The sequence below is a fragment of the Perca fluviatilis genome, chromosome 2, assembly GCF_010015445.1.
Source record: "Perca fluviatilis chromosome 2, GENO_Pfluv_1.0, whole genome shotgun sequence".
NCBI classification, from domain to species: domain Eukaryota; kingdom Metazoa; phylum Chordata; class Actinopteri; order Perciformes; family Percidae; genus Perca; species Perca fluviatilis.
Genome location: NC_053113.1, coordinates 32044027 through 32107749, shown reverse-complemented (window position 1 = coordinate 32107749; position 63723 = coordinate 32044027). Strand labels below are relative to the sequence as shown.

At 40.3% G+C, this 63723-nt stretch overlaps 3 protein-coding genes across 3 annotated transcripts in view; all 3 read left to right on the top strand.

Moving 5' to 3' along the window:
• Positions 1-7326: 7326 nt before the first annotated feature.
• Positions 7327-12576, top strand: si:ch211-261a10.5 (potassium channel subfamily K member 13). The gene is made up of 3 exons (XM_039789039.1): positions 7327-7663; positions 11565-12278; positions 12572-12576. Exons 1-3 carry the CDS (start codon positions 7327-7329, stop codon positions 12574-12576), a joined length of 1056 nt encoding a protein of 351 aa, XP_039644973.1.
• Positions 12577-26704: 14128 nt separating this feature from the next.
• calm3a (calmodulin 3a (phosphorylase kinase, delta)) lies at positions 26705-34260 on the top strand. Its single transcript, XM_039782713.1, has 6 exons — positions 26705-26915; positions 30159-30189; positions 30780-30923; positions 31410-31516; positions 32157-32292; positions 32600-34260. Exons 1-6 carry the CDS (start codon positions 26913-26915, stop codon positions 32626-32628), a joined length of 450 nt encoding a protein of 149 aa, XP_039638647.1. The 5' UTR covers positions 26705-26912; the 3' UTR covers positions 32629-34260.
• A 12685-nt stretch (positions 34261-46945) lies between these two features.
• ptgir (prostaglandin I2 receptor) overlaps positions 46946-63723 on the top strand; it is a 29904-nt gene continuing 13126 nt past the window's right edge. Inside the window, exons 1-3 of the mRNA XM_039791466.1 lie at positions 46946-47288; positions 47496-47656; positions 47748-48603. Coding sequence (XP_039647400.1) covers positions 47758-48603 — 846 coding nt within the window. The 5' untranslated portion in view covers positions 46946-47288; positions 47496-47656; positions 47748-47757. The remainder of the gene's footprint in view (positions 47289-47495; positions 47657-47747; positions 48604-63723) is intronic.

Here is a 63723-nt window from a genome sequence, read left to right as displayed (position 1 = left end):
TTTTTGTAAAATACGAGATCGTATTCTCAACGAGCCACCATGACACCCTGTTGAAATTCTCGAGTAGCCAAACCCACGTCACGCGTTCCTCCAATCAGCTGCTGGTCAGGGGCGTGGAGCATCAACCATGGCTGTATGACGTCGCGACACCACGCTTCAGTCGTGTCGGACATATCGATCTGTACCGTTATGTGCGGGTGGCGATATTATGAATCCCACTATGGCCACGCCAAGACCCGCCCTTCAATAGCATTTATTGGCCAGGCGTCCATGTTTACGTGAGGTAATATAACCCCATTTGTACAGGTCCTATCCCCTGACCAATCGGCTATCCTAACCTTAACCACTCAAGGTCAAATGCCTAACCCCAACCAATCAAGCTGCTTCGTAGGGCGGGTCTTGGCGTGGCCATAGTGTGACTCGTAATTTTGCGTGCGGGTGTGGCAACTTTTTTTTATGAGATAGAGAGACCCCCTTAAAGACAAAAAGATAACTGCTCAGGATGGTGCGACTCCCCACAGCAAAAACAAAATAATGCATCAGCCTTTATCTTGTATCAAAGCCAGTCTCAGTTGTGATAAGAAGCAGTGACTTCCTACTTGTAAAACTTTTAATTTGCTCTATATTAAATTTGGCGCAAAAGGCTTGGCCTGTGGGTTGGTGTGTGGGCGGGAACAACTCATTTGTTCAGGGTTGCATGGCCTATGAATGCCCCTGTCGGCCTGTTACATACCTGTTGCACCTTCTGCTAGTTGGACTCTTGATGCATGCAAGCTATTTACAATAAATTATTACAATAATAATAATTTTTTTTCGGCCCATGAACTGGCCCATAAAAATCGTAGGCCTAGATCGGCGGCCCATTGTTTTTTCAATTGACACTGGGATGGCCCAAAACACTGTAGTCAAAAGACACGGCCCATGAAACACGTAGCTCAGCTCATTGGTTGTTTTCTTAATTGACACTAGACTGGCCCAGTCATATCTTTAAACAGCACCCTATTCAGGATTTCTGCCTGCATGCAGTTTCAGTGTACATCTGCCAGGCTAGAATAGTGATAGAGATCTTGGAGAAGAAACGCAAAGGGACTACACAGAGAAAGTGAGAAAAAGAAACACGCCCTTCAGGCAGACTCTGCCAAATGTGTCAAATTGACAGACATGTTTTCAGCAGTAGCAGGACATTCCTCAGCTCCCGTGGCGGATGATAGTGGTGGTGGTGTTGGTGTCGGCGGCAGTGGCATGCACAGTGAGGAACCGTGGTAAAGTTGGTTTTATATTGGGCATTGGATATTCGACACATTCGAAAAATCTATTATGCGGCTTGCCATTTTGACCTATTTATGTCAAAATACTTATGATGAACTCAGCTAACTCCCCTACAAATAACACAAAGCTTCTTTTTAAAAAAAAAACATCCTTTCATTTTTCAAATACTTTTTAATGTAAAAAACATGCTATAAATCTATTATGCGGCTTGACCGTTTGACCTATTCATGTCAAACCACTTTTAGTGAACTCAGCTAACTCCCCTACACATTGCACAAAGCTTCTTTTTAAAAAAAAACATCCTTTGATTTTAAAATATTTTTTTATATTAAAAAATGATATAAATCTATTATGCAGCTTGACACACGCACGTCAGTCGCGGGGGTAGCTGAGCAGCCGCCCAGCCCGCTGCAGAGAGCCGACAGGATTGAAACAGCAGAAGCTTTCAGCGACTTTACATTGAAAAAACGATGCAGCTTACATTGATGTTAAAATGAATACAGGTTGGCGGGACGGTCTGAAATGGTCTTTCGCTGTACGTTTTGTTAGTACATGTGAGATGTTCGAGTCACACACGTGTCGTCTTCAAAAACAAGGAAATGAAACGTGTTACATCAACCCGTTCTCACTTCCGCTTGGTCATTGGCTGTGATTGATGGAATTCGCGGGAAACTCCGGTTATTGGTGAAGAGTAAAATATGCACAGGAAGATATCACAGTAAGAATCCCATATTTATGTGTAGCAGATCTGATCTTGACTGATGATGTTCTCACCGTTTTATTATTATTAGGCTATATTAGCCTACCTTTTATTCAACAAAGTAGCCTACATCTTAATAATAAAACACCACCTTAAGGTTCATTGAACCTTAAGCTTGTGCTTTTGCATTTTTGTCCTTAAAGTAGCCTAGATAAACGTTGCACATCATGCAAACTTTCTTAACGAGAATTGTAGCTTTTCTATCTGCATTGGCAGACAAAAACTCATGATAGACCTCTTCAAATTAAAGCACAGGGCGTCTTCAGTCGTGAAATGATAAAAAAAGAAAAAAGTGGAATCTGAAACAAGAATAGGCTATAGTTGCTTAACATAAAGACCTTTTTAGGGGTTATTTAGAATCATCATTCATCAACATACAGTGAATCAGCTTGCAGTAGTCTATTCTTGTTCTGTTCCTTATTTATTAGGTAGGTGCTCATGGACAGTATACATTATTCAGAAGAATCTGTTTGAATCTGAATGTGCTTCTCTAAATCAAGGAACACTGACAATGCTTGTCAGATTGTTACTCTAGATGAGAGAGTAATTGAACGAGTATCAGTCTACAAATATCTTGGCATCTTCTTAGAAGAAATGTAATGTGTCAACTCTCACTGATTCTTGCTTACTCATTACATGGCGTTAGTAGTTTTAAGGAGTAGGAGTTGGTATATTTAGGGGAGCACAAGGACTAGTGGTACTTGTGATCTTATTTGGTGGGCCGGTCTGGGCCAAAATGCCAGGGCCGATTTTTGGTCCCAGTCCGTCCCAGATTGCACATTAAGGGCCAGATGTGTTTTTTGCCCACTTCAGGCGTATTTGTTTTGCAACATGTGCATAAAAGCATGGCGAGGTATATACAAACAGGCCATATTGAGGTTGTGGGAGCGGAAAATTGCTCTTTTCCGTGTCATGCATATGCGTTCATGGCAAAGTGGTAATTTCCCATAAAGAAATGGGAGGGGAAGCGTAAAGTGTGCCTAATTATGTATTCCGCGGTATGTACAAAAAACATCCTCCTGGTGAAATGGCAGCAGTAATCGGGCAAGACAAAGACATAGGTCAAGGAGACAAGCCAAAAGGATTTTTGCCACAAGGGTCACACTTTTTCAGTTGAGTAAACACGAAATCATTATAAGCGTTACAGATTAAGCAGCCATGCAATGTTACCGTTACTGGAAGAAATCAAAGATGACATAGAACACGTGTCAAACTCAAGGCCCCTTGCAGATTTAGATCCGGCCCGTATATCAATTTGGGTTCACAATAAATTTTGGTCTGCCTAGTTGTGCGCCAAACTAAAAACACATGGAAATTGTTTTTTAAACAGCAATTACCTGACATCCAAAGCAGAATATGGCAGATTTGCCGACTCTGACACTCAGAAATTCCCCCAGAAGCAAAGAGAGAGTTTTCATATTCAGGCTGTGAAACAGGTTGTTGTTAAAAAATGTTTTGCTTTGATTTGATAAATTCTATGATGGCTAAGGAACTCTTTTGATGACTTTTGAAGGGCTTCATGTCAACAAAAAGCATACAAAAATGTCGGAAAAAGCCACAAATTTACAACAAGGTGACAAATGTCTGAGAAAACCACAAAAAAAGTCGTAACAAAAGCAAAACAAAGCGGAAAAAAATTAGCAAAATGTAAAAAAAAAAAAAAGGGACACGCAGTAACAAAAGCACGTCAATAAAGGCTACATGTCTGGCCCTTGGTGTGATTCTCTTTTTCCAGTGTGGCCCTTAGTGAAAATGAGTTTGACACCCCTGACATAGAATCTCCGACTCAGCGTTCACATCCCATTCCAGCAGTTGTTAAACTCCTCGCTACATTACAAATATTGGCATCAGGATAATTTCAAACAGTCATAGCATCAGCAGTATCGCAGTCTGCACTCATCATAGCACCAGTACTTAACGCTTTGCTACAGCGCACTAGTCAATACCCACAGTTTCTGCGGGTTGGCCATGGCACTTATAACGCTACTTTCGCAAATGTACGTGCATCTGGCCACAGTGTACCATTGAACACACCCCTTGGCTCCAATCTGAATTAACAACTTTGGCACAACACACATCTATCTTCCAGTAACTCCAACTTGGTGCGGAACTATGATGATTGTTTTAATGTTTTCATGGGAAGGAAGGATCATGATAGGGAGGGGTGCAATATAGACTCTCATTCATTGTTTGCTGTTTGTTGGTGGACTTTGATAAAAAGCCAACGTACAGGATATTGAACAAGCATATGCAGTACATTCTACTTAGTGTTTAATTATGGCTTGTTTTAACACTGAGATGGCCATACTTTGTTTTCCTTAATAGTGTTTATTGTAATGATATACTATACTGTACAATTATACCAGAGTAAGTAATAGATGCTGGAGCTTTCACCCACATTGTCAATGCTCATACCTTATGCTGGTGTGCTGTCTCTCTGTCAATGTAAGGTAATGCAGATTATTACCTAAGCTGGAATCACTTATGCATGCTTTTTATAAATAAATAAAAAAGATGTTTATAATAATACAGTTTTTCTCAATCGATTTGGCACATTTACTGAAACAAACTTAGAGTTGTCAAAACTCTAGGTACAATCCTCACACCACGTGGTACATTCAGCACTCATGTGACCTGCAGAAGGTGATTAGAAATGTCAAATGTCAATAAATCTAGCAATGAATAAATCATTGCCGTCAAAAACAAAAGGTTCCTTTATCATTGCTTAGACCAACAGTGTCACACTGGGGTCATTAATCCTTAACCCCCAGGAAATTGTGTTTAAAATATTCAGCAGCCAAGTTCTTAATTTTTAAGGATTTATAGATGAAAAGCCAAGTCACTATATCAGTTTTTTTAATGTTTTAATTTTTACACAAGGTCAAAAGACACACACACACACACACTTTTTCTTTCCTAATGTTATATAGTTATATGTATTCATCACTCATGCACCCTTACGTTATACCACTGACTACACTGTCATCCACAACCCACATCTTAATATTTCTTTAATTTGGTGTGATTTGGTTTACTGCTTTTGTAAAATTTTATCATGGTGTGTCTCCTAGTTGTTGTGGCCTAAAATCCATTTCATGACAAATCAAAGAAGAATCAGAATCAGCTTTATTGGCCAGGTTTGCGTAAACAAACAAGGAATTTGACTTTGGTTAATATTTGCTCTCAAAGTACAACACTCACTTAAAGGGATATTTCACTGCTGGAGAGATGAACATGTTTTTAAATTGAGTCATTTATGTAGTAGAAATGTGAAATAATTTTAGAAGTAGGTGCCTTCTAGACCGAGAAAAGCCAGAAAATGTATTTTTGGCTCGTGGATGAAAGACAACAACTCCCAGAATGCACTTGTTTCACTTTCCTACAAGGCCACTCCCAAGCCACGCCTAATGGTTACAGAGGCAGTCAAGGTTTTATTGTCATTTCAACCATATACACTGTAAACAAAACGTTTCACCGTGGCTCAAGTGGTGTTACACGTTTAAAATATATAAAAACAACATATAAAAATGACATACGAGACAGGCTACATTTAGTGCCCAAACATTGTAGACTATACATAAAGTGCAATTACTACTTAAAGTAGAGCATTTAAGACAGACAAGGGACAGGATAGACAACAGACAACAAAAGACAGGGCATAAGTAGATTTGTTACATAATGTTGCTTTAACATATAAAGAATAAAAACAGAAAGGACAGTAAGAAATATGAAAAAAAAATACTGTGAAGTATACAGTATAACAATACAATAGAATTTACAAAAAATATACAATAACAATTGAAGAGAGGGAAGGAATACTGCAATAACAGTATAGTGCAAGGCAGTTCAGTGCAATGGTAATATATTAATAACAATATTGTAATTGTAAGATTGAACTATACATGAGGTAGATGAGCAGAACAGTGTTGATTGACTTTGTTCAGTGTAAGGGTGGGGGCTATTTCTGAGTGTTCAACAGAGTGACTGCTTGGGGAAAGAAGCTGTCTTTGTGTCGGCTGGTTTTGGCAAACAATGCCCTGTATCGCCAACCGGAGGGAAGGAGGTTGAACAGTTTGTGACCAGGATGTGAGGGGTCTCTTTCCTGACCCTGGACCGCTGCAGGTCCTGGATGAAGGGAAGGTCAGCTCCAAGCCTTTCTCCCACGTGTTTTGTGGTTTTTTGTACTTTGTAGAAATAACAGAGGATAGCCTTCAAGGGTGGAACTGTGTGGGAGTGATAGATTACTCTGAGAATGTTTGGCGGTGTAAGGAAGGAGGCAAATATCTGAACTATTTGTCAGTTGTTAATAGCAGACCTTTAAGTTGGCAACTGTTTTATTTTGTTCCATTTCAGTTAGTCACACATTCCTAATAAATGAGAAACATTTTCATGTTGCCGACTGGGTTTTCCAAATACACAATGTGTTCATTTACAGGAGAAATACCAGACATACTTAATGGCAGCTGTTAGCTAGACACCCAAAATACTTAACATGCCATTATGGACTAGGTAATTTAAACAAAACAATTTTGTTGATGCCAACGGTGTTCTTTACTAGGAATAAATTAAATCCTCATCAACTCTAATCAGACAAACATGTCCAAAACAAGGCATAAGACTGCTCAGTGGAGCAATGTTTCAATAGGAACACAGTTTTAACAAACTGTTCAGTTTTGTGTTACTAGGTTTGAGGTTCACGTTTCCAAACACAGATACGGGATGCTAGAAAAAATCTGATCAACTGAAAACCTTGACATTTTGCACATAAACACATTCTAAATTATATTCTTTGATAAGAAATAAAAGTGATAACTTAACATCACAATGATATTGAGTGTGGACCTGAAAGGATAAGGATCAGTATCTCTGGAACAAACTCAGGCAGGATACTTTCTGTTTTATTGTTAAGACTAAAGGAGAGCAGGAGTGCATATGATCGTGTATGTTTGTAGCTCATAAAAGGAGAGTAAAGATTGATTATTGAGCTGGTGATAAGCAGTAGCCATACACAGATCATTAAAGCCACCTGCTGAACCAGAAGCAACAGATAACAACACCCTTCGCATCAGGAAACTGTTGTGTAAGTGTTCATTGCATTGATTAGAATGCAGGGATTAAGTGGATAAAGTGAGATGGAGGGAAGAGCAAACTGGACTATCAATGTTCTCTTCTGTTTCACCTGTATACTGATGGTGTCAAACAGCTGAGCAAATCTCATCCATCTTAATGCTGTTGCTTAGCACATGACTTGAAAGCACACAAAGAAGAGAAAGCGTCTGCAGTCTTTACAAGTGACAATGAAGAAAGATTTCATCTGCTGCTGCCCATCTCTGATCCCTAGCAGGGAAACTGCTTGTTTCTACCTTCTCTGTGTGCTCATTGCTCTTTACATGCTGGCTGGCGCTGCCATATTTTCTTCCTTGGAGAGACCAGCGGAGCTAAAGACCCACCAGCTCTGGGAAAAGAGGCTAAGAGACTTCAGTCATGACCATAACATAAGTTATGAAGACCTGAAATCTCTGTTGCGTCACTATGAGGAGGCTAGGACCGCAGGCATCCCGACAGAACGAGGCAGAGCCCTATGGGATATTCCAGGTGCCTTCTACTTTGTGGGAACTGTAGTTTCCACCATTGGTGAGTCAGTGATGTTATTGGAATTCTATATTAAAAATTCTAACATCTGCTAATGCATTCGGTTCCCAGGTTGTTCCGCACAACATGTATAATTATGTTAGGGTTGTTTTTCTTTAAATCACCCCACAGTCATATGTAGATTAGAAGATTTCTTTTCTTTTAAATATTTTTTGGGGCTTTTTTGGCCTTTATTCTGTAGGACAGCTGAAGACAGGAAAGGGGGGAGAGAGAGTGGGATGACATACAGCAAAGGTCTGTGGGTCGGATTCGAACTCCGGCCACTGCGTTAAGGATGGAGCCCCTGTACATGGGGCTCAGGTTCTACCAGGTGAGCTACCAGGGCGCCCCTTCTTTTCTTAATGATCAATCAGTCAAAACTTACGGTGGCCGGGAAGTGCAATGCAACATTACAAAGAATGAAACACTTTTACATTTTGGAAAACAAATTTACATTTTGGAAAACAAATTTACATTTTGGAAAACAAATTTACATTTTGGAAAACAAAATAACATTTTGGAAAACAAATTAACATTTTGGAAAACAAATTAACATTTTGGAAAACAAAATAACATTTTAGAAAACAAATTTACATTTTTGAAAACAAATTTAACATTTTACGAAAAAAATTTACAAAACAAATTTAGATAAACAAAAATAACATTTTGAAAATTATAACATTTGACAAAATTACATTTTAGAAAACAAATTTACATTTTGGAAAACAAAATAACATTTTAGAAAACAAATTTACATTTTCGAAAACAAATTTACATTTTAGAAAACAAATTAACAAGATGCAAAACACTTTTACCAGTCCCGAAACAAATTTACAAATGACAGATTCTTCACGGAAAGGGAATGTACCACATACCGGAAGTGATGAGGTGTTGTTGGTGAGCGCAGTCAATTTGTGTTGTTGTGAGTGAGTATATGGCGTGAATGAAGTTTATGGTGACTTTACGTGTGGTCGGTGTTTGGAGTTTTTATATGACGCGGACCTGACGGAAACACAGGGAACGTATCGACAGCCGCGGCCGGATCGAAGCTACAGCAGGGGGGCAGCTGAGTCCGTCTGCAGCTGCAGGACCTGGAGCTCACTGCCCATTCCTGGGAGCCAAAACCGACACCACGCAGCTGGAGACCCAGGCCGTATTGCTGGGCCCGCTGGAGGGAAGGGAAGCCCGGGAGAATCAGATCCAGGACTGAACGGAGCGGACTGTCACAGCCTGCTGAAGTTTAAATCACAGGTTTCCTAAAGGGAGTCTGGCGGGACTCGGACTGTGGACGACGAAACACGACTTAAAGTCTCGTTAAATAAATAAATACATGCAGAAATAAATGAATCATTAGTGGGGGAGTGAGCCTGGACATTTCAGTCTGTTTAAACTTCACTTTGAAGCAGAACCTCTTAGTTCAGAAGGGTGAAGTTTCCGCGTTTGTACTCATATCTGTGAACTGATTATAATAAATATTCTTTGTATTAACACATTAATTAGTCTCTTTGTCTTTTGTTTAAAAAACTAGAACATCGTATGAGATTTTGACGATTTATAGTGATTTTATTTCCGTTAGACCTTTGCCTACATTGACGCTGATGCATTAAGGACGGCCCATAGACAGTATATAAGGCAGTGCCCCCCTGTTCCAAGATGGCGGCTCTATTGACGCATTCGATCCATAACTGCCGTAGTCAAGGCGACATGTATACAAAACCTCATCACTTCCGGGTATGTGGTACATTCCCTTTCCGTGAAGAATCTGTCATTTGTAAATTTGTTTCGGGACTGGAAAGTGTGTTTTGCATCTTGTTAATTTGTTTGGAAAATGTAAATTTGTTTTCGAAAATGTTATTTTGTTTTCCAAAATGTAAATTTGTTTTCTAAAATGTAAATTTGTTTTCGAAAATGTTATTTTGTTTTCGAAAATGTAAATTTGTTTTCTAAAATGTTATTTTGTTTTCCAAAATGTAAATTTGTTTTCTAAAATGTTATTTTGTTTTCCAAAATGTAAATTTGTTTTCCAAAATGTAAATTTGTTTTCTAAAATGTAAATTTGTTTTCTAAAATGTTATTTTGTTTTCCAAAATGTAAATTTGTTTTCTAAAATGTTATTTTGTTTTCCAAAATGTAAATTTGTTTTCCAAAATGTTATTTTGTTTTCCAAAATGTAAAAGTGTTTCATTCTTTGTAATGTTGCATTGCACTTCCCGGCCACCGTAAAAACTGCAACTTGAATTATCACTTTGTCAGTTTTACACTTATATGTAAAACCGAAAGTTACATTTTAAAAGACACACTATGTAAGGCATGCCCCACTGGTGAAGGATGTATCATTCTGACAGATAAAAATATCAAAGAGGCCAATTGTTCATCATGTCCTGATACAGAGGGGATCCCTTGATAACCAATCAATACCATGTCCAAGTAACACAAATCTATCACAATTACACACAATTTAACTATGAACCTAATTAGACAGGACATATAAAGGCATATTGATTTGGATAGGCCCACAGGGGAGAGGTGTTTGAAACTTCACTAAAATACATTGAAATCCATATATAACCTACACCTATAGAGGACAAACATGTCTCCAAGATAGAACTTTAACCAGCCTTGTCTCTGAGAATCAATTTACAACCTTCCATTTGTTTCCACTATCTTTAGGCACTCTCTATCACTGTGGAAACTGAGTGACAGAGGCCACTGAGCCCTGATCAATTTCCGTTTACAACAACCTCCGTATTTACTGACTACAGTAATTTCAGGATGTAACTACAGTATACATCTGAGATTTGTGACACTGAAAGACACTTTCCAACAGATGTTTTTGTTTCCCAAGACCACACACATCATTTTCAATGACTCACGACTATGGCTCCCACATTTATATCCCCTTGCTAATTAGCTGCCTTTCCTTCCTTCCTTTTAGACCACTGTCCAAAACCATACTTGGACTTATTTATAGGCATAAAACAAAGCATACAGTATGTGGCTGTCCTGGTCAATGTGAGCAGGCAGGATTTATTTCATCAGTATTTATCAGTTATTTGCTTCTGTAACATATAATTTTTCTGATTATGAAATAGGCTGTGGTAATAAAAACAAGACTAAGAGTCTACAGCTGAGACAGCTTGGTATCTGAGTGATTACAGCATACAACCGCAACGTTGCCAGTTTGATTCTTGTCGTCATTCCCTGTCTCGCCCTTTACTGCAAAACTGGAAGAGGATAGAGTGGGTGTCTGTCAGCCTGGAGGGAAGCCACAACCTCTGCTACTTGGAGGAAGACATTACCTCCCACAGTTGACAGCTGACGCAAGAGTCAAGTTATAATTCAGGGAAACTTGGAAGCTTTAAACCTAGACCTAGAGTCTTTATGTGTTTTCACGCAGTTATACATTACTTTTACAGGAAATCAGTGAAGTTGTAATTTGACTGGCACACTACTTGTGTTGTTAAGCACGCTAACTAAATCATATATAGGCCAGAATAAACAAAAATAAATTAGCAGGGAATGGATGGCCATTTGTCTTGATAATACAAGCACACTAACTAAATCATATATAGGCCAGAATATATAAAAAATAAATTAGCAGGGAAAGGATGAACATTTGTCTTGATAATACATTGGTTTACTATAGATTTCTGATAACTTTTTCATTAATGTTGGATAGCTTTTCTTAATATTTCATAAATATTTTTCCAAATTATATTTGCATCTGTTTTCCATATCTTCTTGCTTTTCAACTCAAAATGCAGATCATTTTTAAACTTAAAAAGTACACAGTTAAACTTTGTGTATGTTCACTTGTCATACACTAAGCTAGTGTAAGACAACACATTTCACAGTGGTAGCAATACAATCCTCCACTAATGATAACCTTTAGTGTTTCTCTTAGGTTTTGGAGTGACGGCCCCATCCACTGTGAAGGGGAAGGTCTTCCTTGTTTTCTATGGGTTGCTGGGCTGCTCGGCTACCATACTCTTCTTCAATCTCTTCCTGGAGAGAGTCATAACATTACTGAGCTTGCTGATCTTCTGGTGCCACAGAAAAAGAATGGGACACAGCGGACAGGAGGGCCGAGACAGTGAAGATAACAGAAATGGAGAATGGAAACCATCCGTTTACCAAGTCACACTCATTCTTTTTGTTGCTGTCCTGCTGGTTGCATGTGTTGCTGCCTCTCTCTATTCAGCCATGGAGGGCTGGACTTACATGGAGTCCCTCTACTTCTGCTTTGTGGCGTTCAGCACAGTGGGCTTTGGGGACTTTGTTAGTTGCCAGAGAGAGCACCATGAAGGCACCTGGGCGTACCAGGTTGCAAACTGTCTCCTGATGCTCTTGGGAGTATGCTGCACTTATTCCCTCTTTAACACCATCTCTGTGATCATCAAACAGGGATTGAACTTGATGCTGGAGACACTGGCCTGGATGTATAGTGGTATCAACCACTATAGGCTGCAACACCGACCACTGTTTAAACTCTGTTTCACTGCTTCTGAGCCACCTATATTTTATTGTGAAGATGACACTTTGCATGGACAGCAGGTGCAAGCAGTTTCCAGTTCAGGACACGGTATGATGTGGCACTCCTGTGTTCCCAATGCTATTGGTAAATGCCTTTGTGATGAGGCTCAAGTGGAAACAGTTTGCCAAAGAGAGATAGACAGTAGGATCTCTGCAAAACAGGAGCAGGATAATTGTTCACATGAAAGAAATAAAATCTATACTAGACCACTGCCAACTTGGCTAAATTAAAGATATTTCTGAAAATATTGTCAACAGCAATAGTAATCTGTTGTTTTCTTTAGTGGTCAAAAGGTTAACATGCTGTCATTATGTTGTCTATCTCAAATGACTCAGCTGCAGGGTGTGACATATTTTGCTTTGTGTTTTCTTCAACAGTCTAGATTTAGATTAAAATGTATAGAATATATTCCATTGCCAGCCCTTTTGGCTAGAATAGATTTATCATGATTATACCAATAGGACAACTTCAACTATTATCATGCAGGTCACAGGAATACACAGATGACAATGAATACAAGAGAGTCAGCCTTTGCAATGTCTTCATTTTAAGCCCCTTATAGTACGGACAGATTCAATAAAACACTGATAAAAAGTAATTACACCAAAACATTCAATCATTAACAAATGGTCAACATGAGTCATCAGGAAGTTTCTAAACATGCCTTGTCAACATGTCATATAATTGTGTCTGCAATTATTTGTGTACAAGATAAAATTGGACATTACAGCCATGGGGAGAGTGTGTGAAGTAGTGCAATTTGGAGGACAACACACAAATGACCCTGACACACTGGGATGCTGTTTGTCAAGAAATCCACTATCCAAGGTCTGAGATTTGAATGATCAGCAGGAGGACCCAAATGTAAGACTCTTCCAGGCAGAAGTTCAGACAAACACATTTATTCTGACTCTTCAACTTACAAACTACAAACGAACAGGACTCTCACAGGACAAACAGAGAGACGAACCGACCAAGGACAGAGGAACAGCAGGTGTAGAAATACACAAACCAATTAACAGGAAGACAGGGGACTGGACAAGACCAACAAGACCATAATTGGGAACAGGTGAGAGCAGAAACAGAGGGAAACTAACAAGACAGGAAGTGCAGACCATATAAGGGGATGACCAACAGGTAACACAGAGGACATGGGAAACGGCAACAAGCACAAATAACCTAGTCTCACGGCAGGTCGTTAAATGGGATGCATATTTCGTGATCACAGCACGACTACGGTAGGGAGTAGTATGAAAAGTCGAAACTCCGCCTAGGGAGGTTGGTCAGGGTAGTGGATGGGTCAAACAAGGAGACCGGGGATCAAAAGTGTCCCACGTGTGGCTTTTTATTTCCCCGTTGTTGACTGTTCCTTTCCCCGTTCTTTTTTTTTCCTAAAAACAACCGTCCCGTTGTTGTTGCGTGTCCCCAAGAGACCACGGGTCGTGTCCCGACGTGTGACATGTCCTTTCCCCGTTCTTCTAAACCCAACCTCCATATAGAGGCTTCCCATTATGCTTGCCATTCCCATTTCGTGCTGAGCACCATGAAAACAATTACATAATCGGGTCCGGTACATGAATCAATATATTAAAAAAAAAAAACTTGACCATTTCATGAACTGCCATGAGACCATGTTGCACCGTGTTGGCACAAAACACAACACAATATACAAAATGGCCCCCCGTGTGGTACAAAGGCAGTCGGTCACGGCAGGATCCTGACAATTAAAACATTTACAGCAAATACATGCGTTTGGGTAGTGTTGAGTGCTGAGGGAACATCAGTGACTTATGTTTTTTTTGTCTTTGGTCAACCCATTACTGACAGCCTTGGATTCACCTGCATCACCAGTGGTTATACACTCACCTTAAAGATTATTAGGAACACCGCTAAGATTTCTCCTTAATGCGATTATCTAAATCAACCAATCACATTGCAGCTGCTTCAATGCATTTAGGGGTGTGATCCATGTCTAGATAATCTCCTGAACTCCAAACTGAATGTCAGAATGGGAACGAAAGGTGATCTAAGCAACTTTGAGCGTGGCATGGTTGTTGGTGCCAGAGGGGCTGGTTTGAGTATTTCCTAATCTGCTCAGTTACTGGGATTTTCATGAACAACCATTTCTAGGGTTTACAAAGAATGGTCTGAAAAAGTAAAAACATCCAGGATGCTGCAGTCCTGGGGCCTGTTTCACAAAACCAAGATAAGGGATTAAGCCGGGATTTCCCAGTTATCCTGGATGAATTAAGCCTTGATTCGGTTTCACGAAAGCGGAGGCACATAAATCACCATGGAGATTTATTCTGTACAGCTAGCCTGCTCCTGACCAGGCTAACAGTCAGGATTTATTTAATCCTGGAGCCTTTTCTGATCACCCAGCAGTGGTTTTACCCTATTGTTATTATTAGCCTGGATTAAAATACAACAGGTGCATTTAGCGGTTTATTTAAGTACTGTTATTATTTAAAGTTGTGACCATTATTTTTTTATTTATAATTATTCATGTGACAGTCATTGTTACTGTTATATTGCTGTATGAAGACTGCTGTTCATATTGTTGTTAGAAGTTTGATGAATATATTATGGCAGTTGAGATAATTAGAAAAGGCTGATAAAATGTTATATGTGTTTTAAATGAAGTCTGTTACTAAGGGCATGCAATGCTGTACATTTCTATAGTTGACCAATGCACCTTGAATTATTTCAGTTGATTCATTTTTTTTAATTCTTTAACAATAAGGATCATGTTTGTTCCACTTCCATGTGCATTGTATTTGGCATTCTTAGCACACAATTTATGTTGTCCAGTAAACTGGGACTATAATTTGGGAGGATTGTACAATTTTAAGAACATATCCTAATTGTACAATCCTCCCAAATGATAGTCTTAGTTCACTGGACCAGTAACTATCTAGTGATGTAGGCTACTGTACATTCATGGAACAACAGGGAGAGAACACCTCAATGGTTTTTGACCTTATATTTGGGTGGAAATAGCTGATGAATATACTCTGTTCCATTCATGTTTACAGTGTGCATGGAATTTATCACTTAATTATCTTCATAGTTTCTAGATTTTAGAGTCCAATTTCTTCAGAGTCTTTATTTTCTATGTCCATATATACAGGGAGCAAGGCATATAATATGTAGAGAAGGAAACTCGGCCTCTATAAAAAATAAAAAAAATGAAACAGAGTGAAAGAGATATTTACGCATCATATTATAGCGTTGTAGAAAATTGATCTTCATTGTAACTTTCCTGAGTAACATTATATTCTGCTTACTTTTAAGGCAAAGAGTACAACTGTTAATTTGTGAAAATGATTAGTAGCCTAATCCTTGAATGGAATGATTATGACGGTTTCAATTCAGAGCCGTGGTCAGTTAATATATATATTTAGGCTACAATTACGCATTCAGTCGGTCCGTGATCGTCTGCTACGCTTTTGAATGCTGTTTCATTACAGCGGCCGTGTTTCTTTTCTTTTTAAACAAATAATGTGTTTCATGTCGTCATACTTCCACAAGAAGCTGCTGCTCACTCTGTATAAAGTATGTACAATGCGTATTCTCCATTTTGGCATCAGTAAATCTGTGATCGACCTCGTGGTCTTTTGAGGAAAGCCGTGGACGTGCATTTATCTGAATTACTTCAGCCTGGCTCGACCTAGTCGCTCCTCCTCAGCCTGGCTTGGCCTTTGTGAAACGCACCAAGCCAGGATGCACAGATTAGACTAGGTCAAGCCTCGCTTTATCAGTTATCCTGGATTTATATATTCTGCTTTTGTGAAACAGGCCCCTGGGGGGCCAAAATGCCTTGTTGATGCTCGAGGTCAGAGGAGAATGGGCCGACTGATTCCAGCTGATAGAAGATCAACTTTGACTCAAATAACCACTCGTTACAACCGAGGTATGAAGCAAAGCATTTGTGAAGCCACAACACACACAACCTTGAGGCGGATGTGCTACACCAGCAGAAGACCCCACCGGGTACCACTCATCTCCACTAAAAATAGGAAAATGAGGCTACAATTTGCACAAGCTCACCAAAATTGGACAGTTGAAGACTGGAAAAATGTTGCCTGGTCTGATGAGTCTCGATTTCTATTGAGACATTCAGACGGTAGAGTCAGAATTTGGCGTTAACAGAATGAGAACATGTGTTTGGAAGATTCCAGCTCTCTGTAGTTCACCACACCTGCAATCAATCGGCCTCAATCAGCCACAGACTCAATAGGCAGCGCCTGTGCACACAGCCCTTCCTTTGTGTTTGTTTCTTTCTTTGATGCTGGACATGCTGTGTTTCCTGCTTTGTGTGCGTTATTGCTCTATGTAAGTTCCATAGTTTTACTTGGCATACTCTGAAAGAAAGTGCTAATTCAAGTATAAGGTGAGTGCCTCTCCTGTATTCCTGTTTGTGCTGTTTAAAGGTTCAACTCCTGTCTGTCAGCTATTAAAACCTGGATGCAACACAACTTCCTCAAACTCAACAGTGACAAAACAGAATTCCTTCTGATCGGCTCCAAATCCACACTCAGCAAAACCAATAACCCCACTATCACCATCGACTGCACCATTGTCTCCCCATCTCCCCAGGCCCGCAACCTTGGCGTTATCTTTGATTCCACCCTCTCCCTTGAGCCTCACATCCGTCAAGTCATTAAAACCTCCTTCTTTCACCTCCGCAACATCGCCAAAATCAGACCCTCTCTCACACCCCCCGCTGCTGAAAGACTCATTCACGCCTTCATCTCCTCCCGACTGGACTACTGCAACTCACTTCTCCTCGGCATCAGCTCTACCAACATCAACCGACTCCAACTGGTCCAGAACTCAGCCGCCCGCCTCATTACCTGCTCCAAATCCTGGCACCACATCACTCCAGTCCTAAAACAACTCCACTGGCTTCCTATTTCCCACCGGATCACCTACAAAATCCTGGTCCTCACCTACAAAGACCCTCCACCATCTGGGGGCCCCTCATACCTCACTGACCTCCTCTCCCCCTACCAACCCTCACGGTCCCTCAGATCCACCTCAGCCGGTCTCCTCTCCATCCAAAAGTCCAACCTGCGCTGTTTTGGGGACAGAGCCTTCTCCAGAGCAGCTCCCAGGCTCTGGAACTCCCTCCCCCAAGAGATCCGCACCTCTGAGTCCCTCACCATCTTCCAGTCCCGCCTCAAGACCCATCTCTTCACCTCAGCCTACCCATAGTCCACCTGCCCCCCTCCCTTTTTCATCTGTATCTTGTTTTGTTCTACTGGTTTTGTTTGCTCGTTTTGTTTTATGTTTTTATAATCTACCCTGCCCTGTAAAGCGACTTTGAGTCCATGAAAAGCGCTATATAAATTAAATTTATTATTATTAAAGGTGCTGTATATTGAACAGTTGAAAGTGAGATAGGTTTACATTGCTTGTTTGAGTTACCTGAGATATGTGCATTTGAGTAGTTCTATTCATTGTTAGGTTACGAACAGAGCAGATAATGAATGTATGTTTGTTTATTGTGGCCTTGTTTGTGGCTTTGTGATACTAACTATATCCCATATCCTTTCCCCTCAGAAACCACACACACGTAACCATACAAACCTGTAACCTGTCTTCTTGATAATGCTTGGAATAAAAGAATTTGTGGAATTGAAATTGATTGGACAGAACTGTTCTTACCGACACCTCCACTGGTCTCAAGCCAGCCACCCACACAGCCCTCAAACCTCCTTTTCAACATGGATCCGTCATGCCTTGTTACCACTGGGCAGGCTGGTGGTGGTGGGGTTGTAATGGTGTGGGGGATCCCTTTCGCATTCAGAACTGCCTGAATTATTTCTGTCATTGATTCAACAAGGTGCTGGAAGCAGTCTTTAGAAATGTTGGCCCATATTGATAGGACGGGGTCAAACACAGTATTAGTATGGTGTTTCTAATAATCCTTTAGGTGAGTGTATAGCTTTGGCAATATACAGTCATGTGAAAAAATTAAGACACCCCATTAAATATTCAGTTATTCATTAAGAAATGTTCACATATCGATGTCTAATCTTGTTTGTTTCTCTGGAAAAGAAAGTGATCTAATTGCAGGTTAACAACAAAATAACTGTTTTACTCATTAAACAAAAGACAACACAAATGCATATTCTAACTGAGGAAAAAGTTAGGACACCCTAATACCTAGTGTTACCCCCTTTTGGCTGAAATAACTTCAGTGAGACGCTTCTTGTAACCCTCTACCAGTCTCTTGTCTCGTCTTGCATGTAAAGCCCGTTTCAAGTCACCCCACAGCTTCTCAATGGGATTAAGATCTGGGCTTTGACTGGGCCATTCCAGGACTCTCCATTTCTTAGTTTTCAGCCAGTCCTTGGTGGATTTACTGGTATGTTTAGGGTCATTGTCATGTTGCAGGGTCCAGTTCCGCTTCAGCTTTAATTTTCTTACAGATGGTCTCACATGTTGCTCAAGCACCCTCTGATACACTGTAGAATTCATGATGGATTCTATGATGGTGAGCTGGCCAGGTCCTGCTGCAGCAAAGAATCCCCAAACGATGACACTTCCACCTCCATGCTTCACTGATGGTATGAGGTTCTTTTCCTAGAACGCTGTATTTGGTGTGTGCCAAACATGTCTGTTCTGATGTCCAAATAATTAAATTTTAGACTCATCTGTCCAAAGAACATTATTCCAGAAGTCATGTTCTTTGTCTACGTTCTCTCTGGCAAACTTCAGTCTGGTCTTAGTGTTTCTCTTGGAGAGTAAAGGTTTTCCTTTAACACCTCTTGTGAAGAATAAACTTGTGCAGTCTCTTAATCATTGTAGAGGCATGCACTTTCACATCAACAGTCTGCTCTTGGGGTGAACTTGCTTGGATGGCCAGACCTGGGCATGTTGGCAGTTGTTCTGAATGTCCTCCACTTGTACACTATTTTCCAGACAGTGGAGTGGCTGATTTCAAACTCTTTTGAGATCTTTTTAAATCCCTTACCAGACTCATAAGCTGCAACAATCTTCTTTTGACTTTACCCATTTTAAGTGGGACAAAATGTGGGAGTGTCCTAATTTATTCCTCACCAGAAATTGCATGTTTATTTTATTACATTTTACAGAAAGTTTTAGTTCAGAAAGTATTTTCTTCAGTTTTACTTGTTTAGTTATATTACTTGAATCTCTCAGTATTGTTAACATTGATATTAAATAGCCATATGTCTAAATATGTTAAACACACATTTTCATAGGGTGTCCTAATTTTGTCACATGACTATTTCTTTCCTAACATGAAATGAGCTGAATTGAGATGGAGGAAAGGACGGATTATAAAACAGCATGCTCATGGGCACAGACCTGTAAAAGACCCCCCCCCAACCCTTCCTATAGGAGCAAGACACCTGGACTTAGAGAGACACAAAACTACTACAAACGATGTATGTTTGTAGCAATTTGATTGAACTTCCAACAAGAACTGTTAACTATCACTTAAAACACAGGTTCTGGCTTAAGGCCCCGGGCCTATATACCCGATCAGTAATCTGTCCATGGAGAGAGGCTGAAAGAAAGTGTGTGTGAGAATTTTTAAACATTCATCTTATAGTAAAATAGACCTGATACTCAAGCGACAAGCAACAATGTCCACTTCAACCTCATGGGCATGCAGGTTTCTTTTGTGGCTGTTTTTATTGTTTTTATTTTATTTATTTATTTAACCTTTATTTAACCAGGTAGGCCATTGAGAACAGATTCTCATTTGCAAAGGCGACCTGGCCAAGAATAAACCATAAACGTGCAAGACAACATACAGTTACATTCAGTACAGTACAAAAATACAAAATACAATAGGCTACATAAAATACAGATTAGGTAGGTATTACAAAGCCGGCGCAAAGTGCGGTATAAGTGAGTCAATGGATATGCGAAAGTGATATGATAATAACACAGTATAAATAGACAGTCTATATAAATGTTGAAATGTAGTAAAGAGTCACTATACAGTTGGTGCAAGTTGTGGTCTAGTTAGTGAGGTAGATCAATAGATGTGCAAAAATTGTACGACAACAATGGTGGGAAGAATAACAGTTGGGCATGTCAGGGCAGATGGAAAAGTGCAAAAGAGTGATAGCAGTGGAGGTGAAGATGAGCAACTATGCAACTATGCAATGGGACATGACAGATAATAATGGAATAAGGTTGTGCAAAACAGTGCCTGGATGATTGAGAACAGTCAGTACAATGATTGGACAGGAGCCCAGACAGAAGTACTTTAAAGGCGGTTAGTGGGATAAGGGTTTCAGGGTTTCAGGGTTTTTTGTAGTTTATTCCAGTCATTTGCAGCTGAGAACTGGAAGGAGTGACGGGGTGACCAAAGAGATGTATCTGTTTGAGCTAGAGTGGGTAAAGCTATTGTGACCAGTGAGCTTAAGTACAGCGTATGAGTACATACCAGTGAGTTAAGCATCGAGTGTGTAACGAGGGTCAGCCAACTAATGCATAGATGTTGCAGTGGTGGGTGTTATAAAAGGGCTCTGGTCACAAAATGTATGGCACTATGGTAGACCTTGACAGCATACAGTTTTGCATCTTTGTAAGAAAAAAAATCCTCCAAACTTTGCACAGATGACAGTAGAGTTGCCAATAAAATGTTTATATGCTTAATTGTTTCTGTGAAATCCTGTGTCGATCTATCTATAGTTTACCCCTGGAGATGTACACAAAAAGCTGAATGTTTGTTATCTGAGCAGGAATCACCTATCCTATCACCTATGTTTCAAATTCCTAAATTTGTTTCCCGCATTCATTCATTTGTTCTTGTTCCTCGACTAAACATTCTCTACCTCATTTCAGATGCACACTTTGTGCCACTTTAGCACCTTTGGCTGCTTGGTAGGCAATACTAGAGCAATGTCTCCCTCTGCTGGGCGGCCTTAACTCACATGAAAACACAAGTATACTGTACTGAAGTGCAGTAACAGTACACTGAAAATCTAACCTGCACAAATAAAGATCTTGTCCCAAGTATGTAGAGGGCTTTACTCATTGCAATGTTTGTGTGTTTTAATAGAAAATTGCTTCTGGTTCAAGAGATTATCGGATCTTCATATAACCTTGTTTAAAAGCAGAAGGTAGTATTACAATACACTGTATTGCTGGTTTCCAATGCAGATTGATTAATAACAATAACCACAGCCATCCAATTATCATTATCATCATTATTGTAATATTCAAAAACTGTACAGAAATGTATATGATTTAAAATTGGCAGTGGAGTAGTCATAGCAAATTATGGGGTGATTATAATGGACAAAAGGTGAGTTTTTAGTAGGTGCTTTTAAGCCTTGATATTGGTGCCCTTAGCCTTAGCCTGGCTCACACTACAGGAGTGACAGTGTGGCACAGGATTTTAAAATCCTGTGTCACGGCAACTTGCTGTAGTAATACTAGATCTAATGTTTATATTTGCTAGCTGGTGGACTAGCAACTTTGTACACTCACCCAGGTGGTCCAAATCTGAAGCGATCTCTCCCCAGCTCTTCTCTTTATCATTCCGATTATGATACTCTTTTGATGATACATTAAACAGGCACTCGTGCTGTTGCCACATCTCCACCATCCTTTCTTCCAACTCAGTTGTCCACCGGACCCGTACTACAGCTGCTTTCGCGGACATTTTCAAAAGTTTCCGTCACTTCGGTCTCCTTGCAGACCTGTCTCTCATTGGCTATTGTGGAAGTACTGACGTAATCATAGTCGTTTCACGCCCGATTATAATCCTAGATATCAAACACGTTTGATATTATCAGTGGCCCCGATGTGTCTGCGAGCAGATCGGGAGGATCTGTGAACGCCTCACATTACCAGATAATCTGCGCCTAACATCGGAACCAGTCGAGGTCCTCGACAAGATTTTTTCTCAGATTCTCGGGAGGGGTAAATCGGGCATAAATTGGCCTAAAACTCCTGTAGTGTGAGCCAGGCATTAGATCTAGAGGCATACATTCCATTCCACAGTTTGGGTTAAGCCTGGTACAGACGGCAGGATAATTAGGCCGATTTTAGCCCCGATTCACCCCTCCTGACAATCTTAAGGATGCTCCGATTGTCGTAAAATAATCTGATCAGATATTCCTGCCGTGTGTGTTGTGTTAAGACTGCCGGGACCGCTCCGATCTCAAATCGGGGATATCCACCATGTTGGATTTTTTTGGCCCGATTTCTCCTCGTGTGTGGTGTCCCCCGGGGACAAACGAGCACGCAGCCTGTGGACTGTGGCATACAATAAAGTCGATGGGCATAACTACATCCACAACTGCAGTCCACCAGAGTACATGGAAACAAATATATGAACGTGTATTTCAACGGTAATTAATCTGTGTAGTATGTAACGACATTTCGATGAGAAAAAACAACTATAGTCCATGCTCGCGTTGTCTCCACTTATTTGACCATCGCCTTTTCTTTTGATAATGTTTTTTTTCGGTTAAAAACAAACTACAAACTATCGCCACTGCATCCGCCATGATTGTTTACTCTGAAGTCACGTCTGACCTGGGAATGCTCGGCAGTCAAATCGGTTCGTGTGTGATGTGTTGATTTTGCCGTGTGCTGCGCACCACACACTGTACGACCAAAACTGTTAGACCCGTGATTTTTTAACGCCGTGTGTGGGGTCTCTCAGGATTGGAAAATCGTCAGACAATTTTAAAATCGTCCCGTGTGAACCAGGCTTTAGGGACTTCTAACTAACTAAAGCCTGGTTCACACGGGACGATTTTAAAAATATTTTATCAGTTTTTTTTATTTTATTTGATGAATGTGGGTGCTAATACGCTAAACTAAATTAGTTTTATTTTTGTAAAAACTAAATGACGATACAGGCGGTGGGCAAGCAATGCATTCGGTGTATGCCTTACCACCGTGTAGTCTCGCATTGCCAGACCTACCTCCTCAGCGGTGCGGAGAAGGGTCTTGCGAGTTCACACAGCATTCCGGGATGGGAGAAAAACGTTCTCTGGTTTATTGGCATTTTTTTTAGCCAATCACAATCGTCTTGGGCGGCGCCAAGCGCCGTATAGATCAACAGCACCTCTGCAAAATAGCCTCGGAAAGGAACTTGTGGAACATGTGTACGTTCAAAGGTTGGTTTAGTCGTGCAACAGAAAACTCAGATTGGACAGATAGTCTAGCTAGCTGTCTGGATTTATCCTGCAGATCTGAGAAAAGGTTGTAGTCCTCGTAAATCGACCAGAGTTTAAAATGCCAACGCAAAGGAAGTCCAAGGCAACGGATATCCAGTGATATCCGTTGTGAATCTAAATGAGTGAATCTGGCGGAATTTCCATCAGCAACGGAGCAATCCCGGAAGTGTAAGACTTGTGTAATGTGGATATAGACGTGCAACACTGGCAACAAAGACTACCGCGGCAAGCCTAATGGCCGTTTGGCCAGTTTGTGACAGAGACCTGTGAACAATGCACTGCAGTAGTTGAACGTACTCTCAAATAAAATGATGCACATGCTCCTCTTTATCACTGGGAGAAAGAAAAGGCCTGGCCATGGAAATATTCTTTAAAGGGGTGATAGAATGATTATATAGGGTATTTTACACTGTTCCTTAAGGTCTCCTAATGGGGTATGTAACATTGGTTGGGCTGAAAACTGCCCGATTGCTATTTTATTAGGCCCTTAACTACCCTGTGAATATGGCTCTATTTGGAACAAGAGCTTTTCTTCCAAATATGGTATGCTCATGAATATTCAGAATGAGCTACGTGCTGATCGGTTTGAGCAAACTACATAGAAACACATGGGAGACTCGACAGCAGGTCTCACTGCAAAGTTATATATTGTTTGTCGGACTATTATGTTATTAAAATTCACTTTTGAGACTTTTTTAGGCGAGAAATCAACTATATAAAGCTCAAATATGGGACGTTTTACGAAAATTGATGGCTTATTGCAAATTTGGAGTTCATCTGCCGGTGCTGCCTGTGTTGCTGCCTCACTGCCCGGCCTGCCTTCCTCCACAGACCCCGGCCTGCAGCTCCCTTCTTCCTGCTAGCTAAATGGCCCGTGTGTGAGAGTGATAGCGCGGTCAGCGAGCTTGTTACACCAGCAATCTTTTACAACAGTTCCAGTTAATCTAGGCTGGCTGTCAACTGCCGGCATAACTAGAGTAGCTAGCTATATTTACAGTTTGAATTTTTTCACGCCACTTATACAACATATCTCTAAAGATCTTAAAGCTAACAACGGTGTCCGATTTCAAGTTAATGAATTTTTGTGAACAGTGGGAGTTTATCTATCTACTGTCCCTTGCGGCTAGCTATGTGTAGCTACAAATAACGAATAGTTAGCTTCATTTTCGGCATAAATAAAGTATATTTACAGTTTGAATTTCATCATGCCACTTATACAACATCTCCCTAAATGTCTTATAAAGCTAACAACGGTGTCCGATTTCAAGTTAATGAATTTTTGTGAACAGTGGGGGTTTCGTTAGCTATGACTGTCCCTTCAATCCTAGCTATGTGTAGCTAGCTACAAATCACGGATAGCTTCATTTTCAGCATAATTTGTTTATATTTACAGTTTGAATTTCGTCACGCCACTTATACAACATCTCCCTAAATGTCTTATAAAGCTAACAACTGTGTCCGATTTCAAGTTAATGAATTTTTGTGAACAGTGGGGGTTTCGTTAGCTATGACTGTCCCTTCAATCCTAGCTATGTGTAGCTAGCTACAAATCACAGATAGTTAGCTTCATTTTCAGCGTAATTTGTTTATATTTACAGTTTGAATGTCGTCACGCCACTTATACAACATCTCCCTAAAGGTCTTATAAAGCTAACAACGGTGTCCGATTTCAAGTTAATGAATATTTGTGAATTCCAGAGGAATTCTAAGAGGAGCTAGCTCTCATTGATAGAGCTACATCCAGCCACAGGCTCTATCAATGAGACTCAGGGACAAGCGCCGTTTATTTCCCCAATCGTTTGTTTAAATAACTCAACACATTATAATTACACACATTAAAAGATTAACTGGAACCTGTGGTAACAGATTGCTGGCGTAACAAGCTCGCTGACCGCGCTCTCACTCACATACACCGGGCATTTAGCTAGCAGGAAGAGGGGAGCTGCAGGTCCTGGAGCTCTGTCAGAGCAGCGGCGTTTAGTAGTCCATTATCCAAAAAACAGTGACTTTGCGCGGGTATGGAGTGCTGTTGGCTGCCAGTCGTGACGGAGCTCCAAGTACCTCATAGCAGGCCGGGGTGTGTGAAGGAAGGCAGGTCGGGCGGCGAGGCAACAACACAGGCAGCACCGGCGCTGAATTCCGACACACAGTCGGACAAAATTTGCAATTAGCCATCCATTTTCGTAAAGTGGCCCATATTTGAGCCTTACATAGTTGATTTCTCGCATAAAAAAGTTTCAGAAGTGAATTTTGTAATGGAATAGCAGAGATCTGCGCGACCTAGATTCGGAAGACTAACTGATCTCAGGTCAGTTGTGTAGCCTATGTAAATGTTGGGGCGTGACCGTTCTCTTAATACACCCATGGGCGTGACAAAGGTTCCGGTTTTTGGGAGGTTGACGTCAACTTCCAGCTTTGTTGGGATTCGCCCGTTTTCAGCGGCAGTTTCAAAATATGAGATTTTCATAGTAAAGGGGTGTCAATGGGATTTTGAGCTTCTATGTATGTCCTATTTACCCACCGAACTGTCGTTATTCAACTATGACTATAATCGGTTTTGCATTCTATCACCCCTTTAAATGATAGAACTCTGTTTTAGTTCTGTTGCTTGTATGCAGCTGGAAAGTTAGGCTGCAAAATTGAGTGAGATTAACAGGGTCGACAGCTACAGTTTATGCATAACGAAAGTTTTTTATGGGCCAAGGTTTCAGTCTGTGATGGAAGATGTGTAAAGCAGTGATTTTCAATGTGGGGTCTGGCCATCTGGGGACTCCCAGGGGTCAGTGGCCCTCAGCCAGGTGGTCTTTAAGTTTCCGGTTCATTTATTTAAATTATCATGATATAATTATTATTATTTTTTTTTTCATGGTTCAATGACTATTTAATTTTTAAAGTTATAATAGTTCATAGAATACTTTTTTAATCTAACAATTCTATAACTCTTAGAATCTGCAAATATGTTTAATATATCTGATATGTATAATATTATTCTATCACATTTCTCTTATAGTGTAAAAGTATAAAAAAAAAACAATAGCCTACTAATCGAATGCTAAAAAAAACTTCCGGAACCAGCAGCCCTGACAACTGACATTGTTAATCTTCCATTGAGACGTGGGATATCTTTGCGCGCTTCGTTTATATAGAGCAAAAACAAGTGGTATTGCACTTTGTTATGTGTCAAATGGACATTTAGTAACGTAAATAATGTATATTACAATTAAAACACTTTCACATGGGAAGTGTTTAGTATTTTGGCAATGCGTTGAGTGGGAGGGCCAAATCTGTACCGGCGGAGGGATACACTACTCAAATAGAGGCGTTGCAGACCGGTGGCGCTAGATTGAGGTTTCCGGGGCTACTCTGGTGCAACATAAGGATACAGTCTCCACAGATATACTGAACCGTATATTGTAATAAAGGGTGATATCATTTAAGTACTTCATCAGAGTAACTGTCTTCTAAGTAAGGTCAATACAAAACCTTACATTGGGCGTTTTGTCATCTTCACGGAGCTTGAAACGTCAAAGGGACAATGGTGAGTAACGTTAACGTTACAGGCTAACCGTTAGCAACGGTAGCTAGCTAGATGGTTAACATTCATTAACGTTACACTGCTTTGCGGCGGTTTTGAAATAACAGCCACAAGTAATCGTTATAACATTAAAGAATATCCTCCGCTAGTTATATAGTAACCCATATTATAACTCCACCCAAGGTAACGATAGCTTTTTAATGTTTAATGCTAGCTAGCCAGCTAGATAACTGCAGTAAACCATGCGGTGTATCGGGCACATAATGTTACCGATAATCCCTTTATTGTCAATTAATCACGATGTTGGTCATTGTTTTTTCTTGTAACGTTACTCAGCAGTTGATGAAAGAAAACGGTTTTCTTTATTATCTGTCATGTGCGCAACATTATGTACACGTCGTGCTGCGAGAGGAAGGGGACAGCCTGTTTCCTGCTATAATCGTAACGTTATATCTATCATTTAACGTTAGCTGATTTGCTCAAGTGTTTGCAAATTCTGTGGTTTAACCTCCATGCTCGGATCAAGGTTTGCAGCGTTTTTATCGTTTGCTTTCAGTCGAGAGTGGGCGTGGTGGTGGTGGTGGTGAGGAGGTGCTGGGTAAAAATAGACCGTCCAGTGTTAATCTTGCAAGTCACAGATATCAAAACTCTGCCTAACTGTCTTGCTAACTAGCTACCATTTTGACATCCCACATAACAAGTTGCTGCAACATGCATAGTACCCTCTTGCAGGCATATCAGCAGAGTGCTTTTAATACAGCGTGACATGCGCAACAAGCGAAAAAAGGTTTTAACATCGCAACCAACTGCGGTTACGTAATAACACAGCTCACAGGTTGTGGTTTGCAGCTCACCGTTAGCAACAATTGTTTGTCATATTGCATGGAGATTATGTTGCAACATTTTGGACTATGTGTTATCGCAACACCACCATGACAGCATTTCCTCCGTTACGTGTTACGCCATAACGTTGAACCGCATTCTGCTCCTGCTGAAAGTGTTTTTTGCAACCCCTCCTTCCGCGCCTCCCTTCCCCCCGCATTGAACCAAACCACGCTTGGTGCAGTAGGCAGGACCCGCAGTGCACCCTCCAAAATGGGAACTAAAAATATAATAAGCTATATTGTGGCACTATAAACGAATCCCTGCCCCTGTGTCTTACCCTTAATCTTTCACTACTCGTTTTATCCGTATTGTGCATGAACAGACACATGGTCTTTAATAGATGTTAAGGAAACTAAAATATCCTATTCAGTCACATACTGCCTAAACAGAATGTGCGTGCCTTGACTGTATGATTTTTAAAAGCATTTGTAGTTTTCTGTACTGGACATCAGAAAATATGATATGATCTCTTGTTTACTGATGAGTTGAAAAGCAGCAATTCTGTTTTGCTAAGCACTTTTCACAGCAGCTGAACAAATCCTCTTAACGGTGCCATGCCCTGATCCAGACACTGCTTGCTTCAGAATCAGCACCTCTGAATTGGTTGGCAGTGGACAGAGTGAATACTCTGCAGTCTTGCTTCTTCCTTTTTATTCCCCCAAACCAACGGGGTGACTCATTGAAATAAATTGACCCAAAGAACACGTGGCAATACCACCACCCCGAGCTACAGAAATGTTAGCTTTGATCTCTTTGATTTTGAACAAGCAAGGGGTGGTTAGAAACAAATTGCTTGTGCTGTGGTGCAATCACGGACACAATGGAAACAAGATGTTTGTTTATTTCATGCACTAGCTCTGTAGCTATAAAAGTTCAATTGATTGCTTAATTACAACTTTTGGTTCTACTCAAGTATGAGCACTAATACTATATTGTTCTAGGATTTATTGTATGCAGCAGTTAAGTTCTTGTAATACCTGATCATGCCAGTTGTTTCCAAGTCATCTGAGCATAATTTCATGACAGCGTGAAGGACTACACACAGACAAAAAACAACAAGCACTGTCAAGCAACAGTTAGCACAGGGGTTAGTCAATGATGATTAACCGAGCCTCACATCTGTTCAGTAAAAAAGATACAAAGAGGTGGCTAGTTGCGGTGATATTCAGTGTGCTACTTTGGCGACCCTGTTCGTGTCTCACTAATTATAGCAGGCGTGTGTATTTCGGGCTGTGCAGTATTTATACCCGTCCCTCATCACACTTTCTCAGCCTGAAGTGGGCATGTTGACTGACTTAGACAGGCCTGGTAAGACCTCACGAGGATGGCAGTGACTTATCAAATGAAGTTGAAAAACCAATTGTAAGAATGCAAAAGTAAAACTTATTTTAAGAGATTTGGCTAACATTGGCACACACATCTTATCACTGTGGGTTTGTGTAAAACGGTAATGTGTGTTCTCTTAATAAAAAAAAAACCCGATAAACTAATGTCTATGGGGTTCCACTTTCTGCAAGCAATATGACTATTTATTCAATTACTTTACTCCAGTAATGCAACAAGTTTTACGTTTGAGATTAAATAGAATACATGTGTCCAAATCTCTTATTGCATAAAATACCAGTTTTAATATAGTATAAGGCACAGCAATTAGTTTGTCCTTTTTATTAGGCACCCTCCTGATAAAGGACATACTTATGAAACACTATTTTAGCTGTTTTATTGCCTTACATCTGTAAGGATAGTCTTAAGCTACGTCATAGGCAATGACTGGGCCCAATGTCAGATAGTATCACAGTTTTGAATTAGTTTGTTTAGAGTGCATTTGCATTCACATAGATCTGTGTACTGATTAAACAGTGAAGTCTGCTGCAGGTGTTCCTACTTAGGCCTATCCAAAGCTTTCATTTCTATAATCATAGTACTGGAAGATTCACCCAAAATAAAGGCATGAAAGGTTGACTTTTGAAAAGTTTGTAGTTCCCTTCTTCACAAAGAACAGCAGCTGTGTCAGTATGTGAGTTTGCAGTGGTAGAAAAAAAAAAAAAAAAAATCGCTCCCGACACTTAACAACTTACTCATGTCGCTTTATACATATTGTTTGGAATCAGTTGACTTATTGATTTAGGATCCCATAACATATGTTGTGCACTAAAGGTGCTCTAGCACTCATTTTATGTCTGCCCTAGCATTATGATTTTAAAATTTCAACTAACCAGCTCAATTTAACATTTGACTGCTTTTTCAACACAAAAAAATTGCATCGGTCTACAGAACAAAGAACATTTATATGATGATGAAATGATTATTTTCATGATGGACTATCAGTGTTTTATCGATGTCTTCTTCTTTTGTTAACAGGCTGATCAGCTGACTGAGGAACAGATTGCTGGTGAGAGCCTACCTTAACCATGTTTGGTTTGTTTTAGGCTTAGCAGCTCCTTAAGTCTTCACCAAACCTAAGAAACGAGGGTGTTTTTAAGATATTTAAGTAACCACAGGTGTGTGAGGACATGGAGACAAAGCATTTAAATCCTGCCCACACCGGAGGGGGAAACAATTCATTGATCTCCCATGACTTTGTATTGCGTGAAGGTGCCTCCTTTTCAATTCCGTTTAACAGCAGGGTAAAGAACCCAGCACTAAGTTTTTATAAGCTGCCTATCCGAAAAATTACAGAGGTCGATGCAGGCAATAAGACATGAGGGATCAACAGAATAGGAAAAATGGGATCCTGACACTCAGTATGCCTAACGTTATGTGTGCACATTTTTCATAACATATGTCAGTTTTAGACATATCAGTCCAGCACCTCACATGTTTAGTTCCTTCCTAGCATTAAATTATCATTATCATGCACAGACTCTGTTAATGCTTAGCATGTGTTTTCTATTCAGGCCGCTTGAAAGACTGCAAGTGAAGTGTCTGCATGAACCTGAACGCTTGTGACAAACTAACGGTGTTACTCCTGTAAATGTACAGAGTTCAAGGAGGCGTTCTCGCTGTTTGACAAGGATGGTGATGGTACAATCACTACCAAGGAGCTTGGGACTGTGATGCGCTCTCTGGGACAGAACCCCACTGAGGCTGAGCTGCAGGACATGATCAATGAGGTGGATGCAGATGGTGAGGAAAAGCAACACGAGCGAGAAAATTATACTTGTTGAAACTTATAATTACTACAATTTTATGGGTAATCTTCATGTCAAATGTTCCTCTTTGCCGGAAATAAAATTACTGGAAAGTCTCACCAGTATATGCGGTGTGAAGCTATTCAGGGTATCAGTAGAAGCACTTGGCTTTTTAATTACTATCGTGACATTTATGTCATGCTTAAGAAATGTGACAATTTCCGCTGGTGGCGGTCGTCGTCTACCACATTACACCTCCCTGTTAGTTTAGTGATAATGCTGTATGCTTTAAACTTTACGTGCATATGCGCAGATACAGATTCCTTGGATAAGCTCATATTGGCCAGTAGTATCAGTAATGCAGATGTATCTGTTGGGCCGTAAGTCCTCTTGGATTTATATGCTTAATTTATGAGTACTTACTTGCTGACCAAAGTAACACCATAACCCTCACTTCTTTCCTGTTTGTATGACTGTGTAGGTAATGGTACAATTGACTTTCCTGAGTTCCTGACTATGATGGCCAGGAAGATGAAAGATACAGACAGTGAGGAGGAGATCAGGGAAGCGTTCAGAGTCTTTGACAAGGTATGTTAGGACGAGAATATTTACTAGCACCACTCAACAAAATTAGGAACGCAGGTTTTGCCACAGATGTGTATATCCTTTGTATTCTTGGGATGGCAAGCTACCCACGTTCGGAAAAGACAAAACCTGTTCAAACCCCTTCATGTAATAAATTCTTGTTTGGAGATACATTTGTGCATGGTATTGAGCTGTAACAAAGGTCACCGTTTTATTTTTCTATGACTAGCACTTTGGTTCATTAAAAGGCTTTTCATTAATGTTCCTCTGGTAGCTGAACGATAATGTTAAGCATGCTAATATGCAAATGTTTAGCATTCAGCTCGAAGTACAGGTAAGGCTAAAGAAGTACAGTTTTCATAAATAAAACTGGAGTTGAAGAGAACAGTAAACTCCTTGTACTGAGAATACTGTAGAGATAATCAAGTAATACTGGCTAAGCCGATGTAGAACACCATAGTAGAGACACTGAAACTAACTTCAGCAATGTTCAGCTTTTAGCTGCTATGTGTTACGGCCTCCATTAAAAGGAACAAACAAAGGCTCAAAAGGGAATGGAGGATGCAACCTATAGGCACATGTAACACTATGTAAAATAGTAAATAGATACAATAACCATAGTGCTTCTGTTGGCCATTGGCAGGATGGGAACGGCTACATCAGTGCAGCCGAGCTACGGCACGTCATGACCAACTTAGGGGAGAAGCTCACTGATGAGGAGGTGGACGAGATGATCCGTGAGGCTGACATTGATGGCGATGGTCAAGTCAACTATGAGGGTGAGATGTTCTTTTTTGGTTGTCATGCCATTTTTAGTGTTGCAGATGATACAATTAACACTAATTACAACCCTGCAGCTGCTTTTGCATTTTTCTTTTTGCCACTTGACTTGTTTTCACTACAACATAATCTGTGTTTACTGAAATGTATTAGAACAAGGAACACACTTATTGTTACATTACTAAGACACAAACCAGGAAAAATGTCAGTTACAGCATAAGCTTTATGGTAGGCTCTGACATCAGTTTAACAGTTTCCTGTACCAAGAATGTGTCATTTAAACATTGTTTCCTGTGCTCTTCACAGAGTTTGTCCAAATGATGACTGCCAAGTGAAGAGAACCCTGAAATTTCTCTCAAAGTTGCTTGTCCTCCTAAGATCACTGTCTTTAAGAACCAAAAAAGGAACGATTGTCAAACGATAAACAACCCCCCCCCCCAAAAAAAAATCACTTATTTGTGGAATTCAACAATTTGTGCTTCAGTACATCCAAATACTTCTAAGGTATCTGTTTAGCAAACACCAACAGAGTAATCCCTAGAGAAGTTAATGGACCAAGCTTTAAGAGGGCCTAAGCCCCGTCTTCAGACCAAGATTCTGCTGAGTCACTCAGCTCCCGATTTTAAATTTAGAGGAAAGAGCAACACTGAAGAGGCAGAGGGATAGGAACCCATGCTACAGTTGGTATAGAGAAGTTGGCTTTTTAATGATTTCCAATATTCAACAAAGAGCTCTAAATACTGAATTGAGTACTCTTCTTGCATGCATCCTTTCCGTGGCGGTCTCCTGTCACGACAAGGAGGCTCTGATCCCATCAGAGGTAGTGGTCAGACTGTGTACACACTGGAGGTATATACATTACTCTATAGCTATATATCCGTAAAATTTGTGTCACTATTGGTTATTGCAAGAGCATATAGTTGCGATGTCGGGCGTTCACTGGTGCTCGGTTGCAGTCCTTATACCTTGAAGACTTGAGACAAGAACGAGAGACTGAAAAGTGCTGATGGTGTATTCCTCTTGGGGATGATATTGTCTTCTTTTGAGTCGTGGGCATTACATTGCCTGCAGCCCTGTTGGGAGACAGTAGTATGTTGTATTGCTCCAGGTGGATTATTGTGAAAACAACACTTGAGGACTGCAGTTAATATATTTGTTCTGCAATCGGATATCCTGATGATACAATATTGATGTAATGCTTTATAAATGTGTTCTCAAATATTAATGTATTGATGACAAACTTTGGTCACCAAATATATATCGTAAAGTTTGCATTGCCTATTGATGTAGTAAATGACCTGTGACATGTTTTCTCTTTGGTTTTGAAATGTGCCATAATACTCTAAAACGCCTCAACCTTCTTGCAAGACTCGTAGTTCATTAGAATATAATAAATCTACTTAATATAATAACAAATAAATAAAAATACAAGCAGTTGAACATATTTGCACTTTGGTATAAACCACATGAATATTAAAAAGGTTCTGTTTTAAAAGAAGAAAAAGAAACCAAATGTCACTGTTGCTGCTGCTGTAACAACTGCTACACACTCATTTCTCGTCCTTGTTGGCGTCTGATCTTTGATTTCTAGTCTGGTGATTCAAACTTCAATCTGCTTGCTGTTTTACTCAACAGAATACACGTATATTCACAAAAGCTACTGGTGGTAGGGGTGGTGTGTTTTAATTTGGGCTTTTAGAATGGGACTTTCAGATAGGGATGAAATGAGGTTGTAGCAAAGAATTCAACTTTAGAAGTGAGATCGTTCAGGTTTTTGAACAGTTTGGCTAAATTTGTGAAGCGGAGGTATCTTGTGATTTCCTCAAGGCACGGAACTTAAATACTGCTCTGCTTGAGGCGTTTTAATTCGGATGTCGGGAAGTAAATGGACTGTAAACTTCTGAAGGTATCTCAAATGTAAAGATGTGATATATTTTCCATAAATCAATAAATTGAGCTTTACTTCACCTGCATTTCACTGTGATGCTTAATCTGACATGAACCTATTTTACATGCATCTTGTTTCTATTGGTTTAAGGCCAATGACGTTCATAAATACCATTCTGCAATATCACGCTATATCCTTGCCCTGCCGGTGTCCCTGTGCCAGAAAGGAACACTAATCCCATCCAGACCATCTTAGATTGGGTGAGGGCAAGTCACCCTAGCCATTTACTGCAGACACTATCCCAGGCGCAGGCTATAATTAGAGGCTCATGAGATTGCTACAGGAGCCTGTGGTAATCCAGGTCAGCTAGGGTCATGACCTTTTCACACACACACACACACACGCATAATGCAAACAACACGCCTTCTTGGTGACCGGCAACAACCAATGGGACGGGGCGTTATTATCTAGGGCAGGTAGATGTGCGGCATCATGCTAATCGCTTTAAGTAGATGAGGAAAATGAATTAAGAAACAAGAGCACTCTCAGCAGAACTGTAGCATCAAAGGCAGGTGTGATTATCTCTATGGTTGTGTAATGGCAGGCTGGAGATGCTCAATGCTGTAGCTCCCCGCCGCTGTGCAATAATGTCGTATTCATTATAGGTATTTTTTTTGAAAAGTTATGCTGGTTTCATCAAATGCACGTTAATTATAAATCATACCTGTAAGGAGCACTAGCAGTGGGTTGTTACAGAAGTTATTTGGGCATCCGTTATTTTAGAGAAAGCCTCAAATCTCCATTTTCTCCAGGGGTGGAAAGCAACTAAGTACATTTACTCAAGTACTTTACTTTGGTGGTGTTTGTACTTTTTTTTGAGTAATTTAATTGTGTGCCACTTTATACTCTTTCAGAGGAAAAATGTTTTTCCTTTCAAAGATTTTTTTTAGGCATTTATTTTCACAGGAGGAGGGGGAATGACATGCAGCAAAGGGTCGGAGTCAAACCCATGGCCACTGCATTGAGGAATAAACCTCTATACATGTGCACCTGCTCTCCCAACTGAGCTAACCCAGCCACAAAAATGTTTCTACTTTTATCTCCACTACTATTTGACAGCTATAGTTCTACAATGGTACATACAAAATATATGATGACTCTATACAGTTAGATGCAATATTATAGATTAAACTACCCAAAAGTATATACAGCTGTCCACCTCAACCAATGAATGCACCACTTAAATGATAATGCAACAATACTTTGGTCCTTCATATGTTTTGTTGCTAATACTGTGCTTTTATATTTTGAATGCAGGACTTTCACTTGTAATAGAATAAGTTTACAGTGTGGTATCGTTACTTTTACAAAAGTAAAGGATCTGAATCTGAATACTTCTTCTGAAGAAGTTGTACTATCCACCATAGTTGGCCGCAAAACTATTGTTTACCAAGCTTCCGTTCCACACTTTTATCTTTAATCAAATACCTTTGACATATTAAATGTATAAAGGTCAAGTTTTAGACACCGTACACACTGTGGCCCATAAAAATGTAATGAAACCACAAACATGAGCAGCATACAGTAGTAGCAAAGGATTTAACCATGACTTCAACACTAGGTGGTGGTGGTGTTTCAATGTCCTCTAACTCAACTGCCAATGTCTAAGTTCAACACATAAAGGGAGGCTGAGACAGGAAGGAGACAAGACCCTATAACTGAAAACAGCTGAATGAACAAATTATTTTAAAACTAGTTACATTTTTAATGAATTTGAAGCAGACAGTTCTTCTTAAAATGCAGGTGTGTGTGTGTGTGTGTGTGTGTGTGAGGAAGGAGACAAGACCCTATAACTGAAAACAGCTGAATGAACAAATTATTTTAAAACTAGTTACATTTTCAATGAATTAAATGCAGCGCACGCACAAATTGCATTGTAACTTATTCATGTGTTTGCTTAAAGTGATGGTTCGGAGTAATTTCATCCTAGGGTCCTTTGCACCATGACCTCGATAGGTTATGCACTCATAAAACGATGGATTGTAAAGTTTGTAAGTACACCAGAAGTTTATGTAAATAACACTTGCCTGCTGGCTTCTGCTCTCTGCTGTTGTTGTTGCTGCTGTAAGACGAGTGCTTAGGGCCGTCTACAAATTACAACACCGAAAAGAGATGCAACAAAAATATTTTTTTATTTAACTTATTTTTTAAAGTAAGTGCTGTAGGATAACTAGCAGGAGACAAGTTATAATTGAGGTAAGTTTGGAGACATTACCTTATTTAATCATTAAATTAATAAATATTTTTGTTGCATCTCTTTTCGGTGTTGTAATTTGTAGACGGCCCTAAGCACTCTTACTGCCCGGTAGTAACAGCAGCAGCAGCAGAGAGCAGAAGCCACCAGGCAAGTGTTATTTACATACACTTCTGGTGTACTTACAAACTTTACAATCCATCGTTTTATGAGTGCATAACCTATTTGTACTACTGTAGATGTTTGGTATCATTTCAGGCATTATTAGTGGGTTAATGTTAAGAGACACTTCGGATCCATTAGCCCCTGCGCTAAGCTATTCAGCTGATAACGCTACTCTACTCTAACTCTCCCAATGTTCGACCCAGCTGAAAAAAGCTTCTAGGGGAGTGTTTGGCTCGAGGTCATGGTGCAAAGGACCCTAGGGTGAAATTACTCCGAACCATCACTTTAAGTGAACCACACCCACTACCTATAACAAGTTACACTTTGCAATGTAACCTAACTACCCCTTTGAGTTTTCCTTCTCATTCTCATTATACCTGGGGGAGTGTGTTGTGGAGTATTATGTAAACTCTACTGCACAATTCAGACTCCAGAACAATGTAACTATTTTTGTAATAACATGTTTGTGCAGTTCATGCACAATCCCTCCCCTTTCAAGAACAGAATCTCCCTATTCCTTATTGTCTTGCATCTTCTGTTGGGACGTGATTCACTATGGCCTGCTTCTTGCCACCCTTCCTCACTTTGCATGTAACCAAACCAACATTGTTAACACATTTGCCTTCTTCTGCACACTGCGTTGTCTGCCTTCTTGTCTCTTTTAAAATCGCACAAAGTCCTTCAACAACTATTATACCATTGTTAGCTCATCCGGCCAGCTTCGACTTAAACAGACATAGATACAGAGTAGTTTTTAGGGTGTGGGTATGTCTTGTTTCAGCGGTTCAGTGCTGGTTCTGGAACACAGACAAAGTGTCTCTGCTTAAACTTGATCCCCTCTCACAATTCAGCTGTGATATTTGTCCAGCATGTTCACACACCTTCAACAAAACTGAGCTGTTCTTTAAAATGATGTCCTCAACAGCAGTAGTTCACATCTTGTTCCCATCTCCCGTCAAAGCTATGCAGCAGAAATATGTGCTTCCCTTTCAATCATTTCACAACTCGTCCAGTCGTCCTGACCCCTAGTTTAGGAACCACTGCTCTACAAGACCTTTTGTCCAGACAGTCATCTACTTCAGCTGCCGATACTCCAGGGAGGAGGAGGCTAATTGATGACCACACTATACTTTGTACAATGTTTCCTTTGCATTTGATGGATGTGTCAAAGGGGGGGAAACCTAAATATCCACGGTTAGAACATGCCTAAATCTTATCTTTGAATTGTTTCTTTTATTTAAAGGTCCAGTGTGTAGGGATTTCTCCGATCTAGCGTTGAGCTCATATATTGCGATCAACTTCTCGCATCACGCAGTTCAAAGTACGTATAACAGCTACGGTAGCCTTCACGCTTCAAAAAGCCGGTCTCTTGCTCTTTTCAATATCCTTTTTCTTTTTCTGGGCGAAGAAGAAGACTCCTGTTCCTGAAATTTGGATTTTGAATACGTGTGGTCCTCCATGTTTCCTTCTTCAAACTTGCCATGGCCGGAAAGCTATGATACCCATTAGCAGCATTAGCAGCACCTGTGAATTTATCATGTGACAGTGAAAACGCGAAAGGCGGAGCAGTATGTCCTGTATGTCCCTTACCCGGCTAAAGTATTTCAAGATGGCGCATGAATATGGAGCGTCTACCCCAGTTCATGCAAATGCAAACGTAACATTTCAAGCCAAAAGGAATACTTGGAATTGATGGTGGAGGTAAATATTCATGAAAAAGGACAAGTTTGTGAACGGGCAACACAGATGTAGATAATGAACAACTACAAACGTTACACACTGGACCTTTAAGATATTTTTTGCCATTACTTTCTGTATTGGACAGTTAATAGGATGGAGAAAGACAGCGGTATGACATAGCAACATAGCCGTCGGTTATCTGGTATCTATTCTATATCCACGACGTTCCACTTCTGAGATTGCTCCGTTGCCAACAGAAATTCCGCCGGATTTCACCCATTTAGGCCAGATATCCGTTGCCTTGGACTTTCTTTGTATTGGCATTTTAAACTCCGGTCGATTTATGAGGACTATGGTTAACCTTTTCTCAGATCTCTGCAGGGTAAATCCAGACAGCTAGCTAGACTATCTGTCCAATCTGAGTTTTCTGTTGCACGAGCAAAACAACTTTTGAACGTACATACTGTATGTTCCACCAAAACAAGTTCCCCTACCCGAGGCTGTTTTGCAGCGGCACCGCTGCTGTGTACGGCGCTTAGCGCCGCCCAAGACAATTGTGATTGGTTTAAAGAAATGCCAATAAATCAGAGCATGTTTTTCTCCCACCCCGGAATGCTGTGTGGACTCGCCAGACCCTCCTCCGCAGCGCTGTGGTGGAGGAAGGTCTGGCAATGCGAGACTATCTAGTATCTTTCTTAACCGCTCAGGCACTGGAGCACTCCCTCTTTTAGTATTTTCTGGAAATTTCTAAAGAAGGACACACAAATCAGCTTTAATTCACCGCAATAACCACTGGGTTGAAACTAGATGTTCTTGTACATGCACATAATACATGAGACACATTTTTAATAAATGCAAATATCTCATCACTATATTGTGATAGTTCTTGATTATATGAGTTTATGAAAAAGACCATTGACAAATCAAGTAATGGATTTTGGGATAATCCTACACATTTTTGCCTGAATTTTAGGGACCTCTTAAAATAAGATGCGCTTGTTTTCTCCTAAAGCCGCATTTATGTGTTCAACTGTAGTTATCACACTGTCCATTGTGCCTTTTCTACAATTGTCACACCATATACCCTGTGGTAGAGCTTTGACTGTATAAAATGTGTTTTCATATTCCTGCACAAAAGGTCAAAGAAGTTGTCTTCCTATACATTTGATATCCAATTGTGTTTTCCATATCTAGTTTCAAACAAATTCGACCTTTCCAGTTTCATAGAGAATAAAAACTTCCAGCTAAAAGCGTGTGAGGCTGTGCAGCCTTTGCAGGTTTCATTGTACTACATCACGTAAAGACTTCTCTACACAGTACTTGATAAGAAATGTTCATTCTTGAAGAACATGATGATCACAACATATTCCAGTAACAACTTGTCTGAGACGATTCGTAATGCATAACATTTTGTGATATCACTGACTCTAGACATTTCAGTCTTTGCTGTGTGCTGTTGCTGCCTGATTGTGCTATGATGACTGTAGCTCCCTATCGCACAGACAAATACTTACACATAATCTGATAAACATAATATTCTATCAGTTCTCAAAATTTAAAATCAGTCTGGGTTATTAAAACCTAATCTTAATTAAACACAATGTGAAGATAGCCACTGCTTGAAAACAATATTGATGGTATTTCAAATGAGATTATGGATGAGTCATCCCTGGAAAACAGTGAACTTCAATCAATCATAGAAATTGATGTGGGACGCTCAAAGAAGAAACTATTAGGTTAAATAAAATCCTCCTGTGGCCTTTAATGGTTGGTTCTCAGAGCGTTATTGCTCTATCAATACATCAGAGCTGTGTTTTAAATGGGAAATTCCCACCAGGGTCATTTTCTATATACAAACCACTGTTTGGACCTCGGTATTTGTACCCTGCATTGAACTTTGCTTCCAGTAACCTCCAGTGACCCACCGCAAAATAACGTAATAGCTAAAGCTAAACAGATGCTGAAAACTGTAGTTTTTTTTTTTGTGAGTTTCTTTTGTGTTCAGCACCAAAATCAACTTGAGAACTTTTAAAAACACATGGACTGGATGCACGCAGAAGGTATTTTACAGTTGACAAAAACAATCTCAACTCAAGGTCCAGTTACTCGCTTGTTCTGGAGCTTTCGACCATATCACACAGTCTTCATCAGTAGATTGAGATTTCTCTTGCTGAGCTTGAATGAATGAGTCATCTAACCCAATATGGAAACTCTCAAACATAACAAAAAGTTTAAACATACAATTTCTTGACAATTTAGCTTCTATCTGATGATGAAGACCATGAAGTACGTTCAAAAGCTCCAGAACAAGCGTGTACATACTTTGGACCTTGAGTTGTGATTGTTGCGTCAACTGCTGTTTCCATGGTTTCTATGGTATGAACTATAGTGGAGTAAAGCTCATCAAACAGTTTACTGACAATAACTCCTGAATATACATGTAACATTGTGGCTAATTTAAAGACAAGAGTGGTGCCTTTTTGATACCTGCTACAGGCTGAATTTTAATAATAACTGACGGAAACCTTTTTGTAGTGCATGTTTTTGTGCTGCTGTGTCCATCATCACAAGACTCTGAGTTGTGAAACTATTCTTTCAGTATAGAGCAGTGAATGACAGTGCCCCCTGCTGAGCTCATGAACTTTATTAACCGTCTGTTAAGATACAGTGAAAAAGAATGGAAAGAGAAGTGAAAAAGTCTAACTTTCAACACCACTAGAAAGGGGAACCACATATATATGTAACCTTCTCTATTCCTGTCTTAAAGAGCAGGGAAGAGCTGAAATGATATTTCACTTTGGTCGAGTGTTGTCTCTCACTTTGTGGCTTAAAATGTAGGCCTACATCTGCTTAAGGGTTCAGCAGAAGTAATCTGGAATTTCCTGTTATATCTCTATCTATAATTCATGGATTAGAACATTTCAAAAATCAATAGAGTTCAAATGAACTAGACATACCCTGTGTTTTCAGACCACATTGAAAGGATATAGTGCTCCAAATGGCCACAAAAAACCTGCCGTCATAGCCTCCTACTGGCTGCATCCCACTGTCAGATGCATTTTATTTATTTATCCCTAAAATATATTTTGTCTTTGTGCTTGTGCTGTAAAGAGAGAAACTCTTCAAAGTTTGAACATTAATGTATACGCCGTAGACTGAGTTTGGTATCATACTTTTCATTTGGTATTTTTGAAGTGTAGTCTGAGACGTTGTCCATGCCAGCCGGTTTAGACGGAGACTAAGCTCCTGGAAAAACAACCTCTGTTAGCAGAGCAAACATCCTCAAATTCCAATATGGTTTGAATTACATCAAACAATGTAAGCCAATACAGGCCTGGCTCATTATTTCTGTATTATAGGTGCCTGTGTATTGTCTACAGGATGGGGAAAGCCCTGTCTTGTCCTGTGTGGATTTCCACTGTACCATATTGGTTGGTGTGTTATTCAAATACTGTACGTCTAAAAAACAGTTTAACATTTTTTTTGATGTCATTTCGTTTAATGTGTAGACGTTGTATTATGTCACACTGTAGACGGATCAAAGTCAAATGTCTGCTGTAGACAAAAATGGATAGCAGGATGGTGCAAAGAAGTCACATTGGAGCAGTAATTTCCCTCATTTTACCTGTTTTACCACAATGTAGAACATGAGCGGTTTATATATATTATATATTTTAGAACAAGAACTGCACACCCAATTTTAGTGAACAACTAAAATGCTGTAATACACATATAGCAAGCTCTCACATTCTGATGGATTAATCTTAATTAATGCTTTATTAAAAGCAGGTGCTCTAGAGTGTTCAAGCTGTAGGATATTACACATAAATATATATATATGTATGGAAGGATTCAGTGAGCATGGAAAATAAACTTATACTGTGACATCTTAAGTTGCTAATCTTAATGGTAAGCATATGGCACAGTTCAAAAGAACTGTGGATAGAAGCTCAAATAAAGCCAAAGTATTATCAGTATGTTAACCGTGTGTGTGTGTGTGTGTGTGTGTGTGTGTGTGTGTGTGTGTGTGTGTGTGTGTGTGTGTGTGTGTGTGTGTTTGTCTGTGTCTGTGTCTGTGTCTGTGTGTCTGTGTGTGGTCTCACTGTGGACATTGCAGCATATCTGTCTCCATCTTAAGTCTTCACACTCAGAATGAGCTCCGGCTCATTGAACAGGATCAACTATATGAATGTTAAAACCCGTTTTGTGTCACTGGTTTTCTGAACGTAAAAACAAACACAAAGAAAGAATTGACATCCTGGAAGGCCAAAACTCTCAGACATCATGAGAACATGTGCTGGCTAATTAAATAATTTGGTGATTAACATTTCCATGACTTCTGGACTTATCAGATAACACTGGACAAATATGGCAATCAGACTGCATAAAAAAAAAAGCATCAATCTTACTTAAATACACTTGTGTGGTGACACAAAACTGGGAGTTTTTTCAATTCATTTCAGATTTGAGTTTCTACTTTATATTCAGGTCTCTGTAACCAATAACATTCTGCTTACAATAAGGAATTAAAGTGTCAGATAAAAACATCCAAGACCGAACATCCCTGGGCTCCACATATTTCGTAATTCTGGTCCCATGTGATTATTCCACCATCTTCCAGTAAATTATGACTTATGATAAATGCACAAGATTCTGGTTCTCTTCCTGAAAATGGTGACATTCATTGTTCATGTTCACACTACCAAGCAGATGATGGTGCTTTAAATACCAGAAAACAAGCCAAAGGTTGACAATAGTGGATAGGAGCCTGTTTTTTTCTGGGATTTGGAGGAGGAAATAATGCCTAACAGACCAAGCATATCCAAACACAGCTCCAGAGAAAAACACACAAACACGCACACGCACACACACCCACACACACGCACGCACGCACTCACACACACACACACACACACACACACATTTTAAATAATAGATTTTGTTTGGATTAGTGACTTGTCTTTTCCTTCGTTGCGAGAACAAATTAGCTGGAACAGAAAGTTACAATTCCCTATTTTACCCCTTCCATCCCTATCCATCCCTTTCTCCATTCACCCATCCACTCATCATCCATCTATCTATTGCTTTGTCTAACCATCCATCCATCCATTCGTCATTCCATCCATCACTCTGAATATCCATCCATCCATCCATCCATCAACCATGAGTCACCACACCTATTTACCCTTTAACAACATACACATAGACCACACACAAGCGGCTTTTATCGTAAATTGATGCTTCGCTATACTTACTGTAAACTGCTAATGTATCATCATTAAAACTTCAGTAAATGTCCCAAGTGTTATGATATCTGTGTCTTGGTTGGTATGTTTACAAGCTGGCCAGCTGGTATGAGGAAAGTTAGCAAGTATGTCTGCTTCAGTTTTGAACGTCCATGTCTGCTGTTTATTTAAAGGTGGCAGCCTGGTTTGTTCTGTCGGCAGTGCAACTGTAAACACCTTTCATGCCATCCATGCCTTAAGGTGCCCTGTGGTAGTTAAAAGTCAATTAGTGCCTTGTTTGTCAGGGAGGGAGTGAGGGCTGGAAGGATGGTCTGAAATTTAGAAGAAGATTAAATTATATATATATATATATATATATATATATATATATATATATATATACATACATACATATATATACATACATATATATATGCATGTCTTTGATTAACAGTACCACAGTGGCCCATGTCAGCTACCACCTAGTACCAGCTGTGTAACTGTCATTTACAGAGTGTAAAACACAGAGAAACTCAATCTCCATTGTTCCTTCCAGAAGTGAACATTGGCACTGCGCTGTTATCATTATGTTCAGTCCATTACAGAAACAGCAACGGGAAGCAAGTACAATTACTGAGACTGATAACTGATAATGCAATAATAGAAACTGATAGAGCAATAACATGTAATCACTGTGCCTCAGTTTGTATTTATGTCTATTTTCTATTTTCTTGGTTGTGGTGATTTTATTGCTGCTTTTATTGCTGTTGTAGGTGTCATGAAAAGAAACCATTAAGGAGAGCAGCAATGTCTCCTCAGGACTTCCATTGTTACATCCTGTGTCTGCAGAATATGGTGATGTGTTTATTCTGTGTCAATTGATATCCATCAACCAACATATCATCACATAAGTTGTCTCTAGCTGTTGATTTCTTGTTGTTGTTTTCTAACAATTCTACCGACAGATAATTCGTTTTTGCTATCTTAAAGATCCCAGCGCACACGCACAGGTGTTGTTAATTATTGTCAGACACCTGCTCCGATTGCAGTTGCAGAGTTTTCGGTTCCTGGGAATCAGCATCACAAAGAGCCGGACATGGTCATCTCACATCTGAAGCACAGACTCACAAGGTGAGTACAGTACCAGCGTTGTGGCTGGCTGGTAATAAAGGTGAAATTGTAACTGGTGAAAAAAAAAAACAGTGCGAGGGAAATCAGGCTCCCAACACAGAGAAGAGGCCAAATCAGGAACAGTAAATGAGAACACCTGTGTAGGTGTAGGCTACCATTGCTACAAGTGTTTTACTTGTGAATGGGATGTGTATATTTTTGTATAGGCTACGCTGTAATCACTAAAGGATCCCAAAACATCTTTCCCCACACCTGCACATGTTGTTTGAACACAAATGGTGTTTCAGTCAGGATTTAAAGGTCCCATGGCATGAAAATTTCACTTTATGAGGTTTTTTAACATTAATATGCGTTCCCCCAGCCTGCCTATGGTCCCCCAGTGGCTAGAAATGGTGATAGGTGTAAACTGAGCCCTGGGTATCCTGCTCTGCCTTTGAGAAAATGAAAGCTCAGATGGGCCTGGAATCGATCTGGAATCTTGCTCCTTATGAGGTCATAAGGAGCAAGGTTACCTCCCCTTTCTCTGCTTTGCCCGCCCAGAGAATTTGGCCCACCCATGAGAGAGAGACATCATGGCTTGCAAACAAGCAAAGTGGCAGTTGGTCAAGGCCACACCCCCACCCTCCACCTTGCCCCCCCTCCTCCTCAATAGCTACAGACACAGAAATGGCACATCCTAAGGAAAGCTCATTTTGGGACTGGCTCTAGTGGCTGTAATTCTGCACCAAGGCTGAATTTCGGGAAAGAGACTTCAGATACAGTATTAGGGGACCACTAAGGCCTATATAAAAGCATCCAAACAGCAGCATGTCATAGGACCTTTAACCATTTATTGCAACAATGCTTGGCGCTGATGGCTCAGCTCTTGATATAATGCTCCCTGGACCAGCCAAGCAGCATGCTAAGCTGAGACAGGGAGCAACATGCAGAAACCCCCCCTGTATACAAGAGTGAGCCAAAAGAAAGATATTGAAAACCATTGTAAACTTTGAGTTATGTCAGGGCTCTAAACTAGAAAGGTGGAGGCTGGGGTGGTGGAGGCAAAGCATTGCCAGCAGTGGCAGCAGCAGAGAGTGAAGCAGCGATGGTGTAGCAGGGATCAGTGAGGAGGGAGTCATATTTAAAAAGGACCGCCTTAATGATAGAATGGCTATGACTGTTGTGTGTCTGATAGGAATGATAATTTACAGGTTTTTTTTTTCAATTGCTTAAGCACCAATTAGAAAACAGGGACCGGTTTTTCACAACACTACACACCATTAGCACAACCACACACCCCAATCAGCAGAACATCTCAGACTCTCAAGGTTTTGATAATTGTGTAATACTTTTGATTTCAGTGTGTAAGCAATTGGCAAAAAGTGTAATTAGCGGGTGTATTACTTCGGTGTCCTGCATGAAGGCTAAGCTTAATTTTCTGAACAGCATTTCTCTGGTTCCTGCACTTTTGTCAAACACTCTAAGTTGTTCAAATATTTGAGAGCATATTCAGGAGTATTCTCATCCTGAGGGCCAAATCAAAGCACGCAGTCTCTTCCAGAGCGCGCACACGCACACACACACACACGCGCACACACACACACACACACACACACACACACACACACACACACACACACACACACACACACACACACTGTTGGAGGATTTACCTCTCTTTCCATTCAGGTAGATTTCACCAAAGGCTGCAAAAGGATCCAGAAATAAATAATGAACCAGCAAAAACAAGCAGGGAAAACTTTCACAGCATTTATATTCAGCTAAAGCACTCCTGGTTCTTTCTCGGTTGAGTTGCAACAAAGGCTGCATGAAATGTAAACTGGCCGAGATTAAGGCTATTCAAAACACCTTTTTAAAAACCAAGAAGGGACATCGCCAAACCAAATACTTACACAAAAGACTAATTGGATTACATTTTTTTCTGAGCTCTCACGGGGAACAAGCCAATACTGACCAGAGTGTCTTTGTCAGTACAGCTGGGCCCCTGAAACTTAATCACTCCAATCTATTTGTGTTTTCAGTCTATAGGTTACTGCAATAAAAGTCCCTTATAGTTTACTCTTAAAATGATATGTTTAGGTTTATATCTAACCTGGAGAAAAACAAAACCTTACTGTGGGGTAATGTGCTCATAATGCATCCATTTCTGGACACAAAACCATACATCTTGAAACAAGGAAGAAAATAACTCCACAAATAGTTCATTCTGATTGATATCAGCAGAAACAAGTCAATTCTTTAAGATTCTTTTATTACTTTTTTCACCTTTGTTTGTCTTAAATATTCCTTTGAATAGAATCTGTCAGCGTTTCGGTGCACCAGTACAGTACAGTGGGAGGGACTACATCCATCCAAGACACACTGGGAGGTGCAGAGAAAGAGAGAGAGAGAGAGAGAGAGAGAGAGAGAGAGATGAAAAAGCGGAACTTATTCAGTCTCTCTCTGTCCCATGAGTTCAGTGTGTATCTGCCGAGACGTAACCGGCACCGGCAGCTTTGAACTCCGTAACCGCTAAATAGTTTACTAACCAGGAGCCTGAATCCGTAGAAGAAGAAGAAGAAGAAGAAGAAGATGACGAATTTTACTTTTCTGACTTACTTTTAAGAAGTTTCCGTCGCTCATATTGCTTCTCTCCTACGGAGCCAGTGAACGGTGAGTGATAATCCGTCACTAAAGCTATGATACGAACATTGTTAATAATTATTCACCAATAGAAGAAAGACATTATTATACTGCGAAGAAAACCATTAACATGATGCCACCCCTGCTGAAATGCGAGTCTTATGTTACCTGTAAGCACTAAGCAGCTTTTGTGTGTGTGTGTGTGTGTGTGTGTGTGTGTGTTAATTTGTTCCACAGATTTCCAAACCGTCTGCAAGAAAAAGGGACAGACAGAGAAGCACGTTTTAGGTCAGTGCAGCATCATGGGTCTTCCCAGACACCCCTGCCTTCTGTGTTGCCAAGTGATGGTATCAAGAGGTCACGATCTCCTTTTCTTGTGTGGGAATTCCTTATTACCGGTAATTCCACACTGAGCAGGCATACATATATATATATATATATATATATATATATATATATATATATATATATATATACTTTTTTCTGCAGTGAGTTAGACATGAACAAAAGCATGGATTCAAATGAATCATGTAGCAATACCACCTGCAATGACACCCTCATTGTGAATGGGGATGGCAAGCCAGTAACAAGCATCCTCATGTTTTTGGCTGCCGTGGTGGGAAACCTTCTGGCTCTCTTCATCCTCGGCGTGCACCAGAAGGAGCATCGCTCCAGGTCTTCTGTCTTCTGTATCCTGGTGACCGGCCTGGCCCTCACCGACCTGCTGGGCACCTGCCTCCTCAGCCCACCTGTGTTCATCTGCTACGCCCGCAACATGTCCCTGATCAGTATGGGAGGCGCGGACCTGTGCAAGATCTTTGCTTTCGCCATGAGTTTCTTCGGCCTGGCCCCCACGCTCATCCTGTGCGCCATGGCTGTGGAGCGCTGCCTGGCCATCAGCCACCCTTACTTTTACTCCGTACACATCCGGCGCAGCTTTGCCAAATTCACTCTCTTCTTTATTTATGTCTTTTCTTTGGCCTTCTGCCTCCTGCCATACGGTGGCTACGGCAAATTCAGACAGTACTGCCCTGGGACGTGGTGCTTTATCGACATGGACGCGACAGGGGACGACCAGGCCAGCTTGGTGCTGGCCTTCTCTCTGTCCTATTCGTCCCTTATGGCACTGCTGATCTTCGCAGTGTTTGTGTGCAACGGTTCAGTGATTGTCAGCCTGTGCCAAATGCACCGGAGCCAGATGATGCGGCGCAGCTCGGTCGGGTCGACGGGGAGGAGAAGGAAGCTGAGCCTGGCCTGGTTCGCACAGGGGGAAGAGGAGGTGGACCACCTGGTGCTGCTGGCTCTCATCACCGTCATCTTTGTGGTCTGCTCCCTGCCACTCACTGTGAGTTCGCATTTTGACCTTCCCTCAGTTTGTGTTGTGCTGTTTGTGGGTCACACGCATTGATAGGCCTACCAACTCACTTTCTATCACTCTGGGTGACTTTTAGGCTCCAGCGCATTCCGTGGTCCGTCCTCAGCTTTTTTTTGGCAGACCTTACCTCTGAATCAGCATGTTACGGATTCATGACATTTTACAGTGGAAAAGGGAGAACGAGCTAACACCCTGATGTGTCATTTATTCAGTTGTCAAAACATGAACCTTAACTCCTCAGCAAAATCTAAAGAAGTAAAGTTTGTTAAAGTTTTAGTTATTGTTATTATTAACATGAGTCCCTGACTGGATGTACGTTGGCACACTGACAGTAGAGGCTTTATAGCATGGAGTAGGTCCATTTTAGAATTAAAGAGTTTCTCCTACTAAAATGTATGTCTTCCCCTTATTCTGTATTCATTATGTGCATAGAAAGTTCAGCTCGACTTGGCAACCGTTGATTATTTTGTTGCTATGGTATGTGTTTGTGCGCCCTGTTAAAGTCTCTTAAACGGTTGTGCATTGCTCTGCTGGCTGGCTCCACAATTAAAAGGTGTGCCTAAGAGTGCAGCCTTCACCACACAAGGCATGGTATCGCTGTGTGTGCGGTGTGTGTGTGTGTGTGTGTGTGTGTGTGTACATGCGTGCATGTGTGGGTGTGTTTACTCTGCTCCATATCTGCCCCTGTTTAAAAGTAAGTGTGTCAAACCTGACAACCCTGGAGGACTGGTCTGATCCCGCCTTTCCCAGAGGGCAAAGAAGTCCGAGGTTAAAGGTGCCCTGCCACACAAAACCGTTTTTACTTGTATTTTTTAAAATATGTTAGGTCCATATGTGTTTGTGTTATGTTATGTGGTAGGGCTGGGCGATATATCGATATTATATTGATATCGTGATATGAGACTAGATATCGTCTTAGATTTTGGATATCATAATATCGTGATATGACACAAGTGTTGTCTTTTCCTGGTTTTAATGGCTGCATTACAGTAAAGTTTTGTTATTTTTTTAACTTACCAGACTGTTCTAGCTTTTCTATTATTTGCTTTTACCCACTTAGTTTTTATATACACATTAATGATGATAATTTATCAAAAATCTCATTGTGTAAATATTTTTTTGTAAGCACCAATTGTCAACCCTAGAATATCGCCGCAATATCGATATTGAGGTATTTGGTCAACAATATCATGATATTAGATTTTGTCCATATCGCCCAGCTCTATTATGTGATGAATGTGAAAATGAACTGCTACCTCCTCTGTCAGCTCTAGCCACTGAAAAGAAATAAGCGGAGATATTAGGCCAATTACAAAAGCTGGTCAGTCTGACGTGGTGTTGCCTGAGCTCATTACTATTCATGAGCTTGCCCAGTTGGGCTGGGTAAAGGATGCTGATAGCCAGGCTCTCATTGGCTAGCTGTTAGCCAATCAGAGTCAAGCAGCTTAGCTCGTTGAATATTAATGAGAACTGGCACAAATCGAGCTGAGTCTTCCTGCAGGCTTTCTATACCACGCTAGAATGGCTTGAAACAAGGGCTGGGCGATAGGGAGAAAATCAGATATCACGATATTTGTGACCAAATACCTCGATATCGATATTGCGGCGATATTCTATGGTTGACAATTGGCAAATTATAGAACAGCTAGACCAATCTGGTAAGTTCAGTAAGTGACATCACTTTACTGTAATGCAGCCTTTAAAACCAGTAAAAGACAACACTTATGTCATATCACGATATTGCGATATCCGAAATCTAAGACGATATCTAGTCTCATATCACGATATCGATATAATATTGATATAGAGTATTGCCCAGTCCTACTTGAAACAAGGTAACCAAGGCATTTTTTTCCACAAAAAATGTTACAGAGTCCATGGTAGAACTTCAGACATTACCACAAAGTAATGAAATCCGTGTGGCAGGGCACCTTTAACCAGTCTCCCGTCTGCCCATAAACATTAGCCAGGGGTCCTGAGGAAAGTCAGGTTTGGGGAAATAAAAACTAGCTGGAGGATGTGATTAATGTGGGTTATATTATAAAGGCATCCCTGCTTTTACATATTTGTGTCAGCCTTGTTAAAAGCTGTGGTCTGATGATCAGGTAGTTTACAGGAAGCAGGAAAAAGTGTTTTTTCATGTTCTCGCTCTTCACTAACTACTCATAGTCTGAATCTGGAGGGTTTGTGGTAACACTTGGCCTCAGGGTTTGACTAACCTATGGTGCATGCAGCGGCATTCACCCAGAGTTGTGGGAGAGCCAAACCTGGGGAATGAACAGTGATGACGATATACACGTTATGAGTCAGCGTCCAGGAAACTGAAACCCCAACTTTACCAATTGGAAAGCGTATGTGTTCTAGCTGTACAGTACTGTGGGTCGTTTATGTTTTAATAAATAATGTCTTCTAAAATTAACCTTTTATCCTCTAAATTGATTTGATTACTTGACAACCCTATTTTTAGATTTACTTATCAATATTCATAAGTTAATCATCTCCACCAACTCCAGAGTTTCTGATGTCACACAGTAACAGTGAATAATTTAAGACCCTGTTATTAAGTAGTTAGTGACTCTTGCATAATTTCGGCAGACCCGTGTGTGTTGATGTTTGCTTATTCGCTCATGTGTCTACATCCTTGTGGTTGGAACCGAAACATCTGAGGCAGTGATGATGAAGTGTGTGAGACGAGTGCATCTCAGCAGACGTCGTGAATAATGCCAGTTTGCCTGAAGCACAACAGATGTTGGCGAAAAAAGTCTGATTCTGTTTATTGCCATGAAAATATAGTAAAGGGCATACGTAGCAGACGCTGCTCTCAGCACTGGCATTCAGAAGTTTGTTCTAGGGCAGAAAATGGTGAAACATGTCATCACAACTCAAAGATATTCAGTTTACTGTCGTAGACTATAAAATATTCACATTTAAGAAGCTGGAATCAGAGAATTTTTACCCAAACCGATTAATAGATTATCAAAATAGTTGGCAGTAAATTAAAACTTTTTTTCATATACATATACACAACACACACTGCATATATGTGCACACTTTTACTCATATTATAGGAGTCATATAAAGTACACAAGTTGCATTTGTTGTTACATGCATTTCAGGTTAGTCGTAATTTTACTCGAAGCACTTTCATGTAACTTAAAATACTTTGGAGAACGATGCTTTCGAGCTCTGAAGAATGGGCTCTGTCTGCAGTTCGCCCTCATCAGCAGGGACTGCATGCTGGTAGATGTGGGAAAGATGGAAAACAGGTGCAGGAAACGAATGCTTCCTTTTCTTGGCAGAGGAGATGAATAATTGTGGAATCAAAAAAAAACATTCAAATGTAAGCGCTGTTCGCCTCACAGGCATGAATAAATGAAAATTTGTATTTACAGATCAGATTGCGAGATCATGTATTTGCTGAGTGACTTTTGGACAAAAACAGGCAGCATTTGCTCTGTGCATTTCTGAGGTTTGAGTGTTTCTTCAGTCCCAGCAATGTTATTCATTATTCAGGAGGTAAAAGTTCTCATGCTGTGGTTGCGATCAGGGAAGTGGTAAAAGATGATTTGTGGGAATTTTTAAAAATAAGCCAATTCGTTTTTTGGAATTGGTTAGGGAGTGTGAGCGTGTGTGTGTGTGTGTGTGTGTGTGTGTGTGTGTGTGTGTGTGTGTTTGTGTGTGTGTGTGTGTGTGTGTGTGTGTGTGTGTGTGTGTGTGCGTGTGTGGTGAGCTGACGTAATTTTAAAGAGTAATCCACGGGCTGTGAATGTTTGGCTTGTTCACTGTTACCTGAATCACACCAGCTTCCCAGGCTCGTCAGTCTACAGCCCTGGCCTGGTTATATATGACCTCCCACTGATTTAAACCCCCAGCACACACTGTGCAATTACAGTAGACAGCGGTTTAACCTTTAAGATAAGGTGCCATTACCCAATAGAACTTAATGCAATGAATGTTATCACCGCAGCTGTTCTGTGACAAAACGTTTGATTTGTTTGATGTAGCGTGAAACATGAGGTTCGTCTTGGTTTGTTGAGGGACGGACTATTGACACATTGCTAGTGTAATGTTGTGCCATAAGGAATATATGGCCACTGCTTGTTAAACATTTTAAAGTACAGATGCAACAATCCATCTCCAGCTGTAGTTTAAAGTCTCCTCTCCCAGTCTAATCAAACACTGTTAGAGCTGCATTATGTGATGTTACACACCCCATTTACAATACAATCCACATACATTAAAGCAAGAATATAACACGGTTGGGATTATAGGAACTAGTGCTCGATTGAAAGAAAGTTAATCTTTTAAACCAAAAGCACAAATGCCATACATTTGCTGGTTTCAGCATTTTTAAAAATGTGAGAATGTGCTGCTGATCATTGTATATTAAATATATTTGGGTTTTGAACTGTTGGCTGTAAGAAAAAAAACAAGCAATTTAAGATGTCCCTTCTGGCTCTGAGAGGTTATGGTGACTTTTTACAGACTAAATCAATGATACAGTCATCAAAGATAAGATCAATAAATGGATTCACGCTGCCCTTTGTGAAATTATGGCCCTGTTGATTAATGTGAGGAATTAGGGTCAGTATTTCAAGTTGACACAAGGGATTCCCTCTGAAAGGGAAATCATCCCTTAGGTCTTTTCCCCCCCCTCTTTGTCCTGTCATCTTCACTTTATGAATGATCAAAGCTGCAGGGGACAGGTAGAGCTTGCTTGTGACTATCACCAATATACACCCCGCCCCTCCCTGCTTTTCCCATGGGAACCACAGAAGCTGTCTAGGGTCCATATGCTGCTAGTCAATACCTGGATCAATAAAGTGCTGCACTCATATCACAAGCTATTTGCTAGATTGTAAGTTGTTTTAGCTCTAAATTTGACCGCTTTATCATACCAATCAATAGCTCAGACTAACAATATATATTTAAATAACTCCAGGGCAGGTTTTGTTTTAAGGTGACTGTAGCAACTGTAATCCGTAGCAGAACTGTGGGATAGATTTGAATAATTGATGCTTTGGATAAAAGGTTTCTATTAGTGAAGCTATTGTGCCTGAGTCTTAGTCAGCAGACTCATATTGACTTGTGCGTGAGGTCAGAAGACAAGGATTTATATCTCACTGTGTTGTCGAAAGTATTATGTATCAAAATAGCAGCTGTAATGTGCGTTCAGAAAAAAGATCCTGTGATCATTAAAGAGAAATGGTAGACCAGAGGTCAGGAAGTTGGACATGGAATGAAGAATTGAAGGTAAACCCTGGAGATTTTTTATGAGCAAAGTTTGATTTACATTCATTGTTTCTCACCAAAGTAAAACCTTTGAGAAGCTGATTTAGTTTTGAAAGAATTTAAAACCTATTTTTTTTTCCTCCATGCTTGCATTCCAGCAGTCCTCTTCTTCTTTGTCTTTGTTTGTACAATTCTATATTTCTTGGCATGTTACTTTTTGCCATCAGCCAAATAAGCTGAAACCATTGGCATGACCATATATTACAGAAATCTTCAACAGGGGGTCCAGGGCACCTAGGGGGTCATCAGAGTAACTGCAGGGGGGGCCACCAAATTATTGTTCAATTATAAGTTCAGTTCAGAAAAATACTTTGCACATCTATAACGTGAGACAGGTGCGTCGGAGGGGGATAAGTAGGTCAAAGGTTCCAAAGAAACTCTCTTACACTGTCTAACTTACAAAACAAATGTAATAGTAGGCAGTGTTTCGGTACTAGACCTTCATCTGACAAAATGAATGAAGGGAGTTTATTTGCAACTTTTGAAAGTTAACTTGAATCCAACAAATTATTACCAAATATAAATCAGAGTGAAAAAAGCAAACGGTAATGATAGGCATACTGGCCCATAGGGAAGGTAGTCACTAGCCATCCACAGATACAGTTAATCCTAAGGATTCACTGTCACATGTATATTTAACATTAAAAACATTTATAAAGTCACACCAACCGTTATTTGTATAGCTTATAGTTTTCCATGCACTAAAAATGAATAAAGGCTTTAGGCTTTTATTTTAGGCCCAGATTAATATGCAACTTAATTTTATAAAATATGTAGTGGGGGGGGGGGTCCTGCTCTGTCTCTCTCTCAGATAAGGGGTCCTTGGCTTAAAAAACGTTGAAGACCCCTGATATGTTGCGTCACCATGTGTGCGTGCACAGCCATCTTCATGCATGTGATAGTAATAAGATGGGGACACGCTCTTAAAAATGTTGCTTCATAGCGCTACATATGTTAAAAAAAAAAAATTGTGTAAAGTATATTTAGATTTTGCGTTTCAAATCAAAATCAAATTGACTGTTTTTGATTTAATAACTAGTAGTTTGCCCTCCAACTATTCACTGTAGCAACCAAATAAAGATCCAAATGCAAAGGGGAAAAAAGTCTCAGGGGTTCACAAGACCAGATTTGGAAATTGAAAAAAGGAACTACCAAACCATTTCCAATGGTGCTGAACATAACTGGCAAACTGTGCTGATTGTCAGGAAAAAAGATAAACAACAGCTCTGACACATTTCCAGTCACAGTGCATCGTGCCTCCAGGAGTCTGCGTAACACCTCATAAATCTGGGCTGGCTGACAGACTGGGCAGAAGGAAAAGTAAAAAAAAAAAAGCAAAAGATTCTGTTTGAAGTGTTTGAAGACGCAAAAACATAATTGTTGACATGTTCAGGGTCTCTGAGACTGAAGAAGGATTAAGGTTAATAGTGCCATATGAAGACTAATTCTAGAGGAGGGCCTACTTAAAAACCACTAAAAGATTAAGACAAATGTGACAGTATATTACCCCGTAGGACTTTAACCATAAGCATACAGCTAAATCAACCTTGGAATAGTTTCAAAACAGCCAGGAGTTCTTAAATTCCCTCGACAAGCTCAGTCAAAGGCCAGGCTGGAATGTTATTGAAAATATGCAGAGTTACAGGTTTTGATTCATCCAACTGGAACCAGATTTAGTAAATCCGTGTGGATGTCCCCAAATCCAGACGTATCCAAGATGATTCAAAAATAAAATCCCTGTAATGTCTGCCAGAGGTGGTATCAGATGAGTCTGCTTGTACAGTCTTTGTGACTGCAGCGTAGTATACCATGACCTTTCCATGAGTCATTGAGACATGGGCGTGGTCCACTCAGAGATGTAAAGACATACATGCTGTTACAGAGTCAAGACAAGAACCAGTCCCCCAAACTGTTACTGTGCTCCAGGTGCTGCTGGGAGATAAATCTCATTGTAAACTTCATCCAGGTTTCTATAAGAAAAGATGATGCTCCGCAATCAGCAGCTGGCTTTTGTGGACTGAACAATGAGGTTTCCCTTTTATGGTGGATGAAGGCTTAATCCTCCAACATATACACAACACACGCACACTGCATATATGTGCACACTTTTACTCATATTACAGGAGTCCTAATGCTGCAGGCTTGCTAATCTTGCCCTTCAGTTTTACCCTGGTTTGCTCTATGTTGTCCCGTTTTACTTAGAGCCAGCAGGTGAAATTGGACAACACATGGTAGTAAGGAAGATCCTCGAGGTAATGTAAGGCATGGATACCCGAGTCCGACGGGACCCGACGGGCCGGGCCGGGTTCGGACAGATATTTAGAAATTATGGTCGGGTTCGGGTCGGGCTCGGTCACATCAGCGTGGTAAGGCATTATTGTAAAATGGTGCTGCAGATCCTTTAAGAGAGCTTAGTGCGTGTGGAAAGTGATCAGAAGAGAGAGAGAGAGAGGAAGCAGACGTGTTGTATGGTTGTAGATGCAACCAGAGCAGAGTTGCTGGAATAAGTTTAAGTTTTGTACACAGTGTTATTCATTTTATAACGTGGGCCCTGGAGGTAACCAGTCTCCCCTGGTTTTCTGATCACGGTCGGAAGCGAAGCGAGCAGGAAAGGTTAACACATTGAACATTTTAACAGCTTATTAACGTGCGCTTGTTGCCCCGTATGAGCTGATGAGCTCATCTGTTGACATTTCCGAATGCCTTCCTACAGTTGCTTAATAAAAACTGGCTTTCCACACAAAAACGTAGCCTACATGTGTCATTAGTATGAGGAAAAAATGACGGGCTCGGGTCGGGCTCGTACACAAATTTCTTAATGCCTGTCGGGCTCGGGCCAATTTCGGTCGCGGCTCTGTCGGACGCGGGCCGGGCTCGGTCAAAAAAATTCGGCCCAATCCGGACTCTAAGGTAATGTGGTGTAGATATTGAACCGCTTCAATATGTCGTTGCAATGTGTGCTGAAGAACATAGCCTCAGGTTTCAGTCGGACAATAAGAATAAGAATTTGTAATGACTGAGGCACAGAATGACCATAAGAGAGTGAATACAGATGTGTGGAGCAGAACAAAGATAGAAAACAGCAGCAGGTCATTGTTCCATGATGTGTTTTTAGTTATTCGGATGAAAATATTTTCATGAGTCACTGACCCATTTATGTGCATTACTGGACCTAGCAGCATCATTTGCATGGATTCTGTAGATTGAATAGATCAGACTGACTTTTTCTCACCACTTGGTGGGCAGTGAAAACAAGCTTTAAATACTGACATAGCATCAACTTTTAAGTTGACATAGCAAATTTGTTTGCAAACAGTTACTTATTTACACATCCAGCAATTATGAAGCAACATTATAATTTATTTGAAGTCATGTTTCTGGTCACCTGGCCAATGTAAGTGCTATATTGCATTCTCTTTTAGCTCTGTTTTAGGTCTCCACCAACTACTGAGGAAAATAACCTCCCTTTAGTCTCTTTAGCTGTTAAATTGTCCTCCATGTTCACCAGCTAGTCGCTAACTTTGACTTTCGGCTGTTCGGTGCTGGGAAGGTAGTGTACAGTGGATTTTAAGAGCATATGTGCTGAAAACAGCTGTCTGCTGCTTCTGAAACAATGAGAACAGGGAGAGTGAATTAACAAAGTTGTGGTCTGGAAAATCAAACAATGAGCTGAAAGATGCTAAAATGCTTCGTAAAGATAAGGGGAACAGCAGAGTCGGGTGATAATTCTCGGTGTTCATCCCCTTTCACATACAAGTAGTCCTGTGATTTATTGTTAATATAAATATATTAATTATAAGCACTTTAAAGTTTTAATATTTGCCCCCTTGTCCTAGCCTGGGAAAACCCTGACGAACTTCCAAGTCAGTCTGGCCAAGAGCCCATTCAAGCCCATTTCCAATTTTTCCAAATCGAGGCACCAATCACAACTGTTGAGATGGGCTTTACACGATGACGATAGCGCAGCGAAGGCAAGGAGCTTTTTGTTTACATTCAACATGACGGCCACCGCTTCGGCAGCAACCCGTTGATGCCGCTGTCGCTGCTACGTCACCCGGACTATCCAATTGCGTCCAGAGGCATTTGAGCGGCGGTGACGCCCCTTTGGAAATGCGCTGCGAATGAAGCTTGCCCAGACCCACTCTCAGTTACAACTGAGAAGGGTCTGGTATCAACCAGGCTGCGCTTGTCCCATCCATCACCTTATGTTTTGTTAATGCGTCAGTCGCCACATTTTTTTCTAGTCATACTTCTATTTCAGTTAAACTGCGTCACAGCTTTACTGTTAACCCTGTGGTGAAATCTTTGCGGATTTGAAATCAATACAATGTTAAAATGAGCACTGACATTTCAACAATGAACAATATCCTGTTTGGGGCTTCATGTGTTTATGCATAATGCATTCTTATTCTCCGTCCCTTGAATGATCTCTGTCTACTTCCAGTCAGACTGCTTGCCACATATTTTCTCTGTAGCTACATATTAAAAACATTACTTTGGTGATACTAAAAACGGGGGATATAGAGCCAGAAAATAACATCAAATGTCATTTGTTCCCCTGTACTGCTGAAATCTCAATAACCCTATAAATTACAGGCCCTGAATTGTTGAAAATGATTCATAGTAAAATAGATGCCATGATTTACATTCATTTATAAGATGCCATTGATAGGTCCCTTGTGTGTTTATGAATATGTACACTGTCAGTATTAGGCGTACTGCATTTAGTTTGATTTTGTGATTAATACATGATAGAAAATTAGGAAAACTAATACCCCCTTGCTTCCAAAGTTGACCTAAATATGTCTTTGATGTGCATACACACTTTGACAAACATCTTTGAACAAAAGCCCAGTAGTGTGGGCAACAAATGTGCAGAATGCAAAAGATGATGTTTGGAAACATTTTTTCATTTTTTCTGGTTTCAGAAGTGTGCAGATGTTCTGTTGAACTTTTGCCTTCAAAAGGACCTGTGGTCAGAGAAATATGGACCGGCAGATAACGGACATATTTCTGATATTACCTCTCCAACACGGGTGTGACAGTAGATTATCCATACAAGGGCCACGTCTGTGAACTGGTCAGCTTTAGTCTGTGAACTAGGTCAATAAGAAAGACGTCTGTGAACTTGTCAGATATTTCTGTGAACTTATCAAGAGACAGACTGTGAACTGTCCCGGATTTAGCAAGGTTTACCGAGATTAAACTAAGCTTTGTAGCGATGGCTACATCGTAGTGAAAAGTAGAACTACTGCAATCTTGTAATGGGTAACGAAAACACCAAGTAACCGGAGCCAAAAGGACCTGTGGTCAGAGAATTTTTTTCTTCTTTTTAAAAAAATTCATTTTTACCTGCACTTTAATGTTTTAATTTGTTTTTAATCGTTTTCTAACTGCTCTTTAATGTCTTATGTAAAGCACTTTGAATTGCCCTGTTGCTGAAATGTGCTATACAAATAAATCTGCCTTGCCTTCAAATAGAAAATATATATTTTAGTGAATATTAGTAAACACATTTTTCAGCCAGTCGTCTTGACAGTATTATTAAGGGACCTTCAAACTGTGGGCTGGCCCTTAAAGCTGTTTTCTCCGAAGCCTTTTGTTCCTGATGAAGGCCTATACTTGATGCGTAACGGGTATTTTTAAAGAACGTAGCTTTTTCTATGCGTTTTGGCCTTTGGTAGCCTCGGTAACAGTTTTTTTTTTTGGCTTCTGATTGGCCAACTTCTCCTTCTTTGCTGGGGTTATATTACCCCAGTTACTTGATAGTGCTTCAATTGTGTTTTTGCACTTTTATGTGCACAGGATTTCTTTCTAAAATTCCATGTGTAAAATGGATTTTATTTACAACGGAGGAGAAAACAAGCAGTTTTCAAAAATAGTATGTGTGGACTTGGCCAAAGATCCATGGTTTGTCCATGATAAAGCAACAGATTATTAAAGTGCTCATATTATGCTTTGGCGCTTTTTCCCTTCTGCGTTATTGTGTTATATATTTTTTTTATCTTTTATAGGTTTACAAAGTGAAAAAGCCCAAAGTCCACCCCAAAGGGACTTACCATCTCCAACAGAAAACACTGTTCACAAACTGCTCCAAACTGCTCCAAACAGCTCTATTGTAGTCCAGCCTTTACTTCAGAGACAAACGCGTCGTCCTTTGTAACACACGCGTTATAATGCCCGCGCCGCTAGCTTGCGCAGCGCCCTCCTCATACTCTGCTTCTGACTAACTAGCAGTGCTTACCTAGCTACTGCGGTGTGCAACTCCCCAACAAAGATAGGAACAGAAGTGAGATGCCTCACTCTGTAGCTAAAACAGAGAGCTCAACACACAGGGTGAAAAGAGGAGCTGTAGCACTTTGCACTACAACAAAAATATGGTGTTTTTTGAAAATTAAACCATGCAAACCTATTCTGATATAGCCTCAAAATACAATTATGAACCTGAAAATGAACATAATATGAGCACTTTAAAGTTGTTATGGGAGCATGGAACACGTGCGCCTGTAAAATCTACTTCCGTTTATTACATTGACCAAGTCATAAAATTTTATTGATCTTGGCAAATCGTATTACTTGTTGGCCTAGCTTGCCTCTTTAATAGAAGCTGAGCGGTAAGCCCAGAGTAAATCTGTCTTTTCCAATAGATAGCTGCCTCCAGATTCATTTGTTTATGTACGCATGGTCTGAACAGAATAGTGGGCGTGCTGTCTGTAGCTGTCTGTTGTTTAGGCGTTGGTGTTATTGGAGAGTCATATAGGTAGTCTTCATGTAAATGCTGCTATTTCAATTATTTGCTTGACCCAGCTTTTCTTTTATGACCTAAGATTTTTTTTGTACCACATTTCAGGCAAACAAATAAAATATTTTTTTAGTTGTGTCACTATGACAGGGAACAATCCACTTACAGTACAGTTCCTTCAGCTGAGGGTGAAGTTGAGGCAGTTTTCATTCTGATATGACACATGCTATCACTCTAATGACAAGAGGATTTCTAAAAAGGAACTAAATCTCAGGTTTCTGCTATTTTTATTTAGTTATTTTTGGATATTAGTGTCTTCTTCATCATGTATGTTATTTGTAAGTGCATATTTATATGCAGTATATATACCATTAAAACCAGCAGCTTTTGATTTTCGTTCACAAAATTAGCATCCCAGATGAGCCCCTCTTCTTTTTCCAGCGTATATTTTCTGTGATTTCTTTTCCCGCTCTGCCTGGAAATGTGTTTTGCAATTGTATTGATTTGCATGCAAAAGAAGCTTCTATGAATCAGTGAAATCAATGAATTTGCAAGCTAGGCACACCTACGCATTTTTTTTTCTCCATGGCGGTTGTCTTTAATAAAGACAGCAACAGCAGAAAGATTTCCTTATGATGCACTTGTGTGCAAAGTCACGAGTTGGTTGTGTGCGTGTGTCTTAATAGGGCTAATCAGAGAGGTAGGTTGAAATGTTCACTGTTGTTGCCAAGACATACAGAAAATATCAGGACATCTTTTACACACAGCCGTTTAACATATGTACAAACAATGTTTTTAGCGTTCTCCATATTTGTCTCTCTGGGATCTTGCCATGTATGGCCACAGTTATTTGTTTATCCATCAGCATCTTCATTGTTTACACAGCATTGCGTGAACTGTGCTCCACACCCAAGAGTAGAGTTTCTCAACCGTAGGGTTGGGACCTCTTGTGGGGTCACATGATATAAAGCGACTGATATATTGTTTGTTCCCAGTTTATTATTAAACATTTTTTATGATTAAAACTGTTTCAATAAGTGTAAAAAGGCTGCCTTTCTACCCTTTCACTAGCCTCTGTTCCCAAAATTATCAATGTTTTGTGTCTGCTTAATCCTTAATTTCATTGTAATGTTTTAGTTTATTTACTACTTTATCATTTGACATACAGTATGCCTGTTTGGTTTCTGGGTTCATAGGCGTTTGCTATAGTTCTGCCTGTGATGTGGGGGGGGTTACGGCTGAGAGGTTAAAAGGGCCTTCAGAAGAAGAAGATGAGAGAAAGGACTTGGCAGCTTGCTGTGAGAGTGCTGTTCTGTTTGTTTGCTGTTATTTTTGCTGTTTTTTTTGTTGTTATATTAATAAACACCACAGTTTTTGCACTTCGAAAGCTTCCTGTCCAGCTTCCTCAAAACGCCCCCACCACCTCATCGGCCTTGGCATGAGGCGGGTGGTTTGACAATAGGTTTTTAAAAAAACAATCTATTCATGCTTCAAAGCTTTAGTGTGTAACTTGTTTATAATAATGAACGTCCGTTACATTCAAGCCATTCCCAAATGAGTTGCTACAAAGCTAATTAAAACTATCAGCTCCACACATCTCTCTCTGTATTTCTCAGTATGGCTATGTTCAGAAGATTGTGTCTTTCGGCGACTTTCGTGAGCAGAAGCTCGAGTGAAGATAATTACCTCTTTTGAAGAGTCCATGTTTTTTTAATCCTCCATGACCTCCTTGGCTATAAGAAACTGTTTGGGGGTGGTGCGCGATCACGGAAGGCTTGTGTCATTTGGATGCAACGACTAGACTACAACGACAACAATTCCTCATGGGGGATACAGAAACTAGGCACTAGAATCTGAATCAGAAAGGGTTTATTACCAAGTACGTTTTTTAACACTTACAATGAATTTGTTTTGGTGTTGTTGGTGCACGTCACACATTCTCTAAAGGGAATATTAAACAATATAAGTATAGGTATAAACTATAAGTATAAGTATATGTACACCGTATGTATTAAATTAAAAAGAAAGACAGAAATAAAAAGAGCATTACAGCAGAGAGAGTACAGTGGCATGAAGAGCCAGGGGTGGAGTGTGGAGAGAGTCAGGGTGGTTTCCGGGCCTTGTAAATAAGGCTAGTGGCGGAGGGGAAAAAACTGTTCATGTGGCGTCAGGTTTTGGTCCTAATGGACCTCAGCTTTGTGCCAGAGGGGAGTGTCTCAAAGAGTTTTTGTCTGGGTTGTGAGGGATAGGCCACAATTTTTCCAGCACGCCTTAGAGTCCTGGTGGCGTATAGGTCCTGGAGCGGCGGCAGATTGCAGCCAATCACCTTCTCTGCTGACCGAATGACACGCTGCAGTCTGCCCTTGTCCTTGGCAGTGCTAGCAGCGTACCAGATAGTGAGCTTTAATGTTAATTAGGTACATTTGATCTCATCTTCAGTATGCGATGTTTGACATTTTAAACAGCGATAAAATGAAAAGCCTGTCTATATGTTTCTTCATTGCTCTTCGCTAATAAAAGAAAGAAAGGAGCGATAATAGTTTTATTGAGAAATTTGATGTCGAAACAAATCCAGGTATTTTGCCAACCGCAAAACGGATCCAAAATGGAACCGGCTATCTGAAATCCTGGTGTTAACTTAATTATTTCATCTTCCGGTGTTGGTGCAGAGAGAACAATAGGATTCTTGTTTCATACTCCACCTTGCCAACACTCTCAGGAGATATATGGTCTTAATAAAACTTGGCTGAGCTGCAGCAGTGAAACACAACACACTCCCATCAAATGAAACGCTAAGTGAAGCAGAATGTGGCGATCGTCTGTTGTTGTGCCGAGGGACATGTGAAAAAGGTAAACGGCGGATATCCACCTCAGTAACAACACACTGGAGAATCAGCTTGATTGACGTGACAGGAGACATGGGATGCATTTCAGCTCATCTCAAATCTCTCACCGTGAAAAGAAAAAAGAAGTAAAATAAGAATTCACCCTTGTGATTTAAGGCAAAATTTGTTTAATCTTTTAGTGTAACATCATCCCTGAGTAAATAAATAAAA

Excerpts from the sequence above, each read along its gene's own strand:
- calm3a (XM_039782713.1), top strand. Across the intron at positions 30,190-30,779 it reads GACTGAGGAACAGATTGCTG|AGTTCAAGGAGGCGTTCTCG; the intron begins GTGAGAGCCTAC and ends GTAAATGTACAG. Across the intron at positions 31,517-32,156 it reads CGTTCAGAGTCTTTGACAAG|GATGGGAACGGCTACATCAG; the intron begins GTATGTTAGGAC and ends GGCCATTGGCAG.
- si:ch211-261a10.5 (XM_039789039.1), top strand. The coding sequence starts at position 7,327 with ATGAAGAAAGATTTCATCTGCTGCTGCCCATCTCTGATCCCTAGCAGG. Across the intron at positions 7,664-11,564 it reads AACTGTAGTTTCCACCATTG|GTTTTGGAGTGACGGCCCCA; the intron begins GTGAGTCAGTGA and ends TGTTTCTCTTAG.